The sequence below is a fragment of the Photinus pyralis genome, unplaced genomic scaffold (assembly GCF_008802855.1).
Source record: "Photinus pyralis isolate 1611_PpyrPB1 unplaced genomic scaffold, Ppyr1.3 Ppyr1.4_LG5, whole genome shotgun sequence".
Taxonomy (NCBI): Eukaryota; Metazoa; Arthropoda; class Insecta; order Coleoptera; family Lampyridae; genus Photinus; species Photinus pyralis.
This window is the reverse complement of record NW_022170596.1, coordinates 35,671,274-35,743,362: the sequence shown is the minus strand read 5'-3', so window position 1 is coordinate 35,743,362 and position 72,089 is coordinate 35,671,274. Positions and strand designations below refer to the sequence as shown.

The window sequence follows — 72,089 nt, the reverse complement described above, 5'->3', positions numbered from 1 at the left end:
GAAAACAACGTATCCGATGTAAAATTGTATACTTCAAAAATGAAAAATATTCACAATGTACCATTTAAGTCTTGAAATGTACGATCCCCATATAAAATCACCAGATTTTTGTTTAAAACAGCACAAAATATTAAACTTTTCTCACCACATTGAGTTATTTCTTTGCGGATGAGGTGAGCTTTTCCGGTTTTTTTTAGTACATTATAGTTTATTTAATCCCTTCTTTCCAGTGTTTCGCTAATGAACTATATGGGGTTAAACAAGGAAAAAACTACAGTGTGGTCGTATTTTAGTGTTGAATATCTCAATCCAGTCTTTCTACCTTTCTGGCTTTTATTGAGTTAATTTTGAGTTTCATTGTTTAGTCTCTTCTTGCTCGTTCGGTAAATAAAGTTCATAAGGTACGTACTTAGCTATTTATTATGAAATAAAGAATTCGAGAGCACATATTGAAATTAGGGAAATCAAGATGTAGACATATTGAACTAATTTCTTATAATTGATCAACTCGGGAAGGATATTTTCGTTTGAATTTAGCTTTCAGTCAAACACAAACTTATCAGGACGCGAACTAATTTCTTCTTATACACATTTTAAACCCACCCAACTAAACATTTATAACTAAGCTACTACACCATTTATTTTTATTAATGGTATAGGGGTTGGTGTAATGGTTGTGTTAGAGATCATAAAGTAGTTTAAAAATTGACAAAGACAATACACCAAAAAATTATAAATAATGAAATCGCCAAACAAAAAACAACAAGAAATGAGAGAATATACCTATTATTTCAATTGCTATAGTTTATGTATAGTAATAAATAAGTTGTACATTTTTGCAAACAGTTCATATCTAAATACGGTTTTCGGCATAGTGTTCAGTAAAATTCGAAGAAAAAATATACAATACAGGTTGTTTTTTAAATTCGTAAGGTATGCAAAAAATGTATTTATTATGCACCATTATTATTATTATAAACATATATGAAAAGCTGGAGAAATCGGTTAGAAATCGTTACTCTAATGTTTTTCCGGTTCTACCTTCGAAAATGTAAATGATCAAGGATGTACTGGGTGGCGATATGGCGGGTGTCGGGAGGTACAGTGGGGTGAAAAACCGTACCGATAAATTGCTTGGAAATTGTTGCTGAGGCGTTTTCGCGGTCGCTGAGTCCAGATCTACTCTAGAAATTAGCGAGGGATGCTCATGGGTGGCGATACGGGTGAGACATGGCCGAATTTTGAATAAAAAATTTCAATTGAGAAAAATATTAATTTTTTATATTATATTACCATCTCAAAATATATAGGGTGAGTTTTTCTTCATTTTCAGTATAGCGATCTCGTAAACCTTAAAAGACAGAGAGTCGCTTAAATTACTGAATTTTATACTGATTAATTTTCCCTTTCAACGTCTGTTGTAGCTCTACAAATAGCAAAATTATGGCCAAAAAATCGAAAAACGTCATTTTCGAAAATACTCTAGCGTTCATTTATTTTTAAAGAAATAATTTCAACACACCATTACTAATTTTAGAAAAATATGTACAATTTTACCTACATTTTTAACACATTTGATTTTGATTGTTTTTAATGAGCCAGCAGATAATCCATTTTAAAGTACAACTGATCCTACCACAGACAGATAGTGGTTCAAGAAATATATAAAGTGCCTACAAAGTGTCTTCCTGAATACGGTGTTGTATTCTAGTCTTCCAACCAGACGCCGAAATAGTTCGTCGTGGAAAAAATTCACCTCTGCAACTGCGGCATTTTTCAGTAGCTTTTTTGATGCAACATGGCGACTGGGCTCCTATTGTCGCCACTGTCTCTATAAAGTCACTGTAGCAAAGGGGATTTCTGTCACTGTCATTGGGAAACTGATTATTAATATAAATTCAAAACATATCAAATAGGCTGCTCTATGCATGCGCGAGAGTAGGACAGAGATCCCCCTTGTGGCCCTCTCTCTCGGATCGCGCTGGCCGACGGAGCGCGCGTTCCAGCATAATTATAGTTCAGTGGTTGTTGCGGTACCTTTTGGAGATTTAGCAACAATGGAAACGTACCCGGGAGACCATTGTGCTTTTTGCATACGCGCCTATTACCGTAAGCCATTACTTCAGTGCGTCAAAAAACAACTGCCGCCTCTGGACCAACGAAAATCCAAGAGAGAAACATCAACGACCACTACTTAATCAAAAGTTTTTGTATGGACATGTCTGGTGAAGTGTACCATTAGGCCTAATTTTTTTAAAGACCCGCGAGAGCAATATTTGGACAACATAATCTCGTCTGCATTGATAGAACTTTACAGTAAATATCGTGTGGGGTGCTAATTAGTAGAAAATGAGATAAGAACAATAATTCTAAACCAATCGCTAAATATAAATCAAATAATTATTATTAACGTTGGAGGGGATGTGCTGAAATACTTTTTTGTTCACTTACGATTGGGACATAACAGTTTGTCTAATATGCAGTGGCGTAACTACAATGCCTCAAAGGTACGCAATCAGGACAGGCCCCGACTTAAAAGGGGCCCCGAAAAAAATGTACAAAAAATTTAATTCGTTCATACAAAATTCTGAAAAATTCCCGAACACGTTCAATGGTATGCTTCCATTAATTATCCGTTCCTAAAGGAAGAAATCAAACGTAAAAAAGCGTAACGCAAATGCTGGCTAATGTTTTATTTACGAAGGGCCACGCACCTCCTTTTTTTCCAGTTTACAATTACAGTCCGAAGAATATTCTGAATCATTGTTCATGGAGGGTAAACATAGGTGAAAAATCTGCAGCAATATCTGCAATATACAAAAATTAAGAATCCGAGGAAGTAGGTAACTCTTGGTTTTGAATAACTTAAATCTGACTTTAATCTAATACAGAATTTAATATGTTCAAAAGTAGCCAACTTTAAAAATAACTCCACTCCTTTCTCATTTGTCAAAAAGAACATTCCAAAGTCTCTTACATAAAGTAAATGAATTACTTTGTTAATTAGCGGGACCTTCTCCAATCCAGAAGGTATCTGGAGGTCTTGGATACGGTAACCTTAGGCTGAAGTTGTATTTCGAGCCGGATGTCGCTAAGTAATTTTAACACTCCAGCATTTACCTCTGCGCGGAGGAAGCAGTTTAAGATATTAAAAAAAGGCAGATTCGTACACAAAGAATTGAAGTCGCTAATCAAACTAAACGAGTTTAAACATCGAATGAACTGACCAATATTAAACAAATTAAAATAAGGATAACTTTTAAAGTGAAACAATTAAATACCAAAAAAATTCAAAGGTTACCTACCCCTAGTTACTAATAGCCGAAGTCAATACAAGTCACAATAAAATGAAGAGTTACAATTAAAATCAAGTACATTATTACTTATTGTTATGGCATAAATATTACACAAAGCTACACAATAAAAGTTCTAACAAAATCAACTGGATCTGACTGAACGCAGAAAGCAGTGACGCTAAAATTTACAATGGACCTGTGAACCAATGAATTACAAAATGCAAAATTAGCAAAGCTAAATCAAGACACGACTATTTGATACATCATACAGATTAACATCGCTTAAAAGTAGCTGATATAAGGAAAGGGCCCCCAAATATTTTGAAGACGGGCCTCTAAAATGAAGTTCCGCCACTGGATTACCTAACTTTCACCAGTATATCTCCAAGAGTCAGTATTTGTCCGGAATTAAAAGTTTATTGGATTTAAATAAAACGAGTAACCGTAAATAACGCTTCAATATTGAAGGGGAAACTTTTATAGTTGCAACTTATGTTTAAATTCCTACACATGTGATTCTCACATTAAGGGAAAGAGTGGTACGCAGCTGAACAAATCCTCTAACAACAATTAGACAGGGTAAACCTAACGGTCTTAAGATACACTTATTTATTTATCATTAGTTCGCATCGCATCAAGGGAAGCGCCTAAGACTGTAATGTCTTGTGCAGGCGATGTACGTCATTGACATTGTCAGATTAGTTTATGTTTAATATTATACTCCGAAAGCCATAAATTTACCAGATTAGAAGTAGGCATAAATTTTGATGGCACTCAGATATCATTAACTTCATAATGTCAAGTCATTTCAAAATAATCCTGTTTACATATAATATTAGAGGGATAAACGCTGATAAAACTCAAATCTGTATAGGGTGGAAACAAGCAAGAAGCGGGAAACTAGTCGGATCCGATTAGAAGGAAGGGAACATTACATCATCTATTCGATTGCAACTTCGTTACATGGAACATATCATCAAAGATGCGTTGAAGCGTTCACAAGGGTGAGACAATATCTTCCCCTAATGTCTTTACTAGGATTGATAAAACAGAGATGCTCAGAAATAAACAAGGTCTAAGCTTAAACTTAATACGCTGTAACTAGGAAAGCAAAAAAAGTGTGTCTTGGGGTGTGTTTATTCATAATCCCTTAGTTTGCGAGACTTTCCTCGTACATCACTTTGTCAACAAAACTAGAGCTTCGTGCCGTTAAGATGTCTTACTAAATCATTAAATGGACCACAGGTGTTAAGTGGGAATACCTCATTACACCTGTAGTGTAGATGCTTTAATATTTTAGGAATCTTCAGGCTGTGCCTTTTACGTGCAACTTGTTGGGGTCGGGCTCGCTTTAACTATGCAGGAGTCTTAAAGTGACATATGAGCACGAACTTAAAGTTTAAGTTGTGGTATCTGGTGTTTATTTACGTGTGCGCAAGGATAATACCTGAATAATAATTGGTTATTAACAAATAACAACGTCTTGGCCTGACAGTTACGCTGCGGGTTTGTTTGCTTCAAACCAGAAAGTGGATGACTTATTATACTCTAACGCGCGGTATTACAAGGAAACTTGCTCTAACTTGACAATTAGAGCTGGTGGTAATGGCTAAGATCCGTTAGAAAATGCAGAGGACGCAGTGTGCAAATAAACCCTAATAAACGTAAGGGAAAAATATCAAACCGCATCAGTCATAACGAGTGTAAATCTCTTCATTTGTCTTTACGAGGGAAAGAAAGACCTAACTAACCATGAAAGTTTGACCCTAAACGCGACAACCCTCAAAGTCAACGAAGAGAATGGTCAAGTAACTGTAGTCATAAGTTTTTCGAACTGACTCATCGGCTACACTATACCCATATAATCGAAAGCTTTGCTGAATTGACGGATATCTGATTGGATAACATGAGCAGACAGTTCTGATTGCTAATTTATTTTTCTGATAAAATAACCGCAATACAAAATACAGTTTTTCGAAATTGAACGTGGAATTTACTTCACCGTAAGAAAACGCTAAAAGTAAAACAAAATTAAAGATGAACGATGAAGGGTGTATCGATGGAATATGTACCTATGCACGTTTATTACGTATCGAAAAATTGATGGATAAGTATGTGTGCATTCAAAATTTTACATCAGGCGTATAAATATTTGAAAAGCTGCGCCAGACCTGCATGTAAGTTACTACGGAAAAGTATCGCTATATTAAATATTCCGCAAAAATAAAATGTGACAAATAGTTCCTGCACACACCGGGTTTTTCAATAAAGAATTCTCTACATTTCTTTTGCATTATGTGAATTGAAAGCTACTTTAAAAGGGAAAGAATAATGTGGGACAAATCTTACGTTACGTAAATGGTATACCCACCTAAGCACCCTCCATCTTTCCTTGTAACGCTGTCTTTATGAATACGTACTTTGTATAAATATATAGTTTCGAGAAATTGCCCTATTTTCAAATAACCCTTACGTAATAACGTTCTTTTTAACCACACATTTCTGTTAAACCTGATTCTTGTTTAATTTCCACCTTGTTCTGTCTTCACGCTTTTCGCTGGCATTCCTCAATTTCCTCACTTCATTTTTTTCCGAAAGGAAATCCGATAAAATTATGGTAATGTATACGCATTTAGTTGATCCAACAGACTCAAAATACGAAACGTCTAAAACACGTTAACTTGCGCTCAATTGGTGCCGTGGTGCGCCAGCTCCCATCATTTGTCATCAATATTAATGGATATATAGAATTTTAAATCTTCGGTAAGGCTATTATCCAAGATCTCCATGTGCAGATTGTGCACCAAATTCCACGTCAATATTAAAAGCGATACATTTTTGATTTGTGGTTACCACCATCATTAGAGGAAATATAATTTACCACTTAACGACGGTTTTGGATCGTAACCCAAATTAGTGTCTGAATTATGCTCATTTTATGCATAAGCTCTCACGTTTCGGCTGCACAAGATTTTGTAATTTTATTCCACCATCTAATGTCAACTAAAACTCAAGTCTCGTTTTTAGCGTCGTGTGCTCGCTCGCTCGATGGCTTCATATCCATGGATTTAAAAGAGAACAGATGGGCCGATTGCGATAAAATTTTTTAGGTGGATGTCTAATTTTTAGATCGGACTTCGACAATAATTGGCAATGTAGGCCAAAAATAAGAAAGGCTCTTTTGACACAGTTATGACCGAATTGCATGAAATTCAAACTGGGCATAGATTTAGTGACAAAATACGCAATGTCAAAGGTTGAGCCTCTTCGATTCAAAATTCACAGTGCATTTTTTTGTCAACGCTAACCAAGATGCCGTGGGCGCCATTCATTGGACGTAGTGTGACCTTTGGTTCTCAAGATGTCCGCAATAAAAGAGGCCGACTTCCGGGCGTTTTCCTACAAACTCTCGTAATTCGTGTGTAAATTTGAAACGGAGGTGCTGTTACAGATGATTTTACGCCACGACCCGTAGCGGGTACTCTGAAATAAGCTCATCAGAAAACGAAATGAAAGTATTACTTAATCTGAACACAAAACAAGTATAAATTGTGCACAACTCAACGAACCCTTTCTCCTCCCCTCTATTATGAAAAACCATAACTTTTGGCATATTATTTGGGTAACTGTTTTCTATAGATTGGAGCAACTGAATATCAGGAAATTTAGAAAATTAGAACTTTAGATACGCTCATTAAACAGAATGTATTCCGAGTAAGTATATTAACTGAGAAAAGTGCACAGTACAGTCGCCGCAGTGGACCACATGACAGACGTATTCAACCCCTAAACATCCATAATCCATTCGTCGTAAAGAGTAACGACATCGTTCAGCCTTCACAAGCAGTTGCGGATTTACGGTAATGTCCCGTACCAGACTTGAATAAGTTACCTGCGCCTTTACTGCTCTAATTTCCTTTACTGTTGGCCGCCATTACCTCCAACTTTTCAATCCGATCGCCAAGTTTATTACACTTACTTTACGAGTTATCCACATAACTAGTTGTGGTGTAGGAGTGTTTATACAATGAGAGACAATCTTTCACATTGTTTCTTTTCTCTGAGTTATAATGTTTGGGTTATTTGCATTCCACAAGCTCAATATGCAGGACGTCTTAGTGGGTTACAATTTTATTTCATAGGTTCAAGATCGATAGAATGGAAGTAATTGCAGTTGCAGAAAACCAAATGTCTAAATGAAGTATACTGTAAAATGCATATCGGCATAGATTCAACCCTTAACATGTTTGCTCTACACGTATAATTCAGTGTTTTTATTTTAATTTCCTTCAAGCTTTCATAAAAATGGGAAAATTCCAAATTTTTAGAACCTTGAAACTTACCTTGTAGCTGCCACCAAATTAAAATCTATGCGAAATTCTGAAACCAGGGAAGCAACGGACTTGTAAAATGCAAATTTTAAATATCATCGTTTTTGGCCCCTAAATTACGTGTTTTTTCTTCACGCGCTCTTTTGTCCTTTGTCCTACATTTCATTTTTCATGTCCATCCTTTGCACCTCTTTCCTTCAAGTTTCTTTTCTTCACTCCATTTCCAAAAATTTGGAAAGTACCTACAGCACTGCAACCAACATTAGAATAGTGTCGCTACCAATCACAAGATTCCGCTAGCCTATTATAATATTTGGTAAAAACAACTACACATCTCGCCAGGAAAGATTGCCGATCATAGAACAGTTGATCCCGGTCTACAACCTATGTTTTTTTTTAAGATGTGAGCGACTTCCGGGATAGTATCGTGTCAATGTTGAGCAAAAAGATTTTTCGTTCAACATTGGTACGATTCTATTCCGGAAGTCACTCGCATCTTTAGAAAAACATAGATCGTAAATCGATACAAGGTGTGCTGTGACCGGTAATCTTTCCTGGCGAGAGTTATAGATACGGTGCAGCTATCGAGATGTTTGAATATAGACTCTCAGTAGAGATAATAATAATATAGAAAGGGCGAACGCTATATTTGATGTGCATCTTTTCAATTTATTTTCTGTAAAAATAATAAATTGACATTGTTACAAAATTTAAAATGAATATCAAAAGATGCCCAATACCCTTTCGAGGCACTCACCTGGCTAATACTGAAAAATACTATTTTACAATCTGTGGTAAATTTTTACAAATTTTACAAATCTCCCCTTTCTTTCCCAAATACCAACTTTTTAAATCATCGTAAATCGACTTCCTTAATGGCTCATGTAACATTTTACAAATGCCACACGCTTTATTAACGTCTACAATTTTAAACTTTTTCTTCCACTCAAAGTATTTGAGGTATTCGGGCACGTTTTTGTCCAGATGCTTTAAGTAGTCAGTGAGCTGCTTGACTGTGTCAAAATCGGCGACATTGATCACAGAGTGAGGAGGAGCAATCAAACTGTAATTACCAGCACCGTACACAATCGGCACCACGTTTTTCTGGAGCACATTGTATACAACCTTTCGGTCGCATAGTCCTTGCAGATAGAATTCTCGAACGACAGGTAAAATTTATAATTCTTTTCCAACATTTCGTAGCACTTTTTGGTATTTCCGTAAGTCATCAAGGTAACGTAATTTCTTCGGTCAGCATCAATTTTCAACACAACACTTTAGGATCAGTCTCCTTGTTCCCTAGTCTCTTGGCTGTGTGTACCTTCTTCCAAGTACAAGATATTGGCCCAGGGTGTTCCGGACCAACTGGTGCGGTTGAGTTGTCGCTTTTGTGAATAAGCTTTCTTTGTGCTCTCGAAGGAAGTACAAAATGTTGTATTCTTCCTCGAGATCAACAAATAAATGAATAATTTGGGGAACGCCGTTCTTCTTTGTGGTCTGATTGATGGTTTTTGAATAGGTGGTGGTCTTTTCGGGCAGATTCGATCATTCGCCGTGTGATCTCCATCGAATCGCCGGCCGGTTTGTTTCGGGATTTATTGCAATTGTTAGTGTGATGCGCACCCGAAAATTTAACGGATCTTGCCTCTGCCTTGCAGTTCTTCTGGTTATGTGCAAATAATCACATTGGGCATGTTCAAATCTTCATTTTAGAGGCTCTGCTTTGAGCCTTAGGATGAAGAGGTTATCCGTTTTATATATCTCCTTTTGGTCTGTCGGTAAAATTACCAGGACCATCTAAATTGGATTCCGATTACCATTGATCAGTTTGGACTTCAGAAACAAATTTGTATTCGGTATATTAATTTATCCTTAATTTCGTCCGTTGTGTGATCGGTAGCTCAGCGGGAGAACTAATGGCAAGGGATCTTTGGGGTTATGAGGGGGTTCTGTTGATTGAGTGAATACAGGGCAGTTCAATTAGCGGCGATGCCTATTAAGAGACTATTAAAAGCCTCAAACCGGTCATTCGAGAGAAAAAAAGAACGTTGCCATCCTGCTACTCAGTCAGCACGGTTGCAGGGTGTGCTGAACATTCAATAGGGTACCGTAGGTGGCTTCTAGGAATTAAAGCATCAGTTACACTATTTTGGAGAGCTTCCAGTAGATTTTTAAAAATAACTGATTATTGCATAAACGATGTTGTGAATTAATTTGGTACGCCCTTTAGTACATTTTATAACAAACCTTTGCTTTGTACCGCATCATACCCGGAAACTCTGTTTTCCTTTGATTTAGGTTTACTTTCCCTTAAACCTGCTAATGATATTTGGTGTATACGATATTAGAAATTAACTGTTATCACTGTTGTAAAGGAGTGGTAGCACTCTCAAAGCAACAGAGCGTTTAAATTAGGGCGGAAAATGAAACAAAAGAATAAGGCGAAGCAATTTACTTTAACAGAAATTCTGCTAGACATATTAAAATGCAATTTGAAGATGGAAATAAAACTACAACTTCGAACGCAGTTAATCCTGGATTGCATAATCTAATTCCTACAAAGAATATTACACTGTAGCTTCGAGAAAATGAAATGGAACATAATTTCCTCGTTAAAATAATTATTTCTCTCTCAGAGCTATATGATTTTGTTTGTGTTTATAACTTGCACATTCGGACCTAATTGATTAACACTGCAAAAGCAAGCAAATAGGCAAACGTGTTCTGCATTTAATCAGTAGCTATACCGCAATATGATAATGTGCAATATCAACAAGGTAGGGACTCTGTATAAATATTTAATGTACGAAACCTCCCCAATTAACCCCTCGCATACCATTCTTTAAACTAGTTCCACGTTCTTTTATAAAATTGGTATATACGCTCGAGGCGCTTCCTGTATCCGAAAATATTTAAGATTTCCGTTTTGGTAATCAACAATTTCTTTTCTCTCGCTTGCCATCCATAATGTATATCTTGATCTTGCAATCCACAAGTTAAATTGAAACTGACTATATAGAAAAAAACCGGAGAAGAAAAAGGGAAACTTTCATCTAAAACAAAGCGGAAATCGGCACATCGTTAAGAATCGACATTGATCTACGGTCAGCAGTTTAAACCGATTTAAGTGTAAAATTTTCCCCTAAAGAATCAAAAACTTTAACAGTTTTCTAGAAAAACTTTTTATTCCACTTCAATTGACTAGACGTATTTGTAAGATTCAAAATTCCATATAATATTCAAAAGGTGTCGGTTTACCCAGAATTGTTTGTGTTTGACAGGCTAAGGTTAACGAAGCGTTAGATCTCCGGGGATTTCCTGTGGAAGTTTTCGGATATTTTTCGCTCGAAGGAGTGTGTTTTCGAATGTGGATTAACATGAATTCCTTGACTTTGGAGAAAATTTCGTTTCGCGTCCGATATTGCCATATTTATTTATTTATGAAAATATATTTGCGCCACCTTTAAGGTACGTATTTCTTTATGCAAAATGATGAATTGAACTGAAAGGGGAGCATAATCAACAAGTGCTTCGGTGGTTATACAGTCACAGTTTGCGTAGGTTTGGTACATGAGTTATGTACCTACAGCGTGTGTTACTGAAAAGGTTTAATTAAGTGTAACAATTCCAATTATACAAGAAAATGAATTGCCGCAAGCCCTTTTCTTTTTCACATTTTAATTACACACACTTCAAAGGCACGAGAGATGTAAAACAAAAACATTTCCATTTGAAACTAAGGAAACTATTTCGAGTCCCTTGTCCTTTGGTTTCTTTTACGTGTAAGAAAAGAAATGAAATTTATGACTTGTAATATACGTGCTTACACAAGAAATTACGTATACAAACCCAGTTTAATGTGCCTGTTCATCTTATAGCAATACACGTTTCGGAAATTGGCACACGATACAACTATACAAAGTTGCCAACCAATTTATCGCAAATCATCCATATGACCACCGTTGCGTAGCAACATATTAATTCCACTAACACACATACAACTATGCTATAGGAAAATAGTTTTAAGTACCTAGGTACCTACTGCTTCGTTCATCGAACGTGGTCATCGCATGGACACTGTGCGGTTATCTTTATATAGAAAGTGACTAAAAACTTTTTTTTTCATTTTCAATTTTTCAGTATTTGCCATCACAGTTATAGGAAAAGTGCATTATTCAAATTCGCGTTTAGATGATCAAATACGTTGAGCTTGCAATTAGCTAATGGTGTCTAACCAGCCTGCGTCGTTTGAGTTTTTCTGCAAGCACATTCAACCGAAAGGTTGAGTCTTATTTGAGAACCCATTATGAACAAGTGCTTCAGATTCATTCATGGAAGGGTATGCAGTTACCGACTTTGTGGTTCAATGGTAGAGCGTTGGGCTATAAATCCGGAGGTCGTGTGTTCGAACCTGGGTTGAGGTGAATTTTTCATCTGTGGCAGAGATGGGAATTTCCTTAGACCAGTTTTTCGAGCATTCTGCCGGCTACTCCGAATTAGCTTTTCGTGCAGTTTTCCTAATTCGTAAGGTAAATACAGGAGTAGTATAGAACCTCTAAAAAGCATTAAGCGGCTCACTCTGTAATTGGGCGAACAAGAGAGCGATATAGTAAATAAATAAAAAATAAATAAAAGTTGACTGCAGCAGGTCACTTAAAGTGAAGTGAAGAGCGCGTGATTTAATATTAGGGAATTTGCATAATGAAAAATTCATACAGAGCCATGAAACTGTAATCATGGGCAAAAAAGGTATTAAAGATAAAGATAAAATTAACTGTAATGGTTTCCGCTGACGCTGGCGTTCGTCATGAAACACCCTGTATAAGCAATCATGCTGTTACAAGTAGGTGTTTAAAAGAAAGTAAATAAATTGCTGGTACGCAAACAAGAGTGGCGTACTAGGTGGCGTAGCTGTTTTTTATTAATTATCTTACTCTTTGTTTGGGATGTTCTTTTTTAGGCCCACTTGTAATACTTTCTTTGTATTCATTCCATTTCTTCCCATTCCTTCTATCCACACATCTCCGATCCATAGATCAATACCCCTCTTACCATCGCATCAAATGGGTATTTTCTTAGTCTAATTAATTCATTCTTGCATATCCTTTCTCCCATTCCCGACTCATATTTGCCTCATCTCGACTTCTTCTTTTTCAGTAATTCCTTTATTGTGTGCGTGTCTCCAATATTCCTTTGCATTTGCTATTCCAAATATCTTTAAATTCTTTTACGTCTTATACTACTTTACTGACATTCTACCTCTCTTTTTTCACTCTTAGTTACTAAATCTGACCATCTTCGATTTATTTTTTCACAGAACTACCGCTTTCTTCATGTGTTTCTCCTCTGCTGCTAGTGTTCTCTCTCCCTACCAAAATTCTCCCACTTTAACGGTGTTTTAATATCGGTTCCATATCTTGTGTATGCGAGTGAAGAGGGTGTCTTGCAGAGAAATGGATTTTACCTTTCACGGTACTCTAATCAAAGGTCTCAACGAAAGAAACTACGAAGTACTTCTCCTCTCTCTTACCCCTTTTCAAGATTGGGGTCGGGGGAGAGGCACTGGCTTCTTGGTATGTACTTAATGAAAGGTCTCGATTGGAAGAGCTAACTAACCATATTCTTCCTCTTGGATCCCTTATCGAATTGTCGGAGGAAGGTACTCACAAAGGGCGATTGAGGCGTCTGGAAGAAATATATCCCTTGGTGATTTAAAAGCGAATACCTTGAAAACGGTTTGTGGGAGGAAAGTACTCATAAAGGAAATAAGTTCAAAACATAATCCTAAACGATTTACAAAAAGCGCATTTCCACATTAACTTAACAGTATCTGTCCAAAAAAATTAATTACTTCAGCCAAATTCGTTTTCGGCATTTTAACCAAAAAATCAGCCCGCAAGAAAGTTAGTACCGCTCATGCACATTCTATGACATGTCATTTCAACTTGATTTTATAAGAATCATCTTAGCGTATAGAATGTTACCTCTCAAGTTTGTCAAACTGTCCAAGTTCTTTCGAATGTTCCACTTTTGACGGTTCTTCGAGTTTTATAAGCAGTTTTTCCAATTCAGCTACTTCTCGTCACGTTCGAGATCTCTTAAGTCCAAATATTCTATACTTTCCACCTTCCAATTTTTTTGGTTTTTCGAACTGCCGGTTCTTCAAGATCTTTGATATTATTTTCGAACTTTTATAGATGTTCAATGCGCAACCCTTACAAATTTGAAACCGTAAATACGGTTAACGCCTGCATAGAAAGGAATTAATTTAGGTAAGAAAGTAAACACTGGATAGGATGAAACCTGTGAATGTTGAAGTCAATCAAAAATACTGTTTAAGGTAAAGTTTTTTTCAGAGGATAGAATTAACCTGCATTAAATTCTCTCGTAAGAAAATCTTTCAAGGACGAGTTTTCAGTATGCGAAAGCGAAACCGAATATCCATAATTGCTTTACTAGTTGATCAAATGAAAATTGTTAGTTGAAATTGTCTACACAAAAATGGTGCAGTCAACATACAAATTAACAATGTAATGCAAATCAAGTAACGCGACCTCCTCAACTTTAACAGTATTCTATTATAAGTTTTCACACAACCGTGAAGTGAAAAAAATGTGCCAGCTGAAATTTTGTGTTTTAGGTCTGGACGCTACCTATTCGTTATCCTTGGTGACAGATCACAAATGAAGTACAACAGTTCTTAATACTTTCAGAGCTACCACGTCCTCAAAACAGCGAGAAGCTCTCGGAAAAGATGGCTTTTCAAACGACATCTGTATTTTATCGCCGGAATTTTTCCAGGTCGAGATTTTTTTAAAGAATTTCCCTTCCTTAACTTTCCTTCAATTTATTTTGCTCTCCAGGTTGCGCGGGTACGTTCACGTTTCGCGACAACAAGTCAAAACTTTTCCATTTTGGACGTAATTCGATTCTGCTAAAATAGATATAATAAAACCTTCTTTTTGTGAGGTTCGTGACTTTTAAAAGCCCGCGTTCATTCGCGCATTCAAAGGTAATTCGTGATTGATTGGACGACCGTCATTTCTCATTTTCGTGTTGTATGCTGAAAATCTGTAAAGGAATGTGGCATCAATGCTCTAAGTCAATTCGTCATTTACCTTCATCGGCTTATGAATACACATAAAATAGATGGATGCGGAAAATCCCATTAAGATCGTAGCGTTTCACTGTCAACTTTATCCTATTAGGCTCTCGAGATGATTTATCAATTTTGTTTAGCGGAAGTTGTAAAAAAATTAATTTAGAAAAGTAATTTTTATCGTACACATATAAAAAAGAAAACTTGTCACATATTTTCGAGCAAGTAAAGGCCGTACGGTTTCGGTCACTGACAAGAAACAAACGACCTAAAAGATTGATGATAATAGTTGACGTGAAAATGGTAAGCTGAAAATAAATGAATTATGTTTTTTCTCAATTACTTTTTTGTTTCTTATTTACGGGAAACTTCTTGTCCACCCCCAATATATTTTAGGAAAACGGTTATTTATCCAATACTTTCACAATGCATTACCCAGAATGAATAGTTATTTTATAGAACAGATTGCTTTTGCATACTGAAAATTTTCAAAACAAATTTTCACAAATATGAATAGGTTCTTTATCTGAACTTATTCAAGAGAAAAGCTACATTAGCGCTCGCTAAATAGAAAAAAGCCTGATCAGCATTGCTATCGAATCCGAAATTCCTTTGTGCTTCACCTGATCAGATCAATACCTAAGCATTTTAGGCTGTCGGATCGTTTGAATATGAGTGATTGAAACTATCGAATCTTCACTCGATCTGTCTTTCAGAATGAGTGATGTCCCTTGATTCGGATGATACATCCATACATACAAAGTGACTTCCTAAAAATTCAGTAACCTATTTCTAGTTGCGTATTACTGCTACGTTATAAGAATGATTAAGATGAATGGTACCCCAACCGGGACATTCTGTGCACTAAAATCAAATTCAAGTTAGAATGAGCGTACGTCTAAAGTGGCGTTAAACTAAACTAAAATTCAAGGACCATTATTGGTTTCCATTAATGCAGAACTATGGCGGAATAATTACGATTTCTCTGGTTCACGTCCAGATGGTTTTCTTGCTATTGGCTGCTTCCAAAAGTACAAACTGAAAATAAATTTCGTGAAGGCTAGTAATTTGCAACCCTTCGCAATCACTTTAAATTAAATAAGGTGAGACTATACATCAGATATTTGGAAATCACCAGGGATTCCAACCCCAGGACCTTTGTAAGCCAAGTCAGATTCACTAACCTCAAGTTAAAGCCACTTGAGGAATACATATTTTTAGTCATTTTCCAGTACAGGAAAACGATGTCCTGGCTCCGTTAACTTAGCACCACCATTTCAAATTTCTGACTAAAGACAGATTGCGCTAGAATTTCTATGGCTAGCGCCAGCTAGCGCCATTTTGAGTTCAGCTAGCGCCATTATAGATTTTGCAGAAAAGCCCTTGATTTTCCGGGGGTGCTATGTTAACGTTAGCACCACCATTGCGTCCGATCATTTCCAAAAGCAAGCGCTGTGTTCGTGAGACCTAGCGCCAGCTAGCGCCACAAATTTTAGAGCTAGCGCCACCCCCCAATAGGGTGGGGGGTAATTTTTCCTAGCACCACCATTTTGTCTTTTCGGGTAAAATTTTTACGTTTGGTGCTCTGCTGACCTAGCGCCGGCTGGCGCCAGTAATTTTAGAGCAAGTTTTATAATTTTGCGGTGTCCGTCCGTCTGTCATTTATTATGAATTTTTAATTTTAAAATTTCCATATTACGGTTTTTTGTGAAATTTTTCCGTTTTATGCTCTACTCACTACACAATTCTTTTTGTAAATCACAGTATTAATTTCACTACCACAATATTGCGAGCTAAATCGTTTAGAACACAGCGCAGTGCAAAATTTGAAAATGTCAACTAACGTACCTACTCATAAGCCAGAGCTGGGCAGTATTCGATTTTGTAAATACTTTTTAGTATTCAAATACTTTGTAATTAAATACTTTTATGGAAGCAGTATTTGTATTTGTCTCAAATACTTTTGCAAATTTTTAGTATTCGAATGCTTAGCAAAGTATTTGAATACTCCGTAAAGTATTCGAATACTTCGCAAGGTATTTGAATACTTTGAGAAGTATTCGAATACTTTTAAGTAATTCAAATATTTGACAATTATTTAGAAATTTTTAGTTTTCGTTATCACAAAATCAAATATAAAAATCCGATACAACATGAATACCGACCGAGCCGGGAGTGAAACTTTTTGACCCGATACACACGGACAGACGGACGGACAAAAAAGGATCTGTTTCAACTTTCAAAATCGCTAGAATTAATTTCAGAAAGGTGTACGTGTCATGTGCACGACGTACGGTCGCATTGAAAACTGGTACACGTATTAATATATATATATAACTGATATGACAGGTCCTGGTACCTCCTATGTAATAATATAGGTAATAACAATAATACGCTTTTACTGCCCTCAAATTTGTATAGAACAATAGAAATATAATAAAAGCTAACCTCAGCTCAGGGAAGTATCGGGCGATCAAAAATGATTGGCTGTCGAGTCGCCTTAGGAAGTTCAAGTTAAATAGGATTTCCCATGTAAACAAAAATTCCAAAGGCGACTAGACAGCCAATCATTTTTGATCGCATTGTATTTAAGTATTATAAGACTTTTATCTAGTACTATTTTAAATTTTTAATGTATTTGAGTATTCGAATACTTTTTATAGTATTCGAATATCTTTGGTAGTATTAGAATATTTTTGAAAGTATTTGAATACCTTTGAAAGTATTCGCATCAATCAGCATATTATTTGTTAGTTCTGCTAAACAACAAAGAAGCAGATTCTTATATAGTTATGTGTAATGTGCAAATAATAACCATAAGGCATATGTATTTTATATGATTAATACACTCCATTAATATACGACCAATCAGCTTGGTGATTGTTTCAAATTCTAACCAATTAGATGATTTTTTATCTGATTAAACGCCACGTAGCTTTTTAACAGCGATAAAAATGCGTGTAGGAATGCGTAAAATATGTAGTGGTTGTAAAATTTACTGTCTTTTATTAATCTCCCTAAAATACACTCGACCTTGGTTTTAAGTCAGGATAATTTTATTTTTAATTCACTCAAATTTTGTTGCCTCCTGGAAAAAACTCTCGATAAAAGGATAATATTAATAAAATCGCTCCAGCTAAAACTGTCGCGATTTTATCACACTTTTGGTCTCGAGTTTTTTCGGTGGCAACAAAACTTTCGTGTAAAAATAAAATTATCAGATTAAAAATCAAGCTCTTGTGTATAAGCTCCCGATCAATTATATACCTACCTATGTACGTCGCGTCGACTACTATCGGAAGGTGTTATTTTTAACAGTACAGATATATCAAACTTTACACAATTGACGCGCCTATAAACCCTTGATGTGACAAATAATTTACAACTTTTGCGCATTCATAAAGGATTTAAGTAAGTTTGTACCTGCATACCTCACCGTCTGTTTACTTTGAAATGAAGGGATGTTCATATTTACAATCTTGCTACTTTATATATAAATTTTAGTATTTTTATTGGAACTTTTTTACTTTAAACAGAACGATCAATCCAAAAAGTAAAGGATTTCAAATTAAAATAATTTGTCTATTATTTCCGACCCTAAGAGGGACAGATTTGCACATTCGGGTTTAAAAATGGTAAAGAGTTTGACCATCCCAGATGCGGTGTCTGTCCGTCTGTCCGTTACCACAATATCTCGATAACGAATGGACCGATTACGATGAAATGTTTTAGTTGGATTCTTTATCAAATTTGTAGATCGAAGTTCGTGAATTGGCAATATAGCGCAAAAAATAAGGAAGGCCCTTTTGACATCTGCGTGAGTTTTGAACCGAATTGCATGAAATTCAATATTCGTATAGCTTTAGCTATAATATATAACACGCAATTCCAAAAGTGCGAAAAGGGCACTGTGAATGTTGATCGATTGGGCTCAACTTTTGGAATTGCGTTTTATATGGCTAAAGCTATACGCATATTGAATTTCATACAATTCGGATCATAACTCACAGAGACGTCAAAAGGACCTTCCTTATTTTTTGGGCTATATTGCCAATTCACCAACTCTGATCTACAAATTTGATAAAAATCCATCCATTTCATCGTAATCGGTCAATTCGTTATCCAGATATCGTGCTAACGGACAGACGGACAGACACCGCATGATTATAAAACTAGCTCTAAAATTAGTGGCGCTAGGTCAGCGGAGCACCAAACGTAAAAATTTTACCCGAAAAGACAAAATGGTGGTGCTAGGAAAAATTGCCCCTCCCCACCCTATTTGGGGATTGGCGCTAGCTCTAAAATTTGTGGCGCTAGCTGGCGCTAGGTCTGACGAACACAGCGCTTGCTTTTGGAAATGATCGTACGCAATGATGGTGCTAGCGTTAATATAGCACCCCCCGAAAGTCAAAGGTTTTTTTGCAAAACCTATAATGGCACGAGCTGAACTCAAAGTGTCGCTAGCTGGCGCTATGTCAGCAGAACACAAAACGTCAAAATTTTACATAAAAAGACAAAATGGTGGTGCTAGGAAAAATTGCTCCCCTCACTATTGGGGGGTGGCGCTAGCTCTACAATTTATGGCGCTAGCTGGCGCTAGGCCTGACGAACACAGCGCTTGCTTTTGGAAGTGATCGGACGCAATGGTGGTGCTAGCGTTAACATAGCACCCCCCGAAAGTCAAGGGCTTTTCTGCAAAATCTATAATGGCGCTAGCTGAACTCAAAGTGGCGCTAGCTAGCGCTAGCTATAGAGATTCTAGCGCAATCTATCTTTAGTCAGAAATTTGAAATGGTGGTGCTAAGTTAACGGAGCCTGATGCCTGTTATGTGACTCTTTCGTTTCTGTATTCAGTTGTATAGGATTTGTTGTTTCCAATTTACATGTGTCCTCCTTCTCTCCATACGACGCATGTTCCTTTTACTCTTCTTCCTTTACATAATGTTTATATTTGTGTGTATTTTGAAGATCCTTATTGGAATCGAAGGTGAGTCAGCTACTATCGCAATCGCACTTGCAATTACAGTTGTCATCTTCCTTCTTCGCACCTTTTCCACACATATTTATTTATTTATTATCCCTCTCTTGTTCTGGGCCCTCAACAGGCTTGCGCCCAATTACAGTGTGACCCGCATAATGCTTTTTAGAGGTTTTTTATGGTGCCTTTATGTCCATTCACGCTACTTTAACCTTACCTTCCCTAAGATGTCACTTCTTCACACGTAATTCATAGCTTTATTCTTCTTTTCTCTCTTTTGGCGCATTTTCTTTGTGCACGTTTTATGTTTTACTGATAATGGCAGTCATCTCGTTTGACATCTGTTTAGTTGAAATTTGTTTCAATACTCTTCAGGGCTTTTTTTAAGCCCATTCTACTTTACGACTCCTTTCTCCACTCCCAATTTCTTTACGCATTCACGCTTCGTTCTTTCACCCGCTCCCCCTGTTGATTACATTTTTTCCCGCACATTGAATTCACGCCTCCCCTTTCACATTTTTTATAAAGGACGCTCCACGTCTTCTTCATTCTTTCACATACCTGCTTCCCTGGTGCATTCTCTCTTCACGCACAGTTCACACCTTCTTCCCTGTCGCTGTCTCCTTTGTTCACGAATCCATCATGCCTTCTTCAATTTCTGCTACCCTCTTTATTCTGAGATCAAGCATTTTTTTGGGTTATCGATTAATTACCTACCATAACAATTCACACAAATAAGGAAAACCAATATGTTTGATATCCAAGAGGAAGAAAGTTATTAAATGCAACAGCAGTACTTATTTGACAAAATAAATTGTCAACTTACTCCAGAAAACTCTCCCAGATTCCTATTTAAATCTGTTTTTTGATCCTGTCTGGTTACGCAACGCATAAATTTCATTTCAAATTTACGCTTGATTGGATTAAGGATAGTGACTTACAAAATCAGTAGCGCAGGTGGCATATAATGCACAGAATGTGGTGATTAACTACTAAGTGTTAATTAATTAATGAATACTTGAGGTCGAATTCTATTAGGAGCTTAAAATTGTAGAAAATTGGTTTGAGTTCAGACTTACGACTTATTAGTATGTGGCGCACTGTGCTGTTTCGTGAATCAACTTACAAAGAAAATTGGCGGCTGCTACTGTTGCAATGCAAGGGAAGAAGTCAATATGCAGTAATCAATTTCTCAAAACAACACCGAAACCATCTCAAGACGACCTTCTCCCAAGTCACGTTGACTTCACTCCTCAATAATGGATGAAGTTGGATTTCCCAAGACAATGTCGAGTGGACACAGTGTAATTTACGCCCGTTTGCAGTGTTGTACGGGGTAAGTTGTTCATGCACCTCAATCGCATCCAACTCCCGTTTGTTGCGGTTTAATTTGGATTGCGGCCATGATGCGGCAATTAAAGCGTGTGTGTATTAGAAAATTAAATTGAATGATAATTTTATTTGTGGTTCAGAAAGGACGTAATCAGTGATCACGCTGTAAATGAATTGCGGTGTGTTATACGCTATGTAATTCACTGCGTGCAATGAATTCCACGTATATGTTATTGATCTATCCTATTTGCTTCGTTAAGTCGCATAAAAATACGGTCCAATTGTTTTCGTTAATAAAATATTCAGCGTAAATGCTTCCCACTAGCTCAACTAAACCAAGTGTGTCAATTTTGTAAATTTAAAACCTCAACATAAAAACACAGCATCTAAAGTTAGTAGCCTTACTACTTTTGATGAATATTAAAATAACGACACGACAAAGTCTTATTTCTACTTATTACAAGCCTTTACTGCACAATAAACGGAACGGTTTTAAAGTAGTTAGAGCGCGTTCGGCTGAAGTCAAGTGATGTACTCGGCCTACCTATTACTTACGGTAAACGTCTCCAAAAAATGTTGTTATGAAGGAAACATAATTAGAAATACGGTATGAGTGGTATTTTGTACCTCAGCACAATGCAAACGTCTTACATGATTTTTAAAAAGGTATATACAGTAGTCAACTTGACTAGTCTCCCTACTTTTCGACCCTGTTCCAAACCTTTGCACACTAAATGTTGACGACACACCGCGACTAAATATTCACAGTGTAAGCGGTAATTCCTAAACGAATATATTTATTTTTAATCAAAACGTATGCGCGACGTATGTAAAAGCCGGGAAACTAAATAATTTGGCGTTTTACGTGAAGTCGGTGTAGTGGATTTGGTTTTTCGATGTTGGCGCGAGAGATCCCCAGCCGCTATCTTGATCTCGATCCGAGCAGTGTGTCAACAAGACGTGTGCAGGCCTTAATAAATATCGCTGGTTTTGGTATTCTTTTTGAAAGGCACCATGCCTTTTGTGAAGAAAAGTGCTCAGCAGAAGAAGGAAAAGATTGTCCTAGCTCAGCTATATACTAGACCTAGTGGAAAAGTCATCAGATTTAAACGCGTGCTGTATAGCGTGCTGCCGCGTCAGAGCAGACGCCGCTCCGGCGGTAAATATCTTCCTTATTTCATCATGAACATGTACTTTTCCGTGCATATTTAGATTCGTCACAAAATTTCGCTTCTAATGAGACCCATCTCATTTAAGTCTTGATACAAATACCTTCGCTAGCTCAGAAAAACTGAGTCTGTCCATAAGAGCCCATGTTAAAATACCCTGTGTTTACTGTCAAATATCTTAGAAACGGCACATAGGAACACTTTTTTCTNTGTTAAAATCATATAGTAAAAATTATATTGTAATCAGTACGAGAAGCTATTATTAAATCAAACAAACCTTGACACACGCTGTACAATATGAATATGTCTAATCAAAATTATTCTCACTATAATAATGATATTATACCTTATTAGTTATTGTTGCAAATATATCATGATTTTTGAACTTATAATTTTATATATTCCAAACCAATATGTGTGTATCCTGATTTTTGGTAAAAAAGGAAGGTTATACACTGCCTTTTTTTTAGCCTCGAAAAAAAATTGTCTCAGATCGACCCGGAAAAAAATGTGGCCTGTAGAATCCATAATTTCAAACAGTTCCAAGATTGGGCTACTATTTCAAAAGTTACAGCCCTTTGAATTTTCTTTCGAGATTGGTTTCTAGTCTATACTTTTGATTGAGAAGTCTGATCGAAAAAGTACGAATTGTTTTGGATTCTACGCACCAAAATTAATAAGAAAAAGTGTTTTCCCGAGAAATTTTTGTGCAGTTGATTTTTGGTAAAAAAGGAAGGTTATACACTGCCTTTTTTTGAGCCCCGAAAAAAAAATTGTCTCAGATCGACCCGGAAAAAAATTTCTTATAGAATGTGGCCTGTAGAATCCATAATTTCAAACAGTTCCAAGATTGGGCTACTACTTCAAAAGTTACAGCCCTTTGATAGGTGATAAAATTGCACATCTCTTTAATGGCTTCATTCGATTTTCTTAGACAAATGAAATGCATGTCATGTAACTGACTAATTACGTCCTAAATTATATAGTATTAATCATTTCTCATCCTTAATGAATAGAAACGGAAAACTCATTTCCTTGCTCGACTGAAGTACTTAACGCTCAAAATGAGCGCACCGAACAAAAAGTGTATGAGAGATAAAGGGGCAAAAATGTTGGTTTCCTCATTTATCAATCTAGTTTTCGCGCAGTCAGTATAAATATAAAACAAGACAAAACATTTCCCGTTAGTAGTAGTAGAAAGGCCGTAAATATTTCACAGCAATCGACAAGGGTTGGCGGACAAAACGACGGCGGCCGGTACCGCGGCGCTTGTGAATAATGAACTAGTAACCGCTAATTAAGACTAGCCTACTGGGATCCTCCGACACCTGCCAATATCGTGTAAGTAGATTTATGTGAATTTAACTGAGAGCGCCATAAATACCGATTAGGGATCGTAACGGTAATTTCCCCCAAACTCATTTTTCAAAAATTCAACTATCAACGTGCGTCGGATGATTTACTTACGCTTTTAGTTATACAAATCAGAACGGATTTGATATATTGCCAAATCGCAATTTAAAAAGCTATTTTCTTTCCCTTTATTTTATTTGCTTATAAGTGCATCGAAATGATTGAAATTTAAAAGCTTCCTATTTTAATATCACCGCCTTCTCGACGGAAGAAAGGATTTGCAATTAGCGCAAATGAAGTGGCTTGAGAAGTTCGAGCTTTAATGCAATCCCTAGATTGAACAAAGGGAAGGTGCAGCCGGCGTGATTTTCCAGGGCTGCCTTCATAAGCCATTTTTACACACTTGTGGATCGGATCATTCTAATAATCGCACCCTTCGCATTTACATACGGTAAATGGATAGTATTGTTTTACAGCTCCCCCTCGCAATATTTGCTTACGTTCGTAACTGCAGACACGTGCGGCCGATTTTGTGAACGGTGTGAGAGATTATCACGTCGATCATCTCTGTAAATTATTACCATATAAAACGCATCTCCTTTTAATAGATCCGCATGCAGAAAAATGTCAATTTATTATTCTTCTAATCTCCAATGCGGGTATGTATTAAAAGACTAAGATTTTGTGTTCTGTACAGCTCTGCCAGACCAATAAGCTATTTTCCCCTATCACCCGATTCGAGCAGGAGTTCCGCAAGGTAGCGTCCTTGGGCCGTTTTTATACCTTCTGTTCACTGCAGATATACCGCAGGCAAACGATACGCTTATAGACCAAGAGCTCCCGTATAAAAAACCGCATGATAAGGTACCAATAGTTTAAGTATTGAAAGGGGAGTGCGTAAGATAGTAAAATGAAAACTCCGACTTGAGGTGCTGTTACAACCAGAGACGTCATAAAATAAAACCATAGGTGCCTTACTGCTAGCAAAATTTCATCATTATTAAAAACGAATATAGGGAAATATCCACATGATAAAGATTTAGGTATATGGGTGAAAGGGCAAGACACAAGAACGTAATATGCTATGCTACTTTGGCACGTGCTATGACATTTTACTGAACATGTCATGTAAACGTTACGTTGAATGCAGCAATATGTGCAATGTACTTTGTTTTAGAAAGTAGACTTGTCTTAAGCTCACTAAAGAATTCAAATATCATGAAATGAATTTAAATGATTAATAATTATATAATTTGGTACTACTACCCTTTAACAAGTGCATTAAGATATCGCCCCTTCCAATAATTATTATCAAATCAGATAGGTAGGTAGGTAGGTAGCTTTGAATAATGTATTTTATAATCAAAGGTAGGTAGTTAGTTTAGGTCCATTTCGTACTGAGATGTATATAGCAGGTATTAAATTTTTTACCACCTGCATTTTAATATCAAAATCTATATGGGGGTTGCAACTTAAAAAGCTACAACCCCAAATCTACAGATTTATGCAAATATGTGTGTAATAATTTTATTGAGAGAATATATTCTTTTTCGGTACTCATTATGTGCTAATTTGTACCCTTATAAACCGTTTCGGCCCCTTGTTCAATTTTAGCTAAATAAGATTGCAACAATTTTATGACAACATTTGTGTTATCTTTATTTCTGTTTCTTATTTCGTGTACTGCAAGTATCAAATTATTTTTAATTAGTTTTGTGACCTTGCGTTCATCTTCTGTTGAGAGAACTTGTTGTGTAAGCTTTAATACTCAGTTCATGGAATATTTGTGCACAATTTTGTTCTTACTTACACAATCGGAAAGAGTCTGGAGTATTGAGAAGGTTATTAACGAGCGACAAAAATCGAGCTTCTGATTTTGGACTTTCTGTCCGTCCGCTCGTCTATCCGTGCATCCGCCTGTCCGTCTGTGGATACGATAACTCACTAACGGTTTCGAATATTACTATTTTATAAAAAAAATGTGTAGCCAAAAAAATCAAGATAGCGGTCAAAATGGCGGTAGAAAATTGGGTTAACTAATTTCTTTAATTGCGAAGAAAAAATTTGCATTTCTTTTATATGGGGGTGGTACAAATTGGTTTGTCTATCCACCATTGTTGATAATAATAATTTTCGAAACAAATAAATCAAAATGGTTCCCAAAATGCCGGTATTTTTATGAGTTGATGATATTTCAATAGCAAATTATCGAATTTTTTTTAGTGCAGTAGTATTAATAGATAATTTAATTTTACAAATAGAACGCAAAATATTGTTTACACAGCGTTTAAAACACGCGCGTAATTACCTAAGGACCTTCTAACACGGGCGACAACGCGAATTTCCTTGCTATACATGCGACAAACGTTTGGCAAGTTTTATCCAGTTTCAAAAATGTGCCAAATTCTTGACACAACAGCTTCCTAGCTCAACTCTTCACCGTTTAACGTCTTCGCACGCAGGAGATGATGCTGCGATTACCCGGTCTTTAGTATAAAGTGTGTTTATTGAAAAGTGTAATTGTTTTTGTGTACTGTGTACTGATACCTTTTATTTGGATATTTCAATTGCCGGAAATGTAATGTAAGTAGAAAAGTCATAATTTTAGTCTTTTTGTAATAATTCTTTGTGTTTTTGTACCATTTTCCTTGTGTGTATTAAGATTAAATCGCACTTTTGTGATTCTCACATTAAATTTCCGTGTGTTTCATTCACAACAACATCATTTCTAATTTACCTGGGTTTTTATTGGATGCTTGCCCAAGGTCCTTTTAATTATTCAAAATTTTGAAGTTCAGTTTAAGGTATTTGGTCTGACCCACTATCTGTTAGAAGTTAACAGGTTAACCGAGAGCAGACTCGAATCTCTCCTCTGTGCTTCCACTTTTTGACAATTAGATACGTACGCACGTCTTCTACTTTATCTTTTACTCTGAAGGTACAAAGTAAAACTTCGTCACATTTCTCCTAGAGTACTTTATTTTCAATTGCCCATAAGTGAGTAGAGCAATTTGTTATAGAGCGTAGACATGTACACCGAAAGTTTTCGCGAGCTCGATAAAGTGCAAACAAGCACAAGAGAAATAGTGGGTATGTAATACCAGGCCTAACTCTAGATATATGTATATGCAGTATAGTTTGTGAAATATGTAATTTTACAAAGTGTAAAATTTATGTTAATCTTAAAGATTACTCGAGGGAATGCAAACAAGTTCGTAATATCTGCGGCATGTAAAGTTAGAAATCCTCTCATTGTAATTCTCCACCATCAATATGCATGAGGTATGTCCAATGGACGAACATTGCGCGCCTCTATTTAATTCAGTAATAAACGTGCTTGTTCTAACTTTTAGGAAAATAAGCTTTTCAAAAAGATATTTACTACATAATTTTGCATTATACAAGCGCGATGAAGCTCTAAAGCCATAGCAAAATGATTGCATTAGAATCAAACAGAGCGGAATACATAAAACTCGTATAGAACAAAAAGATATAAAAAAGCGATTACTACCCATATCGACTTTACAGCCTCCTAAATCTAATAAAAGTGTACGTTTATACAACCAGAACCCTGCAAATGTCAACGCGGTATCTTGGATAACAATCTGACAAATTTACGTTCAACTCCCGTTTCTTAAATGTGAATAAAAGGGAAGAAGTATTTCAGCACTCTTACAAGTGCAGTTTCAGTACAAAAACACCTACCTAGGATAAATCAACACGTAGAAACGGGGTGATCACCACGCCTGCAAGCAGAACACCTTACATCAAACCCGAAAACAAATCTTAAGGATATATTAGAAAAGGATTACGGGATTTTCACGCCTGGTTCTTTTTCTAAAAAATATATAATTTCGAAAATAAGACGCTTTTATTTTGTAATACTTAAATGGATACGCTTCATTTTATCCCCGTACACGCTGGTAAAAGTTTTATTTTTTCCCTTCCGTCTTTCAAACGTGAAAAATGTATTACAGGACATAAATTCTTTATTGCAATTTTTAAATTAAACTTCGCAACTATTCCTCTCTAAATTACGACGCAAAACGGAGTTAGGCTTAGGGATTACTGAACTAGTCGAAGTTGGCAGTATAATATTCCTAAATACATTTTAAATAACTGAAGTACACTTCGAAGCATTTCCCCGCCTGTAAATGACTACATTGTACTTATACAACGAGCATCTTCAGATGAAAGAGTTAACTTGTAAATGTAAAGCACTTTCTTAAAATTTACATTTATAACAGTTTAAGAAGGGGAGAGCGTCTATTATTCATTAAAAAGGCTAAATGGAACAAATGTAAATCATTTCGGAATTGTACTCGCCGCCATAATTAAGTTAAACCAAGAAAAAGAAAATAATACTGTATAATTACAAGAACAAATTTCGCTTTTTTCAAGCTTGAACTAGTGCCTGTCACCAACATCTGATCGTTTAACACTTTCATTTCAAGTAAACGTGATGCGAAATTCTGAGCTTAACACGAAAAATGATAGCCATTTTTTATTCCCAGTTGCTTGCGCGATGTATAATTTTTTTTCTGTATTTTCCCTGACACTCAATTCCTTTAGTAGACGTTATTATTCGTGAATGCTGTATAACGTAGCATTGAAATATTGCGAACTCTTATTGCCGAAAAACGCGACATTATTAACAATTTTATACACAAATAAAATCTTTCGGCTCAATTTCGTGTGCACGCGCTTCAAAATGTCATCTTACCTTCGTTTAAGTGCTTGGGAGAGGCGAACGTAAAGAAATTGGCATATCAAAGTGGAGCCCTTTAAAAACTTGTAGAAAAGCATGTTTTAACGTACTGCACGATTTTATGTACAGAAGGGATCTGCGTCATTAATTGTGCCGTTTAGTACCCAGTATCAAATCGACATTCGAATTATTGCAACTTATATTCCATAAGCATTATGGAACACTAAAGTCAATTTGATTTTGGAGTCCCAAATGAGAAAGAATCTCGTATGCTCGTAAATGTTATTAGTAGCTGGAAGGATTTCAGCTAGTATTGATGTTACCATATGTCTGTCTGTGTATCTGTTTGTCTGTCGATCTGTTGGTACCATGTAGAAGGTTTTCTGACCGAAGCAAAATGTGCGTAGTAATTCGGAATTATCAGAACTCTTGATGATGTAGACAGTTGGAGTTATTTGTTTAAAACTAATAGTTGACACGAGAACTTTTCCTACAAAGTGTTCCAACGGAAATTTATTCTACGATACGACAAAAATTTTGGAGAGATTTCTCGAAGTCTTAAGAAATGTAAGATCTGCGTATATACCTCAACTATAAGAAGATAAGGACACACACCCCTGGTATATAATATACTATTAAAAACCAAAGAATTATTGTTTGTACAATTGTTAGATCCATTCTGATAAAAAAATAAACCAAAGTAGACATCAAGCACTTCGTGTTCATCTTTAAAAGACACTTGTCTTTGTCTCTCTTCCCTTCAATCGTTTGCAGTGAATCCTCTTCCTCCCAGTTAATCTTCCTTACTGTTCATATCGAGGCCCCTCTTTTCTGCTTTGCTTCAAATATTCCTTCGTTGTTATTGTTCTTAGTTCTTAGTTTTAAAATGGTATGGTCATGTCTTGGCACAGTCTTATGTTCTTCTGCTTGTACTCTTTATATTTAATTTTCCTATTTACGTTTCTCTTTTCATATATTGTTATTTTTAAATCTATTTATTTATACAGATTTCAACTTCAAAAATTCCGAAAAACGGGCCCATTTGGCCAGGCGAGCCAACGGCGACTACTTAAGCGATATCATATTCAAAAGGGCATGTAAACAAAACTTTTTGACCCTAATTAAATGATTTTTCGCTTGAACAGTAAAAAAATGTGTTTTTTAATGTTTTTTTTAAAGAAAATGGGTCCATCTAATATGGTCAACCCGTTAATTCTGGTGAGTAATGATTAAACTTTATCTCAGTGCGGATCTTTGAATGGGGTATTTTGTCGTATAGGTATCTTATTGAACCTCAATTTTGGTTCTGTATGGTTCGCAATTTCTTAGGATTGCTATCCCAAACCTACCGTCCAGTAATCTTTAAAGGGTTGCCTGGAAAGAGCATTCAAAAGGCTTGCGAACACGTGAAATGATTTGTTGCAGATTATTTTACTCTAATGTGTTCCATAATTTCCAGTGCGAAAATTTGTTTGTTGACTTTCATTTTCATTTTTCCATGTCTACGAATGGCAGCTGACCATGGACAAAGCGACGTATTCCCATGAATTCCCATGAAAACATGAAAAACCATTTCAGTAAATGTCATTAAAGCACTCTGCACAATAAACCTATCAAGGGCAACTTCAAAATGTAAACAATGTTTTATATTAGATAATGTGCTATAAAAATTGTATAACTGAAAGCACAGCATTATGCGTGTTTTTCAATTGGCAGTTTGTTGAAAAAAAGGGCACAATAGAACGTGGCCATTAGGATATGATTGATAGTCGCATCTGTATAAGTAAAAGTGCTCTTATTTACCAAACAATAGCTAATCAAGTTTGGGTAATGTAAATTCAAATCACCTTGAAATGTTAACTTGCACAATGGTTCAATCGAATGAATCATAGATGGTCACGATGAGTACCATCATGGGACCCGAATCGGGAAAATCGCTTACAGAGCTGTTGTTGTGAAGACGTACTGAGCAATGAGTAGCTTTATACTGGCCCTTGGCACATTTATCGAACTAATTTACTTTGGACAATGCCAACATCTCACCGATGATTCTTTGGGTAACTATGTTACATTGGGTCGATCAAAGCCAATTTTTCAATTTAGGCCTGCTCAACGTTGATCATCTGGCACCTTTCCAAGTAAATTTACATACAAGGACACGTCGTGATACAAAGATCGTATCAGATAAAAAACCTAAAGACCAACAGGAGATTAAAGGAAGCTATACAAAAATACTCGGCCCATGCTGTGACGTACAAATGAGCAATAGTTTACGAAACGACGAGTATAAGAATTTATGCTATAACAAAACGTTGGGAACACTGACCTTTACTAATCATGGCCGCTCTACCTCAGTGGATGTCGAGAAGCAAAATAAATTGGTTCAAAATCAAGTATCAGTAAGTTAGTTTTCTGAAATTAAAATTAAGAAACCCTTGCAATTTTAGTGCTACTTAAACTGTCTTGCTTTGAAATACAACCTGGTAAGTAGCTAGCTTTGCGAACCAATGATTTACTATGCACCTCAGGTGAAGACCGATGGGTCGATAATATTGGAGGGGGTAATCAAGCGTATCAATGACATTTACAATGGATCTTGGGTTCCTAATGTCTCAAGGAATATCGCAACAACGTGTTATAAGGCAACTGAACAGGCGTGTATCAATTACCTTAAGACAGCAACGGCAGATAGATGCAACCCAACATTTAGAATGCATAATTGGTGTCTTCACAGGGAGATTCAAATGAACTGTCCGAAAGATCAGATCAAAAACGAAGTTCGTTGTAATGATCTCAAGAATTGGAAATTTGACTATAACCGCTACTCCTAACAATCCGCCATTCTGACTATAACTAGATTTGAAAAAGCTGTTCTTAAATACACACGAATAAATTAATAAATATGTAGCTGCCTTATTTATCAACAGGCTTCCAAAAATTCTTAAGTAAAACCTTTGAATATAAATTAGGTAAAACCTCGAAAACTTGAGGTAGCAGACGTGATTGTTTGCTTGAAACGTTCAATGAAAAATAGTTAATAAATCTGACTGTGATAGCATCATAATATACAAACCGTGCATTGGGAATCGAAGCGTGAAAAACAGGCAAATTCACGTAAAATCATACCCACAATCGTAAAAGTGAATTAGCTCTACCAAAACTATTCGTTTCCTTTTGAAAACTACGATATTCAAACATTCAATTACTACGTATAGTTTCAGAACGCTGAATAGTTTCAAATACGAATTCAACTAAAATGTTGAATCCGCGACTGCATAGAAATGAAATTACCGAACTAGTTTCGCAAAATAAATATTGAATATGTTATGTGCATGTTACAGCTTAACTTTGCATTTCCATTTCTATGTATACACTCATGAAGAATTAGTTACCTGCAACGAGATATTTAGATGCAAAGTTCGCGAGTGGTTAAATGTTTGATATTAAAAGCAATACAAACTGCGGCGCTGTGAATTTATTTTAAGTTTAAATGACTTGGCAGCCATGATAAAGACATCTACCATATTGGAGAGTTTGGTTACTACAAGGATTAATATTTTACTACGTGTGGGTTTCGTAAATCAATTAGTTGAATCAGATTGAAGTTTTTGTATCAGTTGCTACTATGGTACATAGTATTATTTAGACCTCGATTTAGACTTAACCCACTATGATCTGATCCCATCGAGACTACGTGAGATTACCACCTCCATTGAATGCAATCCATATTTTAGTTTTAAAATCACTACTCATCATAAGCGTTCAGCGCCTTATTTGTTAAATGACCTAACGGCTTTACTTTCGTTTTTCGATATGCTCTTCCCATTTTTGTACAAAAGATCCCAAGATTACTACTCCAACACAAATTTCTAATCTTGACGAAATTATATGTCTATTCTATCTAAGTAACTCTTCGATTTATAATCTCAATTAAGTGATACTCGTACGCCATATAGGTATTTTCTTTGTAAACCCGTTTAGTAAAGATGTAAGTTGCTATGGTAGATTTGTTAATACCCTAGTTCTTTGTTTGGCCGCTAGAGGCCATCCGAGTGTTATAGGTTTTATTAACCTTTATTCTCTTGTCTCTTGTCACGCTTTCTACATTGCTGCACAACTCCATCCTTTCCTTAATTTATATTCTTGGGTACAGTTGTATTTTTCTCGATACCTCATTACTGTTACTTGACCTATTTCAACCTGAATAAGGGCTTTTTGTAGTGGATATCATCATAGTTCTTTGGAGTGTTTCTCTTTATTTCTGATGTGTTTGGGGCTGTTCCATTGAATACGCTTAGCGGATTTATATTTGCAAGTAATTAGTGTGCGGTATGTAAAGATTATGACTCAGGATTATTCTTAATACGCATTTAGGGCGTTATCGTTCCTCATACTTCTCTCATGGTTCCCTCATAGTTTCTCCTAAGTTCTCATCGTTCTCTCTTTTTAATTACTTTTTTCATTATCTACATTGACACAAAGATCATACTACACATTGACATTACCTACGCAGAACATGGATGACACCGCATTTTTACATGGACCCGCTGTGTTAGTGGGATTGACATTTGCGACGTCACGTGTTACATTTTGTCTACGTTACTTTTGTTACTCAGAAGATTAATTAATTTATTTATTTATTATCCCTCGCATAATGATTTTTAGAGGTGCCCCTACAGAAGGTCTTAAGTGTACCTTACGAATTAGGAAAACTGCAGGAAAACCTAATTCGGAGTACCCGGCAGTATGCTCGAAACGGATCTAAGCAAATTCCCATCTCTGACACATATGAAAAATTTTTACCTCAGCCCAAGTTCCGGCTTTATAGCCCAACGCTCTACCACTACAAAGTCGGTACAATGTTGGTTTTATTACGTTTCAGATTTGTTTGTAATGCGATGATATTAGTACCTTTGCTTTGTAATTGTTAATTAATTAAATAAGAAACAGTTTACCAATACCTTCTTCAGTTTATAAGTAAAGATTCGGGATTTGAAAGCATACAATATGTTGAATTGGTAGAGCAGTTTAGTTTGAAACCAAATCAATCAGCTATAAAAAAAGTACTGGTATAGGTTATTTTAAAATTACTGTTACTAAATAAAGTAGCCATGGTAACATATTGTCGTAATTCCCGAATTGACTGACTTATTCGTCATTTGTTTAATTATAATTTCACGTCACAATGGTATAGTTATTCTACAAAAAAGCATAAGTACAAATTATAGTATTTATTGTACACAGGATGTACCTTGCTCAAATAGAAAAATTTCCTATTGATGTAAATCATATAATAACGAAATCGCAGTTCATACAGTTCCTTTTTCTATAATGGTTCGCGTTTCTATTTTTGTTGCATCTTTATTAGCACTATTACAGTATGCGTATGGCTCCGAGAAAGTGTATTACCGTAAGATATATTTTTTTTTGCATTTTTGTATCTCGCCACCATTGTTCAACTCTTCAATCTTATTTTTGAAGAACGAAACCATTTCTTATTATTTAATGTCAGTTTTATATAGTGAGAGTAGGGACACCTTTGACTCTCAATAGCTAGATCCTTCAATGAGTGCCTTTATTGGTTAAAATTTAGTGATTGTCTTATTTGAGGTTGAAAAATTTAGCTCAATAAGAGCCCGAGGTATCTAACCACTAATACATCAAGTCAAAAAAACACTAAATTTTGATTGGCAGACAAGTAGGACATCTTTTACCATACCAAAACTGGGTCGTTCAAAAATTAAATTAGATGTAGATAACTAAACGTTACATTTTTTTATATTGCAAATGTAGGCGAGACCTTAAAGGAAGCGCTCACAGGATTTGAAACGGAGCATACTCGTGATCCTTATGAGTCATCGGAACAGTTACACACCCACAAAGAATCTGGAAAAACACAAAGAGCCCACAAAACGACCCAATGTTGTACCATCGATGCAACATCGCATTTGAATGAAAACGCATCATTTATACGGGAATGCCATAACCGGACACTCGCGAGGCACAACTTTACTAAGTACCGCCTGTCGCCGGGAGATCGAAATTCAACAGAATTTAAAATGAAACTGCAGACCTTCGAAAGTTACGCATTGGTGAGGCTGTAAAACTACTTCCATTAGCGTATATTGAAATGTTTGTTTTAGTGCTATGTACAGTGTATGCTACAAAAGTATGACGCGGTAAGAGACAGCCCAAACTACCACGTACTAAACTGATTTACCTTGTAGGTCAATAAAGAGGGAATGATTACTCTCGATGGAATTGCCAACTTCTTCTCTCTCATCTACAATGGTACATGGGTAACACCGTTTACTAAGTCAATTGCCAACACGTGCTTCCAGCAAGTTCGTCAGCAATCCCTCGAGTATGTCCGTGCAAAAAATATAACGACGTGCAACCCCGCTTTGATAAGTTTACACAACTGTACCCTCAGGGAAGTTCAACTGAGTTGTCCGGCAAAATATATAGGAAACGTTACAGCTTGCGAGCTTTTAAAGAAGCAAAAAACTTAAATTTTTGCCACAGTAAAGCTTCTGTTAAAGAATTCTATTATGTATAAAGGATTTTACCCACAATCCTCATAAAACCTTCGTTTTCATGCCTACTTTATGTCAGGAAATTTTAGTTTCCATAACAGAGACAGACCAGGCAACTTTTCCTGTCGCCTGTCACTTTACCTGTCGCACCTGTCCTGGTAAAATTTGTAATATTCAGACTATGCCCCTGATTCGTATATATAATTACATAAACATGTTAATTCCTTCATTCCTTCTTCCCGAAGACACCTTAATATCACCACTGGAATTCCATTGTCAGGACAACTGATTCTTCGGTTTCCAACTCCAATTGTCTTGGTGTTTCATGTGTTTTATAGAGATATACCACTGTTTCCATCGAGTTCCTTTCTTCTGTCAGTATGTTTCCATGCCTGTTTTCCACCTCTATGCTACAAACAGCTCTTGATGGTCTATCCCAGGTAACCTCTTGACTCCTATTGTAATTAATATTGTGCCTTCCCATCCAACTGAGATTTTCTATTTCATTACATTGATTGGATTTTCATCAGTTTCTTTTCTCATAACATTTCGCCTCCGATATTGTCTCCTTTTGTATACTTCTTCTACTTCCTTATCCTCATGGTCAGTGGCTGTCATGGACACTTGGATCACTAACACTTACTTTGGCACAGGGTTTAGCTTTAGAGCCATCACTCTATCACGGCCATAAATTACTTTGGTTACAAACCTACTCTTTTTTTTACTGTTCCTGTCCCTTTCATCTTGTTTCACTTACTTCAACTAAATCGAGTCTATTTTTAATAATTTCTCGCCGTAGATTTTCAAGCTTTTCCTCTTTCAGTTCTAACGTTCCAAGTCCCCATCCAATTTACCTTTTTCCTTCTCCTCATTTTTTTCTCTTCGTATACGGTCCACCCCGGAGATCCGAATTGGGCACTATTTAACACTGGAAAGTTTAATATTCGGAGAACCCATATTTCTTTTCATCCATTTCTGGCACATCTCAAGGGATACCCTGAGGATTTAATGGAGTGGTTTTCCCTGGCCTCGAAGAATTTTTCCGCCTGTCAAATGATTTTACTTCCTGGACAACAGGGTGTCCTGAACCCGTACCCGCTCATCCGCCCTCCTAGAAGCCGTTAGCACTCGGTACAGGGCTGACTTCCCTTGGTCGGCATCATCATTAGTGCAAACAGGCCATACCACGGGAAGGTATGAGGTCGCCATTGTCATTATTGTGATCAGGATTCTTTCTGGTTAAAATGATCTATGATTACATTATATTAACACCCGCACGTAGGTAAGGCAGGTATGTATTGCATTGTGATAAAAAATGACCCACTTTTTTTGACGAAAATTTGTTTTGAAACCAGGAAGCCGAATCAAACTAACTATTGATGAAGTCAGTCCGTCTGTACTCTCATTTTTGGCTACACGACTGAACCGATTGGAACCAAATTTGGTACACATATTCTTAGACATAAAAGAGCAGAATTGCGCATGTGCAGGTGGTAGCCGTGCTATCTACAGCAAATTTTTCTTTGTATTGCGTTTTTATAAAACTTCTAACTTTGGAAACGAAATACGATTGATAATGATAAAGAAGGTCTTTTATAACTAATTAGAGCTCGCAATCTTTAACTTTCACGTATAATTGGTATAAATAGGATCGTATTTGTATTTTACGTTTCAGTTGTTTGCTGATGATGACATCTTTGCTGAAACGCGTGGTGGTGTATCGACAAGAACATTCTTTATTGAATTATGGTGTGAGAACCAACACAAAGCGACAAAAACAAGATTATGAAAACTGAAATCATCCAAAAAAAGTTCATGGAAATTCAGAAAAACCTTCTCTTGCACAATCAAGCACGATTGGCATTTTACAATTTTTTGTTAACCTCCATACAATGCAGCAGTTACTATTGAAAAGAGTGGCACCATTATGCAACAAATATAAAAAGATTCAAAGGTTCTTTAAATTGAAGCACTGATTGGCTAGTCGAACTATATAAAAGTCCTGTAATATGGTATAGACAAAAAATGTCTGTTCGCAGTAGTTGACCTGTGAAATCACCTTGTCGACACTTTCGCTGGTATAAATACGAACTACTCAAAAGCAATGGCTAAACTGTAGTTTACCATGAACCAAATAATACTTACCTTAGGCGTTTTTCTGAGTGCAAGCAGCGTGGTGCAATGCTTTAATATTTACGCATCGTATCAGGTTCAGAGTAAGTTCCATTTTGACGACTTACAATTGTTAATTAATTACACTAGATCAAAGCTTATTCGAGGATATCTTGGAACTAGAAGCATCAAGTGTGGCTTCCGATGGTGATGTTCTCTCCAGAAAGCGTCGTGATTACGGCGGCACGGTTACAGTTACTAGAAGCCGAATGATTCACTCAAGGGGTGGGTATGATCCTTGCTGCAGGGCGGATATGAACCAGCGTTTTAATGTTAACTGGGGTTACGTTCGCGAATGTTATTCGTATCCGAATCCAAAGCACAACGTTACAGTTCACTCTGTACGTACGCTCAATCGAAATTCCACCGAATTCAAAGAAAAAATTGCGATCCTTAAAAATGATGCCTTGGTAAGTCCTCCTCTTGTAAAGCTCGTCTAATACCTCCAACCCTTTAGTGCCAGATACAGTGCGTCGCACACAAATACGACATGGTACGTAATTCTAATAATTTCAGTAAATACAAGTGTGGTATTTAGGTCGACAAGAACGGAATTGTAGTCGTAGAAGGATTGAACAAATTTTTGTCGACAATTTACGAAGGTACCTGGCTCGCACCGCTCGCAAAGCAAATCGCTACGAAATGCATGAACGAAATCCAGACGGAATCCGCGAATTTCCTCAAGACTAAAACAGCGAACGCTTGCAATCCTGCCCTTATCGCATTGAATCAGTGCGTGCACCGAGAGGTTCAACTGAGTTGTCCACCAGAGCACATTGGGAATATTGAAGCCTGTTTACAGAGAATAGGTGCATATGGCAGATTCTGATTCCACTACCATTGTTATAGAAAATAATCTTTAGCTTTTACTTTCTTTGTTAGTGTGGAGTGGGTTACTAATTTCAATAAACGTTTTCTTTTTGGCACCATCTTGGTCATGCTTTGTACATGTTTTACGTACGTTGTACGTTTTTGTGGTAGATACAGTGCAAACCGCATTACGCAGGAATAGTTTTTAATATCCAATGGTTACAATTACAATAATTGGTTATTAATTAACTCCAGTGTTCTACTAATCAACTTAAGATCGAGTAAGAGCTGTCCACAACTGGCTCAGTAAAGGAAATTAATTTGATTCATGCTGTTGAAGTACAACTCACTTTTGTAGATGGCTAATTTCAGTTTGTCCAAATGTGACGGTTTTCCTTCCGCAAAATAAAGTTTTTATCCCTAAAAACCAAGATTTTTCTACTTGAGAACCGACACAGGGCGTTCTATACATTACTTTGAGTGATATAATGCATGGTGTGGATCCAGATAACTTAACTCAATTCGTGACGCACACCTTGAACTACTCACGAGATAAAGCCCCTTGTTCAATTTCACGTCCTTCATTTGAAAGAGAAATTACATCATTAATTTCCAGGATGGTGACGATTTTCGGATCTTCTTAACATGATCCATGATTATTGATTTTTATCTTGTAGTAATATATCAGGACTTATTTCTGTACTCAGAACCTACATCAATTCTCTTAAAATGGAACAATCTTGCTGAAAGTCTTGATTCTAAATTTATTGATTTTTTTATTATACAAAGCATTATATGATGTGATCGAAGGTTTCCAATTAAGACTAAAATTGATATCTGAATTTTTGAGTAAACTCCCACTCTCTAAATATTAATTTCTAAACAAATCAGGTGTCCAGAATGTTCATTTGGGAAACACGGCCACATAATACCCAAACCTTGTCTTTCTCCTAGTTTCTCTTAGCCCCTTTAACGCTTAAGAGTGGGGAATTAACGGTTTTACGTGTTTTTTTCTTTGTAATTTTCAATTTTTTTTCTAAAATACTGATCAGGATCAGATCTGGCCGAAATTGAGTATGACAAAGTGTAACTGCGTACACATAAATTACACATAACGAGCGCAATTTACCATATAAGATTGGAAATGTTCAATAATATTGAAGACCAAAACGTGGTAGTTGGCGCACAAATTACACCGGTCAACAAAAAAATAATTTTTTTTGCGCATGGGATTTACATAATATATTCTGACTATGATAAGCAAAAATAAATAAAAAGTGCGATTAGACCTCGAAAATATTTGCTTTTCCAAAAGTTAGAGCGATTTGATTGAAAGCTTTCATGGGCGAAAATTAAAGCTGGAATCTTTGTTTTCTCTCAAATAAAAAGAAAAATGGAGGGTGATTTTTTTCCCGCGGTTACTTAGCAAAGAGGAAAAAAAATCCTGGAACAGTTTTAAGGCAATAGTCCATGGTTTCCCGTTCAGTGCTTCCTGGGAAACCATAAAGCTGAAAATTATGACGAGCTGACAGTATTTGGTTTTGCATCATCGGGTATAGAACGTCTTAAAAGATGCACAGGTTACATTCTCATTTAGATTAATTTAAGGATAATATGGGAGCTTATTCGGAATAATAAGGACAACATTTTCATCAAGACATAATGAAATTTAGGCACGTTACCAAGGCCAGTAAGCTAGAAGCATGATAGAAGGTCATATTTGGGGGGTTAATGAGAAAAACTTCAGTTGAACATGACAAAAAAGCAAAACTGTTCCATTTTTAAACATTTAGACTCTAAGATAAACAAATTATAAACGTAGGAACGTTACCTTTTAATAAAGCATGCCTATGTAAGTAAGATTTTATAGGTATTTTTATTTTTGGTTTTTTGCATTTTTTTCACACAAAAACAAATATATAACCTTTCTTTGTTCTAATTCTTATTTGTGGCTATACAAGTAATAAAAATAAGGTATATATGTCCCATGCGCAAAAAAGCTGTAGACCAGTGTTATCATAAAACTAGCCCATCTTTTCGGTTCTGATGGCATGTAGGAGAACAACTGAGACGAGTCTCAAAACTCTTTATTCTTTTTTAAACTAATGCTTGAGGTGACTACTTTTCTACCCTTAGGATATATTTTTTTAATTGTGGAGAAGCTCTATAGTGGAGGAACGTAATGTGCTCCTAGGTAGTGCACGGGGTGTCTGTCGGGGAAGGAGATTTCGAAGAAGAAGAGGAATATTTCTTCTTTTGCTGTTAATACAAAGAACAATTTTCTAAACTTTCTCTGTCCGTCAGGAAGAAGCAGGCGTCCCTATCACTCCAGAAGGAACGTCCATTACTTTTCTATCATTTAAATATGGTTAGCAAGTAGTTATTTCTGCTCTTGATACATAGAGCACCTATCTACTGAAAAGGTGTGGTGGCCCTTATCTGACCATCAAAGCGCTACTGGAGTACACAGCACACCCCTGATGGTCAAAAATATTTTAATTAATTAATGTAACTGTGTACAGCTCTCTACGACTTTTTTTCTATATCCTTTATGGTAAAGGAATTGTGATTCGAAGGGTCTTACATGCTACAATCTGTACATGTGAAAAAGAGCAAGTCCAATCATTTTACTGGCATCCAAAATGTGGCTTTAGTGACTTACCAGAGTTGAAGAAAGAGAAATAGTAAATAATTCATTTTTTAATAAAATTGTTTATTCTACGCGCTCCAGTTGGGTAATTTAACCTTCGTATAACCTCAATAGGTGAACATAATGACCGTAATGGCGCAAAAAGTTATAAATATGCTTTAAATTGTAGGTACAATGCATGATCACAAGTGACTGATCAGAAGATGCATTGAACCATCCATTAAAAAAAACACACAATGTTGAGGTAAAAACGCTTGGTTTATGAGTAATGTAGCCTTGTAGCAGCATTAGACGGTATATAAACATGATTTTCAAAACATACTTAGGAATCATTTAATCATGAACCAGCTAATACTAATATTGGGGGTTGTGCTAAGTGCAGGCAGTTTGGTGCACTGCTTTAATATTTTTAAATCCTACCAAATTCAGAGTAAGTTACAGAGACTGACAAAATAACGTTTTGTTTGGTGAAAACCATAGATTTGACCCTTTTGGAAGATATACTAGAGTTGGAAGCATCAAGTTCAGATTCCGATGGAGCCTTTCTCTCTAGGAAGCGTCGTGATCAAATAGCCGTTTCTGATGGTACAAAAAAGAACACGAAATCCTGGCCGTACCCTTGTTGCCAAGCTGGTATAGATCCAAAGTATACTATAAATTGGGAATACGTTCGCCCATGTTATGCAATCCCGAGGCATTATGTTACACTCCACCATATAAGATCCACTGACCGAAATTCCAAGGACTTTAAGGACGGCATAGCGATGATGAAGAATGATGTCATGGTAACTATCACTAATTACGAATTTACATTATTAATTAAATCTAATTCTCAGTGCCAAATCCAATGCGTCGCACAGAAATATAATATGGTACAGTATTTTTTAATAATCATTTTCATGATTACCGTTTGATAATATTTAGGCCGATAAAAACGGAATTGTAATACTGGATGGGCTAAACAAATTTATGTCGACATCTTTAGAAGGTACATGGATGGCAACGGTCGCGAAACAAGTTGCGACGAAGTGTTTCAATCAAATTCAAACAGAGTCCAACAACTATCTGAAGACCAAAACACCAACGACCTGCAATCCCGCATTGGCCACATTGATTCACTGCTTGCACAGAGAAATTGAGATCAATTGTCCTTCGAAATATGTGGGAAATATCGAGGAATGTTTGCGCCAGATAGATTCAGATTACAAACATTTTTAGTAGGTTTGGTTCGTATGAAGATATTGTTTAATTTGGTAGGACAAAAATTTCTAAAATCGCTAACTTACTAAAACAATATAAGTTTAATACGCAGAGAAAACTCATGGAAAAGAATATTCATTGTTATCCATTCCGCCCTCACTCCACGATTAAACGCTTTACCCAAATTCCAAAAATTGGCTGCACAGTTGGACCGATTGCCCTGCCCTACAACGCCCCTTAGCCTACTATCAAAACTTAAATCGCCACTTAGTTCATATAATCTCAATTATCAATTCCATTGCCAATGAGATGATCCAGCTCAATCTCAAAGACAACCATGGCGCCTGCCATGGAGTCATGCTTCATTTAAAAAGAAATTACATCATTAATTTCCCGTATGGTGGGGTGGACCTTCTGTACGTGATTCATGGTTTGTCGCGTTTCCAATTAAAGATTCTGCATTTATTCATGTATAGTAATATATGAGGAGCTATTTCTGTACCCAGTACCTACATCAATTCCCTTAAAATAGAAAAATTTTGTAAATTCTCAATATCTACCTACTGGCAGAACACAATAAACAAAGAGACTTAAGTTTGGGATAATTATTCAACGTTCCCTTTTTGTTTAAAACTGCTGAGATCTTAGGAGAATACAATGTACGAAGAGATATTTCTGTTTATTTATTTTATTTATTTATTATCCCTCTCTTGTTCTGGGCCCTCAACAGGCTTCCAATTACAGAGTGACCCGCAAAAAAACTTTTTAGAGTTGCCTCTGCAGAAGGTGTTAAGTGAACGACGGTTTCCAATTAAGAACGAAATTGCTATCTAAATTTTTGAGTCAACTTCCACCCTCTCAATATTAATTTCTAAACAAATCAGGTGTCCAGAATGTTCATTTGGGAACTACGACCACATAATTCCCAAACCTTGTCTTTATCCTATTTTTTTCACCCTCTATAACGCTTAAGAATGGAAAATTATGGGCTTCCCGATTTAAAATTTTTTTTTTTGCAAAATACCGACCAGGATCGTATCACAAAGTGTAAGAGCGTACACACAAATTACCCACAACGAGCGCAATTTACCATACAAGATTGGATGTCCAATAATATTGAAGAATAAAACGTGGGAGATGGCGCACAAATTACCACAAAACGAGCCCATCTTTTCGGTTCTGGCATGTAGGAGAACAACTATGATGAGTCTCTATCCTGTCTTAAGCACCAAAAAAATTCTTATGTCTGCAGAACATGTGAGATGGTATACTTTGCTACCCTTAGAATACTTTTTCTTGAAATTATGGAGAACCTTTGTAGTAGAAGAACGTAAGGTACTCCTAGAGCATGCGGCATCTCTCGGGGAAGCTATTCTGGATTCTTCCAAGTATTTCTCCTAATTAAAAGGTTTTTTTCCTTTCGGCCTTGGTACGTGTTCAGTGCACAGAATTGTAAGCCCGTCCTTTATTTAATTTTATTTTGCTAATCATTAACCTTTTCCCAGTGGTTCCACTGAGGAAGGACAGCAAACTGCGTCCGAAATATTTGTATTACCAAATAAAAATACTAAACGAAGTCTCACTTTTGAGTCTACTCACCCTACAAACCTTCACTTCAATTTCTCCTTATCTTTTGCTGCTAATCCAAGGAACAATTTTGTCCTGCCAGGAAGAAGCGTGCGCCCTATCACTCCAGGAGGACTATTTCTCGTTTTAAATATGATTTCTGCTCGAGATACATGAGTATATTAAAAAAGCCGCAACTGGAATGCAGCACGCCCTTGCTAACCAAACAATTTTTCTCTAAGACTTTTTTCTATATCCGTTATGGTAAAGGAATTATTATCCGAGGGGTCTTAGGTTTTTACTGGCATCCAACATATAGTTTTAGTGACTTACTATAATTGATGAAAGGTAAAAATACTAAATAATCCTTTTTTTAATAAAACGATTTATTCTACTTGCTCGAGTCTGGTAATTTAACCTTGATATAACCTCAATAAACCAACATAAAGACCGTTTTCATTATGCAACGACGCAACCAACCATAAATAGGCACAATGTATGATAACGAGTGACTGATCAGAAGATGCATTGAATCGTCCATTTAAAAAACACAATATTAAAGTAAAAACGCTTGGTTGCTGAATAAAGTAGCCTTGTAGCCGCATTGAAAGCTATATAAAGATAACTTTGAAACGTAATGGGTTATTTAACCATGAACCAGCTAATACTGATATTGGGGGTTGTGCTAAGTGCAGGCAGTTTAGTGGACTGCTTTAATATCTTCAAATCCTACCAAATTCAGAGTAAGTTACTGAAATTGACAAACTAACGTTTTCTTTGGCGGAATTCATAGATCAAACCCTTTTGGAGGATATACTGCAGTTGGAAGCACCAAGTTCCGATGGAGCCTTTCTCTCTAGGAAGCGTCGTGATCAAATTGCCGTTTCTGATGGTTCAAAAAAGACCACGAAAACCTGGCGGTACCCTTGTTGCCAGGCCGATATGGATCCAAAGTATATTATAAATTGGGAGTACATTCGCCCATGTTATGCAATTCCAAGGCATCATGTTACAGTCGACCATTTAAGATCGACTGACCGAAGTTCAAAAGACTTTAGGGATAGCATAGCAATGCTAAAGAATGATGTCATGGTAACTATCACTAATTGCAAGTTAACAGTTAAGATTTTAATCTAATTCTCAGTGCCAAATCCAATGCATCTCACAGAAATATAATATGGTACAGTATTTTTAATTGAGTTTTCATGGTGACCGTTTGTTCACATTTAGGCTGACAAAAACGGGATTGTAATACTGGATGGGCTAACCAAATTTATGTCGACATCTTTAGAAGGTACATGGATGGCAACATTCGTGAAACAAATTGCTACGAAATGTTTCAATCAAATTCAAACAGAGTCCAATAACTATCTCAAGACCAAAACACCAACGACCTGCAATCCCGCATTTGTCACATTGAATCAGTGTTTGCACAGAGAACTAGAGGCCAATTGTCCATCGAAATATGTGGGAAATGTCGAGGAATGTTTGCGCCAGATAGATTCAGCTTACAAACATTTTTAGTACCTTGGGCTTCTATGAAAATATCGTTTAATACTATTTTTTTTAGTAGTTAATCTAATAATTATGGTTATGTGTTTTTTTCCACAAATTTGAAAATTTTAAGTTTTTAACCCTTCTTGCAAATAAGTAAAGAAAAATAAGTTCGGACATTTAAACCTTAATTTTGGAAGGGAGTGGTGGGAATTTGCCGCGATCACTTTGGAACACAATAAAAAAATAAATAATTCACTTTGATTGCCAATGCATTTTTGAAGATGAAGAGGTAGGCTGTCAAATGAGCGCAATGTTATTCGAATACCACTTACCAGTCATTAGAAAGGGAACTGGTCAACCCCACTTTGGAACGGAATACGCGGCCCGTAGGGAAACAGTAACATGAATTAGTTAGGCATTGTATTTTTCAACGGATAAATACAATGGTTATAGATAGGAAGAGATTCTGACGGTGAAATTCAGTTTATTTTTTCCGGTAAAGGTTTTATCCACTTTACATCGTTATACAGCAATATCGCAAGTTTTCTTCATGTAGTGAAAGCTACGAGATGCGTCCTTCTACACATAAATCTCTGAAAGAACCACCTAATTTTCTATTTTGACCGCAGGGTGTCCGTAAAACACTAACAGTGACGGAAACAAAATTAAATTACTTGAGAAAAATTCCCATTCTCGAACATAAATAACCAAAAATGTTCAGTCTCAGATGTTGAACGCACGGTTATTATTATAACTTTGCGAGAATAAATAACTTTCAAGTGGTTGTTGCAGACGCGATTTTATTGGTAAAAGCTACTATAACTACGCTACGATACTATCAGCATTTTCAACCGTCGTTTTTATACACCACTCTTAGAAAAGGGTTTTTTAAAGCACGTGTCGACGTTAATTAACATAGCATCGTTAGGAAATTGCGATATCCATTACAATGGTGTAATAAAATGTAAAAAAAGAAACTTCAATTATCCTTTGACGTAAACTTTTTAATAACCTCCGGCAAGAAGTACTCGCACAAAATTTAAATATATATCTTTTACATTTAGATCAAACGCGTTATATTACTTTGGTTTTTGTAAATGTGAGTATATTTTAATGGAATGTCACGAAAGTTAATTTGTTTTGTTTACATTCCATATAAAAAAGTTTTTGATGGATTTTTATTTGCGTGCAATATTTCAGTGGAAACGAAAGTATGCTTTTATTTTTTCAATCTTCAGGGGTTCGTGTAAATATCTTTATTTTAGTGGTTTCCACTTATCTTACTATGTTTTGGGCACCAAAGAGATCATCTGCAGGTCAATTATGTGACGTAATATCGACACTTGTTAAACGACAACAACGTTGGTTTATAGCATAACATGATTATTACTGTTTTCTGCAGTATTATGCTGTCAACGCTGCTTTTAGAAAGATCAATGGAAAATTAATAAAACCTAATGAACTAGAGTTGAAAATAATAGGTAACTTGATCATTTAAAAATCCTTTGTAAAGGGTAATTCATATATCCATATGTAAGAATTAAAGAATGTAATTCTAAAATATTAATTATCCCACTTCTTCTAAATGATAAGAGCTTTCGGTCGCAACAAAGACAATTGTAATATCTTGACGGGAACGGATACAAACGGTGAATTAACTGCGGCGTTATTTACGGTAGTGGCAGCTGAAACAAAACCCTAGAAATTAAATCAAATACCTTTACTTTTTATCTTCAACTCCTACAAGCAACACACTTACTTTCAGTACGACGCTCTTCGTAACGAAGCGCCTCTATATACAGGGTGTAATTTCAAGGCGGAAAACTCATTACAGTACATTGTTCGAGGATAAATATCCAGTAAATAAACCGCAACTTTTTCTGAAAAAATTTTTTTTTTAGTACAAACTGAAAATTGTGAAATCTCTTGGTACATTTAACGATTTTTCTTATATTGACCATAATCAATTTCAAGAACATGCGTGCACCTAATACCATCACCTCTTAGTCTTAGGATATACATTGAGTTTCTCTTCTCTTTCGACTTTTCTACCAGTTTTTTTTACAGGGTGGAAAAAGACTCGTTGGATATCGGCGTACACAACGACATTCCGAATAAATACAGCTCAGACTAGACGGTGAGTACATTTATTAAGAAACGGTACATTTAAATCACAATATTCATAATGTAGCAAGTAAAAATATATTCTAGGCTTTTTAGAAGTGCAATTCGTCATTTCACTTAACAGTTCACACAGTTTTGAGGAGAATTGTGAATGTTTTGCTTTAAATGACTTATATTGGTACCTGTATGATGAAAAAAATCGCAAATCTATCAAAATATGCGCTTACGCGTTTTCAGCTTTTGTAACATAAATATTAAATAACTATTACCGAAGTATGCACACGTCGCAATGTATTTCACTGAAACCAGAGTGGCCTTGGTATAAGTGCATTTTAAATAGAAGAAAATTATTTGTGACGGAGTGGCAAAAATACAAACATAACCAAACGTAAAAGCCCTTTTTCCCCCAGGACTGTCATTTTGCGTTTCCCCGATAATTCCTTGCCAATCCCTATATACATTTCCGCCGCAAAAACAATTACCAACCCAATTACAGCGACGAATATTAAAACCAGAAATCAAAGCCGGCGATGTTATGATTAAGATAATACCATTAGGGGCCTACGTCTATCTCATAATCCATTAGAGGGCTTTGTGTTGTGAAAACGTGTAAGCGTGACCATAGATTTGTATTCCACCTCATGCATAACTGCAAGGGTTGGTTTATTAAGTGGCGATACGAATCCTGAGCGCGGTTCAAAAGCAAATGATATTCCGTTTTAATGAAATAAATGCGGAAAAGTTTCGCCGCTTGCTAACAAAAAGAGAACGCGAGCAAAAAAGCATTGCGGATTTTGTCATTAGCGGGTTTAAGCAAGATGCATATTTAAAAACGTTAATTACAAAGTGCATCCACCGTAATTAGGAAATAACAAGAGTGTAATTCTGAAAAGCCGCCAGTTTCGTTATAAACTGAATGCTAAAAGTACGAAGAAGAAGAAGTTATTTCCGGCTCTTGCTAAGTTCTTAAACGTCACATCCGGTTCCCGTGCGACTGTGTTAACTACAATCTCGGCCTGATGTTCTTAAACAACTCTCGCAATGAATAATACACTCCGAATATTTTAAAGTATAAAATGGGGGCGTCGCCTTGGAAAGTGTTTCAACTTTGCAGAGGAGAAACTTTTATTTCTTTTCTATATAACAAACTTAACGTTGGCATTTGCAAAGAAATGCGCGAATACCCTAAATCCGCAGTTCCTTTGTTTGATGGAAGTTAAAATGTAGTTACTGCATTAATCTAAAGAAAATTTTAAAAGTATTTTATTATAGAAATGGGGGTTCTATTGACAATAATTATTGTCTTTCGAATGAAGTTCGGAAAGTGTTTTTGTTTGGCGGAACTTAATGGAGGGAGGGCCCGAAAGTTAGTTCACGACGATTCAAAAACTCTCGGGGCCTTTTTTCTGTTTTAATTACCAGTCACTTGTTAAACATGAAACCCGTATGTGCGCCCATAACATTTCATTCATTATCCTTAAGTATTAAACTCGAGGGATTATCGTGGGCAACTTGGATTATGGTATTTAGGAACCACTTCCAGATCAAGTATAGGCAATAGCAACTGAAATGTTCAACTTACTATTCTTCAGAGATTATTCAAAGATTTTTTAGAAACCCTTCACAGATTCTTCAAAGGTTCTTAGCGAACTCCATACGTAGATTCTCTCCAAGAGCCTTAAAATGTTTCTAAAATATTCTACACCAAATCTTTAATGGTTTTCCACAGATTGTTTAAAACTTGCATGGAGGATTTTCAGAATCCATTCGGAGATTCCTAATCAACCCTTCAGGTGCTCTTCCCAGATATTTTAAAGCTTCATAAAACTTCAGATTCCATTGAAATTCCTAGATGTCACCTTGTAAAAGTACGGAGAAGTGGTTAAAAGAAAACGTACGGGAGAGAAAGTAAAAGAATGGCGTACGGGAAAGTTAAAGGGAAGTGGGATATACATAGATAACGGATTAACTTATTAAGAGAGAAAGATACAGAGAGAGCTGGCTGAAATAGAAAGAATAAAGATAAAAAAAGTGATATGAGGATATACGAAATTAATGATAGAAAACGAAGAACCAAGATAGAGTAAAGAATAAAAGTGAAAAAAAAGGCAATATGTTTGCGTTTACTAGAAGAATCTTTGGTTAAAATGTCAAAAAGTATCTCTATAAGTAAGGTAGTTGGCATTGCCCAGTTTGCACATGCTCACATATGATTCTACAACAGGCGATATGCTTGTCTTTACCAGAAGAAAAAAAAGAAAAATATCTCTGTAAATAAGAAATTCCACACGTTGCGCAGTTTGTGCACGCGCATATCTCAATTTTCCAATATGCAACATGCTTGCCTCTAGTAGAAGCATCTGTGGTAAAACTGTCAAAAAATATCTCTGATGTAAATCAAAGAGTTGACATTACCCATTCTACGCATGAATAACCTACATTATTCTTCAAGATTTCTTTTAGTTGGGGTGCCATAGCTAGAAACTACTGAATGCAAAAAGAACGAACCAACTATGTTAAAAACTGTATTGTAGAATAATGGATGGAAGAAGAAAAAAATGAGAAAATAAAGAATACGATTGGAAGATCAACTCTCGAAGAGAGATAATGGTATCTTGGCAGGAGTAAAAAAGGAAAGAATACAGGAAAAAAAAGTGGAAGTGTAGGGGAATGTGACTCATAACTGTTTATAACAAAGAAAAAATGGAGGACTTACACAATAAAATAGAAAATATAGTAGCAGAAAGAGAGGAGAAGGGGTTAATATTGGGGTGAACTTTTCATTCATGAACAGTAAAGCACGGTGAGAACAAAGTCAAGAGATAAAGAAGGCAACAAAGGGGAGAAGTTATTGGAATTATCATAAAAGAGAGAATGAAGAATTTTAAACTGAAATATGAATGGAGGTAGGGACAGTTAATTTGCATACATGGGAGGAAAAAGGAGATCGGTAATTGATATATTTTAGTAAATGAGAAAATACTCGGAGAAATAGAAGAATTTAAGATAATAACAAGGATAGAATCGAATCAGCAATGGAAATGACCCTAAATATGAATATAAGAAGGTCAAAAAAGGGAACGAAACAAAAAAGAAGGGGGTACAGTTATCGGCAAGAGACACTGAGAAGTTGTATGGAAGGATACTAGTGGAACAAAGCGAATAAACAGGAGGGTGTACAAAGGGGGAGTGTAATAATAAGTAAGAAGTATTAAAAAGCAATAACATAAAAGAAAATTGTAGGAGATAAGAAAGAATAAAAAAGGAGTGGTGATACAGGGAGTGTACAGAAGAGAGAGGCTAATATATAGAAATGATGGAGAAAGAAAGAAGAAATGTAAAATGTGTGAGGACCTAATAAGGGAATGGTTACCAAAATACTTATGAAAAGGAAGGAGAGTCTTAAAATAATGGCGAGACTCAGGTAAGGAAATGAGGAGAGAGGTAAGGAGGAATGGACACAAGAAGAAGAAAAAAAAGTGTAGAATATGCGGAGAAAAAGAACAGGATGTAGAACACATTCTAGAGAATTGCAAGGAGGGGGAAAGGACAGGGAGAAGCAGAAGTGATGCGGCGGAAGAGGGGGAAAGAGGTGAGAAGTGGATGAGATGGATACTAAGGAAAAGAAGAAAAACAAAACTCACTTCATGTTTATTTTGTTACCAGTTTTGCAAGTTTGGTTGATATTAATTGGATTTTTGTAGTCCTAGCTTGAAATAAGGTTTTTTGCTCTCGATTCGTTGAATTCTAAATTTTACAAATTTCTTACAATTTGTTTCTATTGCCTATTTCGTAATGATTGTACAAACCACCATTAGTGTCGCGTAATGTATAAGTGGCAAAAGTGGAGAATTTTTAGAGTTTGGAGTCTAAATGGTTATTACTCCCTCTAGCTCTTTTGTTTGCTTAGATTAAAGAGTTAAATTTCATTTGGTTAGTATAGATCCAGATTTAGGACGGGCAACTTATTTGTATAAAGGTGGGTGAGGTGGTAATATGCATAAAAAAGGGAAAATTTAATAGTAATATGCATATACAATCGTATTTGTTACAGAACGCTTCAACTTATTTTAAAAGAAGGTTATTGATTCGAAACTATCCACCTATCGCAAATTCTAATTGAGAAACTTACCTCGGGACATAGCAAGCTTCTTGTTAAAGTACTAGATTTTGAAGTGCTTTTGAAAGCGCTCTTAAAAGGTTGCCATAAAAAAGGATTACGTCTAAAATCGCATTAAAAACACGTAAATAGAAAAGAATATAATTTTTGGAACATATTGTATCTATTGGATTGTACTAGAGCCACTAGAGGCACGAGTTAACGTGCCTTTTTCCTTTCTCTTTGCACTAACATGCAAGCCAGTAGATTATCCTTCATGATCATCATATTTAACTTTTTCATAACGTGTTTCTATTAAAACTGACATTTATCCCAAATTTCGTAAAAATTTCTTTGTGTGATATTGTTATTGTTATTAGAAACCATTGTTATTAGAAAGATGTATAGCACACGATGCTCCAATTCTTTGTAGGCTACATTTGAAAATCGCAATGGAGATCCCGCACTTTTATTACCTTTTACTATTCTTCCGTCTATTTCCTTTTCTTATCTTGGATAAGTTCACTTCTAAGTAGCTAAAGTCCTCCTCCCTCTCCTTCTGGTTTTCGTTCTCCAATCAGAATATTAAATTTCTACGCTCTTCTGTTCTCTTTCGTTCTTGCACTTACATATACTTTGTCTTCCCCATGTTGATTTTTAGACCATATGCCTTTGCGAGTTTTTCCAATTTCATATTCGTAATAGATATAAGATATTAAAGGGTCTAATGGAAGTATTTAAAGGACCTGAGCAATTTGGAGTAGGAATGAGAAAAAAAACTTAAGATATATGATGGAACCGAAAAATTAAACGACCAGAAAAAGAAGAATTCAAAAAATCAAAATCGTAAATTTCAAAAATTGGAAAAATTCCAAGAACAAGGAAAATCTTAAAGATCTAATGCTGTGAAAGTTTAAAAGAATTGCATTGGATGCATCCAAGGAAAAAAAACTACATCAAATCTTCAAAACTATGATTCTTCGGATTTTTCCTGTGTTGTTCGAATTTGTTTGGTATTTACATCTTCCAGATCTAAAGACCTAAAAAAGTAGAAGAATCTCTAACATAACAATGTAAAAAACCGGTAGAACCCAAATGGAAGGTTGTGAAGGGTCTAAAACCTGACGAAACTGAAGAATCCAAAATTCTTAGCCCATGAAGCACTTCCTCAAGAAACCAAGCATCCATTGTTTAGTTAATATTCTGTTGTGATACATTGCATGACATTGTCTACTTGCCAACCCCTGCTTCCAAAACGGTCGTGCTTGCCCCTTTTGTGAATCTTTTAGTGTTTATTGTCAAGGATATTTTTTGCCAAAAAGATTCGTATCATTAAAAATGTAAGGGTTGATTTAGCCCCGCTACTCCTCAGCCAAATCGTTCAACGGCACTGCAAACCTGTTAATGAGTGAGAACCAATAACCACAAAATAAGGTCATTGACGATTTTTCGAATTTTGTAAATAATTTCGGCATAAATCTAACAATATGGTTTATGTAGCATCTGTGTCACATAAAATCATACTTTCCAATTTAGATCCTGTTCTGTGACTCTAGAAGCGTATGCGCTAAATATTCGTTTATTGGTTATAATTTGTTTCAACCTGTTTTTCCAGCAAACAACGACTGAATACAGAAATTGTTCGCTGCGACGTTTACTCTTTAAAAATTTAAAATTTCAAAGGGTTCAATTTTGCACGTGCATCGACGAATGTTCAAATATTTATTTAGCCGTAATTGCTTTCCGCGTTGCACTATAAAAAAATATGTCCTTTCCATACGCCTGCTTTTATCGAAACTATAAAGCTATATTTACCTCCCCTCACGCCGACAACAAAACATTATCCATTTTGAAAATATTATTTTTTATTACGAAAAGTTTTACGTGCTCGTTCCGCTATAAGTAGCATGTGATGTGTGCGTAATATCCCCAATTTAAATATTTCACAGTCGTCTGAGCCGCCACCCGCATTTATACCGTTTCATAATACTTTGCACTAATCAACGTGACTTCCATCCCTTTTTTGTTCCCTAATAACCCTATTATGCTATGTAAACAACATCTGTTATATGCAAGATGCGAAATACCGTATGCAACGGGAGTTTTGAATGCGATGCTTTCAGCTTCAATATATACACCCTCGTCGTACTTATATTGCGCACTGAGGTGGGTAAATAATGAAAACTACAAAGTTGGAGTATTAGTTTCCCAAAAAAAAAGAAGTTTCAGCAGGCAAACACTTCAGAGTTTCTAAATTCTAGGGCTGAAATCGTTCTTCATTCACGGGCAATTGGAAGAGATCGAGGGATGAATACAAATTTGAAATATTACAATTCGTGGGCACGCGTTCCGTGGGGTTGCGATATCCATACCGCTCACTTTTAAAATCCACTCGTGTTAATTACAAGGTTAACTTCCGACTTTTTTATTTCGCGTACAAGGAACACATTTAAATCGCGCCCTATTCAACAAAAGGTGGGAAAATGCGGATCGTAATACGATAAAATGAAAATGTCGGCGACGGCGGTGGTATCAATAGATACGACCTGCGTACACAACAAAACACGAGGATAAGATGGTCTCTAGAGAATGTTTTGTCTACACTAACAAAATAGATGGGGATGAACGGATAAAAACAATTTTTAATATTCTTTACCCCTGAAAAACCTTTTCGGATTGTCATATTGGTACAAGGTAAAACTCGGCAATACTCTTCTTTGTTCCAATTTTGTTTATTAAATTAAATATGAACTGAGATACTAATGGAAAATAGAGAGTAATTGATAGTACTACCGGTAACGATGGGTCGGTATTTCAAGGATCGGAAACTAATTATCACTCAGAACCAAAATAAGGTAATTTTTTGCAACATATTCGCTCAATATCGATAGCTTCTAAAATGCCAATTGTGCAGTTGTAAAACAAAGGCTTTCTTAACCTCTAGAACTTTTCACACTTTGTACGGGCTGTCGTAAATTGGAGGATGACCGACTGACCATTGGGACCTCAGCAACCTTAAGAAATACGAAATTGATTGGATACTTTCAGACAAAATCCGATATTCGCTCCGGAATCATTTTTTCCTCAATATTCATCCTCAACAATCTGTTGGTCCTTCAAGCCAGATTTGGTGATGAAGATATAACGCTCCGGGGAATCTCATGGTGTAACAGCAGCAATATTCTTTTCACTCAACAAAGATCTCAAAGACTGTTAACTGTTTCTTCTTTGCCAAAGGGAGATGCACCAAGGGCAATGAATGTCGGTTCTGTCACAGAATCCAGGATACTTTTGAGTTTAGAAAACAATGCGAAAGAATTTTCGCGGGATAGAACAATCATAACGAGGGAACAGTGTACCGAAATTGAAGTCGCCAGAGGTCGCCAAAGTTTATTTAACCCTACCCCTCTCAAGAATATGACGTACTGTCCTTGTCAACATTCTTGTCGCTCTACAAGTCGGTACTTTTACTGAAATTCCAACGTAACTAAATTTGTTTTTATTGGTATGCTGGAATTGCTTGTATATAAACGGATAGTCATCACAGACATAGAGATCAAAAGAAGCAGAGAAGCGGAAAAGAGGCAGAGACATCAACTTTCTCCAAATTTAAGAGAAGAAATTACATTACTGCGTCTGTTAATTGGCTTTGCGCAATTTTCTATCACATGACCTTAATAATTCTTGCAATACCTGCAAAAATTTCGATTCCTGCAGAATAACTCGAGTGATAGATTTTTAAAATACACCCTAGGATTATTATTGAGTTTGAGGTTTCTACCTCGACTTTTTCCATGTGTATGGTAATAGGTAATCTTAAATAGAGTGGGACATTACGCACAATAATGTGAGTACCTACTACGATAGGTAATACGGATATTAATAATAACAAGATTGGGCATTTTTCAGTGAACGTTTCAACTACGTAAGCAGTCAATAAATGTGCTGCAGACAACCTTCCAAAAACTGAAAATAAAGTCTAATGTCGATTTGATGCAAGTGTGGGATTAACCTTTTTTGCCCAGCGGGCTCCATAAGTAAGTTTTATTTTTAATTTGGCGTCACGCTTGGTTTTCGTTGTAATGATATATTCAAAGAGAACTTTGTGAGAGAATTACATTTTGGAAGCTTGTAGCTTTTCATAAGCTTTAAAGACGCTTTGTTATCTCTCTTTATAAATAATTTTTGTAAGCAGAATTTTTGCCGCTAAACTCGAATAACGTACAACTCCGGGAGAGTTTGAAAAAGAAACCAATGTAAAAATCCATTATTCATATAGTTTGTAAACTTTTTATACCTTTATAGCTGCGTAAACTCCCCGAATTTTTTTCCATTCAAATTGTTTTCGCGAACGTTACTTAATTCATCTAAAACAAGCGCTTTATTTCGGTTTGATTTGACGCGTCGGAGAGCTTATTAGTAATACGGAAGAATGAAGAAAAATATTTGTGCGTTCCTTTGGGAGAAACTTCGAGAGGGCCAGGCAGCAGTCATGTTGACAACGTAAGACTCAAATTAACAAAGTTTCGTAACTAATTAAGAAAGTACGACAGTGACCTCAAGAGAATGCTTGTAGAATGCCTTTAGCTATGGAACTGATAGACTGTGAGTGGCGGTAATTCGCATGGGATTGATATTGTTAGAAATATAACCGGGGGTGAATTCCTGTTATTACGTAACAAGGTAATTCATATTCAGTTTCGGTTTTATTATAATCTTACTTTACGTACACGTAGGTATAGCCCGTCACGATTCCAACTATTGGAGCTTTAATAATACAATTCAGACATTTCCTGTATTAGAAATATGGTACCGTTGCATGAACGTTGCATAAATTGACGTCGTGTAACCTGAAGGGAACGTATTGTGTCGACATCTGTTACTGAAAGCGCAGTTCGATTACCGGCATTATCACATCGTGTTCACCTCTAATTCAAACTCCGTTTTCAATGAGGAGCATTAACGACAGGTTTACAGCTAAAAGGTTACTTAAATTATAATAATAATTAGAACATCAGATATTCCTGAAATTTTAGTCACCCAAAAAAAGATGTAGGCGTTTTCCAAAGTAAGAAGCAGTATTTCCGATCTGAAAGGTTTATTCGCGCCCACTGCTCTATCATTTTATTCACAAGTTTTCTATAGCAACTCGGACTAGCACCTAAACATCAAATATTGGACGACCAGAAGGTGTAACTGCTTTTTCTCAACTGAAGTTTGTAGTTCATAGAGAATTTGTAATCTCAATTGCAAATTCTTACTAATTACTACAATAATTTAGACTTCGTAGCGTATTTGGCTAGTTGTAATTGTCTTCTATAAACATTTCTGAGAGTGTCAAGAAAGTACACGAATCTCATTAATATTTACCATATAAATTTGTTTCAAGATACGTGAAAATTCTTATAAGATTGTGTGTAGAAAACCACGAAGGCGGTTTCTAATGTGGCTTCTAAAAAGGTCGGCAGATAATGTGATAACTATGACATTGGGACGTGTTATTGATCTTCAGCGAACCTATAATAATGATGGGTCACCCTGTATGTGTGAATTACATGATGCTAATCCAAAATGAACACAATTTTGATCATGGTATTTGAATTTGAAGTCAATGTGATTTTGTTTATAAATTATTTAATGTTGTTAATCGAAATTCAAGTGCAATTTTTAAAGTAAAGCAGTGGAGTTTGGAAGTAATATCATGATTTGGTGTTTGTGTGTTCTGTTTCAGTTATAGAAACCAAAATTGACGGGAAATTTTTGATTATTAACACGTTAAGGTAACTAAAATTTCTTTAATTAATTGTTTCAATCGATCGCTTTGTTGAGTAGTATGTGGATTCTGACCCTGAGTGCCTGTTTTTGTTTCAGCTTTATTTGATTCATTTTGTCTAATAAATTTGCTTAATCTACAAATATTCTATGTTGTGTTTAATCAAGCCCAAATTACGACCTAGATAAGAGTTCTCGTGCCAGATTTGCTGTTGGTACCCAGGTTTATGTCCGGTTTTTAAATAAAAAAAATGTAATATAATTCTTTGAAATTGTGGACTGGAATAAGGGTGCTGAGTTTTTCCAAATTAATAAAATTAAAGTTACAGAGATTATTAATTGCGGCGGATGCTGGTGTGGCCTAATTATAATAATTGCTTTTAAACGATTTTTCGACCTTGGGAGAGGACGCTTACGTTTTGTATATGAGTATGAAGTTACCAACTTCGCCAAGCCGAAAAGAAGACTGCGGTGTCGCGTCAAGTGTAAATTCTACCGTACTCGGCCGCAATCGGTAAATTACTTACTTAATAGTGCGCAATTAAATTTTTTTTAATATTTCTTAATTAGTAATAGATATTATAACAACTACCCTTATTTTTGAGTGTTGGCGTCTATTGGTGCACAGAAAAAAGAAACGTTGCACTTTAAAAATATCGTTTTCCTAGTTTTAAAAATGCAAAATTTGGTATTTCTGGACACTTTTTTACAGCTTTAACACATATTAGGTAAATCTATACTTTATTTAAACAAATACGTCGCTGTCACTGTTGAATATGATCATTCACAGCAGTCCAACCAAACACTACTAACTGTTCCATATAAAACTAGTAGGTTTTTTTTAAAAGCTTCCTTTTGATCATATAAAATTTAAAAAAGGTTTTGAGATAAACCCGATGTTGCAAACCAAACTGGCCTACAGTCTTAAATTTTTGAGTTATGAGCAAAAGTTACATTTTTTGATTTTTAGATGACAGTTGACATTGACAGAAATGTGTTTATTACAAAAGTTTCTTTGTCGTGATTGTTGATAACCTGCTCTTTTCAAAATAAGTGTATGGGGTCAGGCAGTCAGTTATCAGACCTAACTTCATTTCTTAAATGGATTCAATTCAAAAACATTAAAAGGAAGATTTGGAATAAACTAAAATTTTTTTTTGTATTTTTATCATTTGAACATTTTTAATCTTTAAAAACTGTTTTTAACCCTTTTCAATATTTTTTTATTATCATCTTTGGTGTGCTATACTTTTGGAAAAGGAATTTGGTATACTGTCTGTTTAGACTAAAATATACAGGGCGTTCCTTTTAAAAAAATGAGGATAGGCCCGATAACTTTTTTACTTGACCCTGTATACTTCTTTTGAAAACGGTAGATTATGCAACAATTATTTGCAATAAACATGACCACTTACTAAACAAAGAAATTATAGACTTTTATCTAAAAATTGAAAAATGCAACTTTTTCCGATAAGCCAAAAACAGAAAACACATAGTTTAATAGTGACCCCATACTAACGACCAAATTTGGCCACCCTATGCTGAGAAAATAATTTATTCACAAACGTGAAATTGTCAAATTTTAATAGTTGACATAATTCCGAATACTAGGCACCTTTCTTCATATTTGATCATTTAGAGCATGCGTATTAAACAATTTTGCCCCCCTCTCACTACGGTCCTGCATACTGTATTAGTTTAAGCATGTAATTTCTATGGAAGTGACGGAAATTGCAATTATTCATTCTGTCTAAACGTTTAGTTAGTCGAATTTCAGGTTAAGATCTCTAAAAGTGACAGCGTGACAATTCTCATTTTTAAATGTAGTCAATAATGACCTCATTATTAACCACTTTCAAAAGCTGCCTAGAAAGCCTACCTTACAAGTGAAAAAAAGGTTAATAAATAATCATGTGATACCAAGCTAGTAGTGAAAACAAGTTGTAAATCAACATATGCATGATTAAAGCGCATTTTTGGTAATACAGATCAGTATTTTATTAGCGAAGTTTAAAATTATCGATCTCACAATTAATTTTGGCTGCGTTAAATAATTAATTTTATTTAATTTCAATTGAGGGTACGTCTTTATTTTGTAAAACAAATCACAAAGTAAATAACTAAGTTTTTATACTGGTAGCGGTAAAATTAGAGCACCTCCTAAAACCATATCGAAATTATTTTCTTAAATTATCGATCTCATGAGTAATCTAACTCAACATAGACTAGAGCCTGCCCATCTACCCTATAGCAGAAAGCTTTTAGTGAAACTCTAGCTATTGTAGTTGATGAGATCTCACCCGAACAGCCGGCCAGCCAGCCATAACGAATATAATAGCGTATTTTTTTTTCAAAAATGCGCTAAAAATAGGTAGTCAAATAATGGCATGTATAATGGTATAAACGTTTATTTAGTTTTATATGTTTGTATATCTAAAATAGTTTAAATTTTAAACTCGATAAACTGATATAAATTAAGTTGCGGTCAGTTGATTGTAAACAACTTCGGTTCGGTGAACTGCCCACTCCATAACCTTATATCGATAATATCAAACGATTAACAATGGAAATAACCAATTGATTATTATGTCATTTTCCGTGTAATGTAAACGGTGTTTACATAGCACTAAAATAATTAATTAGCAAATTTGCGCATCAATATGTAGCTGACAAAGTAATGACAACTTACCCACCTACAACGTATGTAACCTGTCGTTATCAGGTTTGTATCTTACGTGCTCAACTTTGAAATAAGTTCGAATTGGGAATTCTATTAGCAAATAAGTCATGCACATGACGTAAACTTACTCCATAAAATGTTTTTATCAAGAACGCCGTTTCTGCAGTTGAATAATTCGACGGCAGCGCAAAACTTTGTCTAAAACTCCTTTCGCCAAACCCAAAGTAGGCATTAATAATATTGCACGTGTGACGGTAAGAATTCGCGTAACTAATTCACTTTTATCATCCCCAAAGTTCGTTTAGTTTGAGAAATGCAACCGGTAACTTCAATTTTGTGCGAACTCAAATTGCAACAGTGCAATTCAACAAGATCGCTCGGTCGCATTGCAAATTTACAAGTTTATTTCACGGCTATTTGGGAAATTCGTACATGCAAAGTGCTTATTTGCGAATTATATTCAATTTCAGCGGTTTGTAACTGATAGACTTAATGTTGCGGTAAAATATATTATTAATGCGTATTTTAATTAAGCGACTGCAGGGGAGAATTGTTTATGGCTTTAAATTGAGCATTCCAGACTAAAGCTCTACCTCCATTTATCAGAGTCTGATGCCATAGACATATTAGGCTCCACATGTTGTTTAAACTCGCCCATTTTTAATATAAGTAAAAGTAGGTCTTACTGGGGTTCTTCCATCGTTTTTCCCTGTCCTTTTCAAAATGTCAAAATTCCTACCCTTTTTTTCGTGAACTGCCTTCTCTCATAAGAGGGCTTTCGATAACTCACTTGCTCCACGCATTGAATTTTCACGCATTTTATTCAATGCTCCGCGCTAGTTTCACATAATTTTCAATTGATTTTAGATGAACAATGTCAAACCTCGGGCGTTCATCATACCCTCTCCTTTCCTCGCCAACAAAGTGATTATATTTTTCTTGTTCTTACCATCAGTGGCAGTTTTATGGGTTAGTAGAGGGCAGATGCGATTTCTAAATAACAATGGGAAGCGAATTAACGCAATTAAATTTTCTAATAGAATTTATTTAAAAACTAAAACACTAATGGTACTTAAAATGGTCGCATTACCATATATAATCTATATTTGAATTAGGCACTTGGAGTTATGAAATAATGCTATTATTGAAATGGGACAGTTTTTGGGGTTAATACAATTAAACTTTGTACGGCTTTTATTTATAAATTCAGTCATGAATATTCAAATTATATTTATTTTCGACGGGTCAAGTTGTTTCCTACTGAATCCGTATAAAACGCATTGTTGTATAGGGGTCGCATCGTATAACGCGCTTAATCCTGAGGATCAAGGGATACCTGATATCAAGGATCTCAACCACTATAGTCGAATTTAATTATGTTTTTTCCTATGAATATCCGTAATAATTTTGTTGGCGCAAATTGTAGTGAATGCTGGTGGAAAATTTTTCTTTGAATTGACGTTGAATGTACAAAAGCAAAACGAAAAAAGTAAAAAGGGGTGGTCTCGTCTGCGCGAAGCTTGCAGTTTAGTCAATATAAGGAAATTCTTTGAAGAAATGTCTGTAGATAATGTTCGGGGAGAACACCACTTTATCGTATTGTACCCTCCTATTACACATCCCTGTCTGTGACACATCTAGGAGATTGATTTCAAACACACGGCAAATCCCATACATTTCCAAGGAACGAATTTATACTGTATGCGGCCGCAGTTTGGAAGAATTGTACAATAAAAATACTCATATTTTAAATTACGGATTAGCGCGTGTTAGCGTGGAATCATCGAAAACGAGCAAACGAAAATTGGTAGTAAATACTGCGTAGGGGTTGCTATTGTGATGCCTTATTCGCACTTGTGTCAATACATTCTCCTTTAATGGTCATCTGTTATTTCCCGCATTTATCACCGAAATGCTATGTAGCGGTGGGGTTTCATTGCAGGCAGTTTATAATGAAACTAACAATTTGCGTTTAATTATATGACGGATAATATAGACGTGGTCTATTTAATCCTTTTCCAACGATGATTAATCTATATTTGCTTACTATTCCTATGACTTTAACTTAGTTAAAACATGGTATTCTTAATACTATCCCTGGGGAACCTATATTTAGCATGGAATTTGATGTAGTAAGGGAGAACAAAATATTAAACTACCAAGTTAATTAGCACATTCGGTTGCCACGTTCATATAGACATTACACCTTCTTTGAGAAATCTAAATTAAATAAATAAGTAATTCCTCAACCTCTTTAACCAAACTTCTTTCACAAAATCTTCTTTAGACAACAAAAATTAATGTATTAGTATAAGAAGTTGGAAATTCTATACTAATTATTAACCCTTGTCTCCCAAAAAAGGTTTAAGTTGAAATTTTAATGGCATTAGCACGCCAATAATTTTCCTTTGGTAAAAAAAATGGCCGATTTCATTAATAAAGCGCTATTTTGGGGCGTTAATTAATTAAGAATGAAAGGAAGAGATTAATCTACAGGAGAGTTTTTCGAAAGTATCCGTCCCGAAAAATTTAAATTATGAGAAAGTTACAAGAAGAATTTGATCCGTAACCAAATTTGTTTTTCGGGTACTGTTATCATGCGAGTGGTAGTAAAAGATTTAATGTAATAACTGCACGCGTATTAAATATCTCCGGTCGTAATTAATTAACGTGTTATTTGAACCCACGCCTAAAAAATGATTATTTGTGCTAGTAAGGAAAGTAAACAAAGAAAAAGTCACCATCACTTCGGGAATTTTTCCGTGAGCAAACAAAAAGAGGAACTTGTGTCAAATGAAATTTTATTTGTGAAAACGTGTCTTCACCATCACCAAAAAAATTTAGGTTCACCTTTCCTTTCCCTTTTCGGAAATTAAAAGTGTTTTCAAATAGTGGCTGATGGAGGCCAGAAAATGTTAGAAAGGATTATGCAGAAATATCGCCTGACGCATATAATAAACACCGATCGTTCCTCTTTCTTCTTCTTCCTCTTTCACGTTGTAATGGACCTGTAAGGGTAAATTTAATTAATTCCATTAAGAGGAATTTTAATTTATTACCAACAGGTGGTGCTAGTGTTTAATCCCCATATCAGTTACCGCACATTCTATGTACGCAGGCAGCCCTTCCAATTCCACCTCCAGGTCTAGGTGGAAATAAAAGGCGAATTCACCAGAGGAGACGGACTGATCCTCATTCGCTTCACGACTGTACTAAGCTCCCAAACGTCACTTCTCGTTTCTATTTTTGTTTACAAGGTTCTGCAGAAATCGGTGGTTTTAATATTGGTTGGTGAAAACCGGCTCGTATTAAAACGACCTACAATTTTAAAAGGCAGGGAAAATACGGCGCAAGCCAGTGTTGTACCTGGAGGGTTGAAGTAGTTCAGGCTGGTGTGAACCGGACTGGATTATCTCCGACGCATTCTTTTGCGATTGTAGTCAGCTTGTATGTAACCTTGGACCAAGTACAAACGATTGTGACCACCCATATGCTGTTTACTGCAAACCTTATCATTTATCAATAGCACCACTTGTTTATGTCATATGTTAAAACACCATACCATTAAACATTTAATTACAGAGAGCACTATAAACGAGACATCAAGTCAAGTCCAGGGTCAACTAACAAGGCGACGGCGCGGCGCCACCATACCACAGAATAGACGCGACCACATCTATTGGGTCGCGTTCAAAGAAGACATTTTATTTTATTTATAAAAATCCAAATACTTTTGTTTATAATTATTATAAAGAATAAATCCTGTTAGCAGTGTTAGCTGTGATATCTTCCTTTGGAATTCTGACAAACTGCGAACCCTGGCATTTTCCTCCGTGGGCACGCGGGTACAGCTATCGGTCACTTTTGTTCCGAAGCAATTCGGGGCATTACAACGTATGGGCTGGATTCGCTCATCCTCTGGTTTTCCACTGTAGCTGCCAAGAGTGGATACGTGTTTTTTTCCGAGAGGTACCGCAGGGTTGCTAGCATGCGCTATTTCATAGTTTGTTGTTGTTTGTAGTATCCTATGTAATATGACGCCTGGGCTCCAAAGCAAGTTATGCCATTGACCTTTGCAGATGGTGCGATTGCCGTCACTGCCGGTAGTGGCGTTACTTTAGATTTGGTGTTGGAGATGATTGCTTTCTCCTTTCGCTTTCGTTGCGGCACTCATTTTTGTGGTGGCAGGGGATGCGAAAGCGCATCTGAAACGTGGTTTGGCGTCTCTGGTAGTTGTCGGTTTGGTGGTGCATAGACCCAGCTTTAAAGATCGTTATTTTCGTTCGAGGGGCGACTTTTCGGACGAGATGGTGAAAGAGTCCGTAGACCAAGCTAACCTGAAACTGCTCATTCGATCTCTCATCGTGATGATAAGGGTTTCAGCTGCTTTTCGGCTGACGTCCTCTATGCGAATTGCGTATTTGCGAATGCCAGTAAGGTTGGCGCGGTTTACTACCCGTTCTAAGAGGTGCTGGTACTTGTGTGGGTGGCAGGTTTGTTATAAGAGTTGATATTCTTTAAGAAAATTTACGGTGTTTATTTAACGAACTTATTCTTTGTGTAACAAATTTTGCCGTAATTTCATTTTATTTATTTTAAATCAGACTAACTAGTAAAGAACGTGGCCACGAATTAGATTCAATTACGATTTTCAAGAGAAGAAAAAATTTTTTTAATATACCGTCGTAAAATTTATACAAGAACTGGCCGTGGATCTTTACAGAAACTATTTAAATTCGCAGTAGGAAGTTCGGCAAGGGAAGATTTCCATATTGAACACGTTGCCACTGTAATTTGTGATTGTGGATAATTTCTTCCGAGCCGAAAAGCAAAACGCGAGTTCGTGGACCTATAAATAAATGAACTAAGACCAGGGAGTAGTTTTGTGAAGGTGTTTCAGCTACCGTTACCGTAAATAAACGCTGTAATTAATTTGTGGTTTGTAACCGTTCCCATCAAGATATTTCAATTATCTTTATTGCGTCTGAAAACTCCTGTCATTTAGAAGACTAGGGCAGATATTTTAGAATTTAGCTCAGTTAAGTCATCATTAGCAGGTTTTCGTTTTCTGTGTTGATTTAAATGGAGCATTAAAACTGCAAGGCCATGCATGTTTACGCTGGTTCAGTTAGATAACCTTTTGCCGACCTAAAAAATTCAAAGAGACAATGAGTGTGAATTAGAATCATGAATTTAGAAATATTATCCGGAAGATTAAATAAGTGTAATCAGTGATCGCTGATGAAATTGATTGCAGTAAACAGCATCCGATTAAGCCGTGAGGCGTCTCAAAAAAAGCGCTCTTAATCAATTTGAATTACGACCAACTACAGATTCTTAGAACGTCCGTAGGTCGCACAATTAATTAAGGGAGTTTTAAGTTTTGGGTGTAGATAACCGAATACGGCTGAGAAAACCATAGAACCCGTCATGACATGGCCGAATTTTATAAAACGTAAAGCCGTTGAGGGGATCCTTTGGCGTTTTACCGGATCTTGGTGTTTACAGAAACTGCATGTAGGTATGTTAATTTGCAAGTTACGTACTCTTTCTCACCGTTCCGTTGAATAAGAATTTTCATTCTGTTTATTATATGGTGGGTAGAGCTTTGCTTTTCTTGATTTCACGTAGCTACCGCTAATTAATTAGTACTTTGTGATTTTCAATTTACTTGTTTTTACTGGCGACGCTAACTTTTTGATAGTAAAGTTTGATTTGCGACATAACATCGTTCAAAAGTATGTATTCCTCTTGGGATGTTAAGCCACTCAACCTCGTACTCGTCGATTTAAACCCCTTCCTGGGGGAGTAGGAAGTACACGTGTGTGATTTTTATGCCCGTATAACACATAATTTTAAAAAAAAACGCGATATTGGCATTCCATTGGCCAATAATAGGTATCAGAGATAATTAGGTATGGGATAATTCTTTTTTATAATGCCGATATCAATTTCAATTGGTTTAGATGATATAAGTGCAGTGAAAACGTCTGTCCTGGCGATAATTAGCTTTTATCCTAGTTTTCAATTCGCTCACCGTCACATGCAGAACAACTAGAAAGAGCGGTGAAGAGCAAATTATTTAATTAAATGTGACTGTAACTACAATGCACACCTTTTACTCCGTGAGAGCTGCATTCTAAAACCTGCAAATTATTGTCGCAATTGCTAGTGTTTGGCAACAGCTGCACGTGTAACCGACGTGCTTTCTGCATTAAAATACGAAAAAAAAACAAGGACGAATCCCTTTTTGTTTGGCTCGAAACAATAATAAGTGCAATAATTGTCTAAGAAGTTTTGTATGGAAAATGGCGTACAACACAGTTGTTCCGTTAAAAGCAAGTTGTCGTGCAATTACCGTACCACCGGAATGCTCTTGAGGGTAGTATAAACTGCATGTGGTATACCCGCAGCATTACAATCGCGAGCATTGCAAGTTCGTGCATACCGATTTGGTCATTTCGAACGTATTAACGATACCGGAACACATTCTTTACTCCCTATGCACGTAAATGGGAAGCAAAATATAAAAGAGCAGTAGATAGTATTTACTTGGACGGTTTTTACGGTTGCAGTTTCAATAAAGGGAGTAGACATCGCATGCAGTGCACTTTATGTTTAATATGACACTAATATCCTAAGACATCGGGGAATAAATTTCAAAATTTTCCACTATCACGAGATCTGACAACATTAATAATAAAACACGACCCTTTCACAGCAGCTCTAATGTGCATGTTATAATTTTATTTGGTAAAGTTACGATCTCGTCATATATTTTTCAGCGGTAATATTATAACTTGATGCTGGAAAGTTTAATTCAACTTTTCAAGTTTCAAACAATTATCCAACTTTATGTTCTATGTTCCTTTTGCCAAGTATTATTGTTTTGTGTATGTTTAGAAAATTTGTAACTACCACGTTTATTGTAATGGGTAATTCGCCGATTGGTGAATATAAAAATAACTACACGCAAGTTACGCGCGCTACATTTAATTATTATGAAAACAGTTAAGCAGTGTTATTGAATTGTTTTTGGAACAATGAGAATTGTGAACCATTTGAAAAGGAGATTGTATATTAAGCTTGCATACATTTCAGGCACCTCCGTGCTTATTTATCTTGCTGAACAATGCCTACCGAGCTTTAAGCATCTAATTATCTCAGAAACACTATTTCACTTCTTGCACTTAATTTGTATTTTGTCCTTTATTCACAGCTTGTGTTTAATCAAATTTAATACGAAAACGTATAACTTGCCATGTGACATGTTTACCGTTTAAACAAAAGGATTTGCTTACTCTATCTGGTACAATTACTTCGTTTCGTATAAAATTTTACTTGACGACATCATCATGCTACTGCATCGTATTTCGGTTAAAAAATTGGGACGTTTTTCCAATCATTGGATTCAGGAAGCGGGAAAATTCCAGTCGAAGCTTTGATTGTTTGGACTTCAATTGTTCAATCAGTTTACCTCCAAAAAAGGAAGTTGAAGTATAATTTTTAACAATCCTCGCTTATCTAATCAAATTTTGAGGATTTGTTTATTCCATCAAATGATTTTGCATTCAAAAATCCATACATAACCTACATCCTTGAGTTACAATATGAATACATGCATACGAGGTGTACAGAATCAAATTTAGTATCTATCTCGGCCAATGGTGTACATTTTGTGAACGTGGTATGCATTCAGCGTTTTAGTTTAAATTTATATTTTTACCAGCGGATCTGGCATCCTAGCGTTGGATGAAACTTGTTCCTTGCTGAATTCAAATCTAACAAATAACAAGGAAAATAGAAAGTCGGGAAAACAGGTAATGGTCATCAGCATTCGCAGGAAGGTTTTTATTATTTTTTCAGAAATTGATCAGAGGTGCACGTGGAAGGTTGAAAACGGAAATATCTTGCCACCTTTCACGGAAACTTCAATGATTAAGAAATTGACTTAGATTAATAGGTATGCAAATTACAAAATTAGGTGGGACGAAAAAAACGCTTTTCTCCAAATAAGGAAAATTTGAGATCCTTTTAAAGTTTTCTTTCTACAATCCCAACACGTGAAAGAATGGAACCGTTCTACCCAGGTTTTCAGTTATGTAAATTTTTTTACAGAATTCCCACTCCCAGATTACGCACTTCTATACTAAGTTGGTAGAAACCGTAACTTAATCCTAATTTTTAACGGGAATTTATGGCTCGCCAACGAAAAAATCGTAAAATTTTCCTAACCCGCGACACCGTTGTCTTTTCCGCTTGAACGAAACTCGTAACTTGGTACCTATATACACAAAACCATAAACATTTTCAATGTTAAAACTACCGTAGGTAAGCACCTAATTCTGACCATTTCTTGTTATCTATTCCAAAAATTGGATATGTCATCCTCAATTACAAATGCGTGTTTTTAACATAAGATAGTTTAAAACACGTTCAGAAATAGTAACAAGTTAAAAAGTAATCGTAAACGATTTACATAAAGCGCATTTCCATTTGCATTCATTTCCTATTTGTAAGATGCAACTTTTGTTACAATTGTAAAAATCCGGTCACAAATATGAAAGATAGCGTTGCACATGTGCAATCCATTTTTGACGTGCTACTTCAATTTCAGTTTATAAGAAGAGTTTCATTTCAATGCTTTTCTAAATAAGAAAGTTGGAACTGCGCATGCGCAAACCTAAATTTTAAAACTAATGTTAGATTTTCCTTTGTTCCAACCGCCTAAGTATCAAATTTCACTTAAATGGTGCCATAGATAAAAAAGTTGGCACTGCGCATGCGCAAAAGAAAATTTTGATACTGGCGCTCGATGATCCTTTATTCCAAGTGCCTATGTATCACATTTCATTTAAATTCTTCCATAAATAAAAAAGTTGGCACTGCGCATGCGCAAAGCCAAATTTTGAAATTGGCGTTTGATTTTCCTTTATCCCAAGTGCCTATGTATCAAATTTCGTTTAAATTCTTCCATAAATAAAAAGGTTGGCACTGCGCATGCGCAAAACCAAATTTTGAAATTGGCGTTTGATTTTCCTTTATTCCAAGTGCCTATGTATCAAAATTCATTCAAATACTTTTATAAGTAAAAAAGTTTGCAATTCGGTTTATAAATGGTCGAGATGCGAAAAGGGCACTGTGAATTTTGAATCGATTCGATCCAACTTTTGGCATTGCGTATTAGGTATATGGCTAAATCTATGCCCATATTGAATTTCATGCAATTCAGTTCATAACTAACGGAGATGTAAAAGCGATCGAACATTTCTAAACAAAGTTATCGTTCACACGCACAGATAGATGGACATACAGACAAAGGAACAGACGGAGAGACCAACCGGCAGGCGACAGATAGCAATGCAAAATTATAAACGATCTCTAGGATCGTTAATAAACGGCAAAAGTGTAAAATTATGGAACATGTAAAAAACGGTTTTTTGGTTTTTTTTACAATAACTTTTTTTGTAAGCGGTACAGAAAAAATTCCTTCCTTGGTACAAGACTCGACACCATAACGAACCCAATAGCGAAAAAAGTAGAACAATAGCTCTTAAGATAAAGAACTAGTAGCGTCGCAAAACGAGCGGACGGACGGACGGACAAAGTGGCCACAATAGCGCATTTTTTTTTTTGTGGAAATGCTCTAAAAAAATTATTATACCCGCCCTACGTAATATCTATCGACCACTCGAACGAGATGGATTTGGATTTAACAGTTTGTTCAGCCAATTTGTTGCAGAATCATGTGGTCTAACTAAAACATGGCAACTGTTGTCGCTAATGTCAAAACTGCGAATTTATCTCTACCGAAACATGCGCAAGGTTTGGTCTCCACATAATGCAAAAGTGGCGAATTCTGATGAAAGATTTGGAATCTAATTCAAAACTATAAAATGTCATGAATAACGCTCCATATAAACACCGAACATCTTTTATTATCTACCCTATATAGTTGTTTTTATTAAAAAATCAACCATCTAACACTTTATTGCTAAATTCTTTCGCTAAGTATGAGCATTGAGTAATTAATCTTTCACTCAACGGTATGAGTATGAATTGTTCTTCCGATGTAGGCTTTTGTTTTCAATTTTTAATTGCTTCAGGGGTTGCTTTAACCTCTTGAATCTCATTGCAAGTCTGGAGGATCTTAGTACGTGCATTTAGATTAGAAGAATTGTTTAGAAAGCCCCCCTTTCAATGCGGTAGTTTTCTTCATTCTTGTGCTGTCTTTTTGGGGTGGAATTTTCTACGCGTAGGTATGTTATGGCTATTCGGTGCAATATTTGGCCAGTATTTTTATCGTTTATTAGTAGAGTTTTTATAACTCACATTTCAATTTTCGTGTTAGCGTATGGAATACCTTCTCAACTCAGTAAATATTTCAAATTATTTAATTTTATTGAGAAGGTTGATTGTGTGTTTCTCAATCGTACGGTAGCAGTGTAAATAGGGGTCCGATTGTATATTTATGTTTTATTACGGTTTGCGTTAAGGGTACTTCAAAGTAATGTATTTTAGCTATGTAATTCTAGAGGTCAAATGTCTGATTTGTTTACCGAAACTACCTAGAACGGTGATATAAATTGGTTTGGATGCCGAATTGGAATGACGGTATCGTACCCACGTAAACACCCTAAACAAACACTATATATTATTATATTATTCTAAAAGCCCCCGTATCGATTACGTACCTAATACCCAGGCAAGAATCATAAATATCGCTGCTAATTAAATTTGCCAAGTCCAATTTATATATTTACTTTCATTTAATTACACATCGAAACTGTCGAATGGCTAACGCGAACACCTACAACTGCTAATTTGGATTCGGACACCCCGAAAAACTTTGTAGCCGTGGAAGCTGTGCTTAGTCGAGCGACTATATGTAAAATAGAAGTTTAGGGCCGGCCGCAAGTAAGAAATTTAATCCCAGTGTAAAATCATAATGGCTTATTAAAACTTGGCGAATTAACAAACCTCAGACCTAACTTATTCCAATTAAACTGGCCTTAATGACCGCAATAACATTATCAAATCCATTAAACGATCTCTGTAGTCTCTCTCGTTAACATTTTCCTGGAGAACTATATATCATAGTTGACCTCGTCTTTTCTAATATTGACTTAATGAAATTAATTTATATTCATGTTGGCAAATAAATTCGACTGTTCTCGAGATTAATATCGGAACTATTTTGGTTTATTGGAGAATTCCATACGCAGATGCAACAAACGACGTTTACATTATATATAACGGGGGCGTTAGGGTAAAAGGTACTTAACCTCCGTGAATATCTGTTGGTGGTCTGGCAATTAGCGCGTAAGGCATTGAAAATGAAAGCGATTCGGCAATTATGTTCGCTTTTAATATTGATCCTAATTAACCGTTTAATTTGGACTTGCAATACAGTGTTCGGAATAATTTGCACCCTAAACGTTTCTTAATGAGTATCCACAACAAGATTCTCTGAGGAAATTAAAATTAAAACCAGTACCTTAAAACTAGATTGTCCTCGTGAAAAAACAATTGGCTACATACAGCAAGCAGGATCAAACAATTTTAACGAGGCTGCATAGATATGACATGGTATATTTTATATTTTATTTCAATTTTGTTCAAATAAGAAAAAAAGGTGCAGGACGGGAACGGGAAAACTTTGGTTTCATCCTTCATGGCACTTTAATGAAACGTCTTAATGAAAGGAAGTAACTTCTACCAACCACGTCGTCCTCTTCGACCCCTTATTGTTACCTTTAAGGCCAGTAATAACCTTTCCACTCATTTTTGCCAATTCCTATTTCCCCTCCCTTTTCTGAGATCTATTTGTGTCTCCTCTAATTTCTATTTCTCTTTTCAACCTTTCATTTCAGTACCATTGCATAGACCCTCCGTCTTCATAATCGCGATTCCCTTATAATTTCCCACACAATCTTTATCGCCTCTTTTGAAAATCGGTACGATTACCCCTTTCTTCCATTCTGCAGGTAATTCTCCTCTTTGCCATATCTTGTTTATTGGACTGCTGATCTTTTCCTTGACCCTAATCTGTGACGAAAATCCAAGGCTCATTTTCTGTTTCATATATATAAATAAATATATATATTCATCCTGTAAGACAAAAGTGTATAGGACAAGTCAATTAAACACAAAAGACAAACATCTCTCTCTCTTCAGTATTTTTAATTGCTGCACTCTCCTCTCTTGCTTCAACCGCCTCTTTTCGTACTTCTTTCATAACCTCCTCCTTCTCCTGCTTTCTTCGCTTCGGCGGTGCATACCTATACTAAAGAATACTGTTAATAAATACAAGGTTGTGTAAAGGGAAGAAGATGATGCGATTTTAATACTATAAATTAATATTCTGAGGCGTAGGTATCTTAATCCCGCACTGAGCACCAAGCGATAATTTTCCCCTAAAATCTCAGGAAGACGGTAATCTGAATCATTATAAAAAAGGCGACAAAACGCATTTTTCCACAACCAATTGGCAATACAAAACTTCTTTGAAAGGCGATAAATCAAATTTGTAGTTACGAGTATAGAGTTTTACAGTGTCATATTGACCAACGCAACAACTGGGTCTGCAAAACGTGGTTTTGTCCCGTATATCGGAATTAAAGCAACGTGAGCAATGAATATCTTGAATATCATAAGGTCTACTATAATTGACACATATGCTTTTTGGTTTCTATCTCGGAATACAAGAAAAGGCGG

General features: G+C 35.9%; 5 protein-coding genes and 1 long non-coding RNA gene across 6 annotated transcripts; 5 read left to right on the top strand and 1 right to left on the bottom strand.

Moving 5' to 3' along the window:
- Positions 1-30,171: 30,171 nt before the first annotated feature.
- On the top strand, positions 30,172-31,148 carry LOC116172506. Its single transcript, XM_031489738.1, has 4 exons — positions 30,172-30,323; positions 30,370-30,665; positions 30,714-30,749; positions 30,795-31,148. Exons 1-4 carry the CDS (start codon positions 30,239-30,241, stop codon positions 31,095-31,097), a joined length of 720 nt encoding a protein of 239 aa, XP_031345598.1. The 5' UTR covers positions 30,172-30,238; the 3' UTR covers positions 31,098-31,148.
- Positions 31,149-33,579: 2,431 nt separating this feature from the next.
- On the top strand, positions 33,580-36,297 carry LOC116172342. The gene is made up of 4 exons (XM_031489544.1): positions 33,580-33,676; positions 34,060-34,358; positions 34,410-34,445; positions 34,494-36,297. Exons 1-4 carry the CDS (start codon positions 33,598-33,600, stop codon positions 34,776-34,778), a joined length of 699 nt encoding a protein of 232 aa, XP_031345404.1. The 5' UTR covers positions 33,580-33,597; the 3' UTR covers positions 34,779-36,297.
- Positions 36,298-36,860: 563 nt separating this feature from the next.
- Positions 36,861-37,903, top strand: LOC116172113. The gene is made up of 4 exons (XM_031489255.1): positions 36,861-37,018; positions 37,065-37,384; positions 37,432-37,467; positions 37,513-37,903. Exons 1-4 carry the CDS (start codon positions 36,928-36,930, stop codon positions 37,801-37,803), a joined length of 738 nt encoding a protein of 245 aa, XP_031345115.1. The 5' UTR covers positions 36,861-36,927; the 3' UTR covers positions 37,804-37,903.
- Positions 37,904-40,728: 2,825 nt separating this feature from the next.
- On the top strand, positions 40,729-41,756 carry LOC116171992. Its single transcript, XM_031489073.1, has 4 exons — positions 40,729-40,864; positions 40,915-41,219; positions 41,271-41,306; positions 41,359-41,756. Exons 1-4 carry the CDS (start codon positions 40,774-40,776, stop codon positions 41,650-41,652), a joined length of 726 nt encoding a protein of 241 aa, XP_031344933.1. The 5' UTR covers positions 40,729-40,773; the 3' UTR covers positions 41,653-41,756.
- Positions 41,757-43,851: 2,095 nt separating this feature from the next.
- LOC116172227 lies at positions 43,852-44,955 on the top strand. Its single transcript, XM_031489397.1, has 4 exons — positions 43,852-43,943; positions 43,994-44,292; positions 44,345-44,380; positions 44,431-44,955. The coding sequence occupies exons 1-4, from the start codon at positions 43,853-43,855 to the stop codon at positions 44,722-44,724; spliced, it is 720 nt and encodes a 239-aa protein (XP_031345257.1). The 5' UTR covers position 43,852; the 3' UTR covers positions 44,725-44,955.
- A 17,309-nt stretch (positions 44,956-62,264) lies between these two features.
- On the bottom strand, positions 62,265-63,088 carry LOC116172089. The gene is made up of 3 exons (XR_004145581.1): positions 62,935-63,088; positions 62,432-62,880; positions 62,265-62,380 (listed from the first exon to the last, which is right to left on the bottom strand). It is a non-coding gene; the product is annotated as an uncharacterized LOC116172089 (long non-coding RNA).
- Between the last annotated feature and the right edge of the window lie 9,001 nt (positions 63,089-72,089).

Coding starts and splice junctions, on each gene's coding strand:
- LOC116172506 (XM_031489738.1), top strand. CDS start 30,239: ATGAGTAGCTTTATACTGGCCCTTGGCACATTTATCGAACTAATTTAC. Junction 30,324..30,369: donor TCTCACCGATGATTCTTTGG/GTAACTATGTTA, acceptor TTTTCAATTTAG/GCCTGCTCAACGTTGATCAT. Junction 30,666..30,713: donor TGGTTCAAAATCAAGTATCA/GTAAGTTAGTTT, acceptor TTGCAATTTTAG/TGCTACTTAAACTGTCTTGC.
- LOC116172342 (XM_031489544.1), top strand. CDS start 33,598: ATGGTTCGCGTTTCTATTTTTGTTGCATCTTTATTAGCACTATTACAG. Junction 34,359..34,409: donor CCTTCGAAAGTTACGCATTG/GTGAGGCTGTAA, acceptor TGTTTGTTTTAG/TGCTATGTACAGTGTATGCT. Junction 34,446..34,493: donor TGCTACAAAAGTATGACGCG/GTAAGAGACAGC, acceptor TTTACCTTGTAG/GTCAATAAAGAGGGAATGAT.
- LOC116172113 (XM_031489255.1), top strand. CDS start 36,928: ATGAACCAAATAATACTTACCTTAGGCGTTTTTCTGAGTGCAAGCAGC. Junction 37,019..37,064: donor CGCATCGTATCAGGTTCAGA/GTAAGTTCCATT, acceptor TAATTACACTAG/ATCAAAGCTTATTCGAGGAT. Junction 37,385..37,431: donor TCCTTAAAAATGATGCCTTG/GTAAGTCCTCCT, acceptor CCAACCCTTTAG/TGCCAGATACAGTGCGTCGC.
- LOC116171992 (XM_031489073.1), top strand. CDS start 40,774: ATGAACCAGCTAATACTAATATTGGGGGTTGTGCTAAGTGCAGGCAGT. Junction 40,865..40,914: donor TAAATCCTACCAAATTCAGA/GTAAGTTACAGA, acceptor TGAAAACCATAG/ATTTGACCCTTTTGGAAGAT. Junction 41,307..41,358: donor TCGCACAGAAATATAATATG/GTACAGTATTTT, acceptor GATAATATTTAG/GCCGATAAAAACGGAATTGT.
- LOC116172227 (XM_031489397.1), top strand. CDS start 43,853: ATGAACCAGCTAATACTGATATTGGGGGTTGTGCTAAGTGCAGGCAGT. Junction 44,293..44,344: donor TGCTAAAGAATGATGTCATG/GTAACTATCACT, acceptor TCTAATTCTCAG/TGCCAAATCCAATGCATCTC. Junction 44,381..44,430: donor TCTCACAGAAATATAATATG/GTACAGTATTTT, acceptor GTTCACATTTAG/GCTGACAAAAACGGGATTGT.